This window comes from Haemaphysalis longicornis, unplaced genomic scaffold (assembly GCF_048455015.1).
Source record: "Haemaphysalis longicornis isolate Haplotype H1 unplaced genomic scaffold, Haemaphysalis longicornis Haplotype H1 scaffold_1, whole genome shotgun sequence".
Taxonomy (NCBI): domain Eukaryota; kingdom Metazoa; phylum Arthropoda; class Arachnida; order Ixodida; family Ixodidae; genus Haemaphysalis; species Haemaphysalis longicornis.
In genome coordinates, this window is record NW_027526203.1 from 94,475,769 (window position 1) to 94,536,716 (window position 60,948).

Sequence of the window (60,948 nt, forward strand, 5' to 3'; positions counted from 1 at the left end):
AATGTTGCGTGTAAAAGATGTAATACACTTGTCATGTATTATAAAAATTAGGACGGTAGCTGAGGCTGGCAAGGAAAACACATTTATGCAGTCCTCAACACCACAAAAGGATCGACTAACGTAGATACAAAGGCGAGCGAAAGGGGGATGTTGGGGGCGCTGCGGTCGCCCAGGAGTGCGAACGTGCTTACCTCGGCTCCGTAATAATGCCCAAATAAGTAGTGCCAATATTCTCAACCACGATGATATTGCTACCAGTGTTTTCGCGAAGTCAAGAGTTATCGACCGACACCGAATTTCAACAAAACGGTGCGTGTTTTGCCGAGTTATCGAAAGTGAAATTTTCTACACCGGCATGACGAGGCTAAGCCTAACGCACTAGCGCTTCGCTGAGCGTAGCAGTTGGCGTTCTCACCGAGCCCGATGGAGGAAGACAAGGTGGCAACGTAATCTGACGTCATCTAACCGGATGTGCGTGCAAGTCGAAGAGGAGGATATATTGCCAGAAGACTTCAAGAGCTCGGCCGGCTGGCTATACGTCGGTGGCCACGAAAGGAAGAAGAGGCGGCAGCGAGATGCCCAAGTTTAGCCCTTCGACAACACTGATAAAACCGAGCGTAACAATGAGACTTCGAGAGGCCCGAGTGTATGAAGGACGTCATTCGGGCCGCCCGCATGCCGAATACGCCAGCGGGAGCGATTAGAATTGTACTAAGGCCCCGCGGCGGGCTACACAACGCGAGAAGAGGAACAGCGGCCCTCGTGGCGGCCGGGGGCAAAGAGAGGCACGAGCGAGCCGAAGACATGGCGGGCCCCAACTACCAGCAAAATATCATGGTGCTCAGCACTCCGGGCAGAGAACGCGCAGAAAAAGACGTCCGAATCGCGTCCGAAAAAGACGTCCGAAAAAGACGCCCCTTCTCCCTGCCGCCCACGGCAGGGAGAAGGGACGTCTTTTTCGGACGTCTTTTTCGGACGCGATTCGGTACGGCAGGGAGGAGGGAGTACTCAAAGGGATACCAACGGAACACAGCGTGGCCGAACTATTCGAGCAGATTCTAACCAAGCACAATGCGACGGCATTGGGAGCCAAGCGCATTGGAACGACTACGACAGTCATCGTCGCCTTCGAGAGCGAAAAGGTGCCAAGATACGTGAGATACGGATCAACGTTACACCAGTGCAGCTTATACAGAAAACAGAATGAGGCGTGTAGGTGCTGTGGGAGTCGGCCATCGGGGCGACGAGGGCCCGACGCCCAACGCAAAAGTGTGCCTGTCGTGCAAAATGAGCAACCCGAAAGACGGACACCAGCGCGTACCCAAATGAAAACTCTGCAGCGAAGGTCACCCCACCGGAGATAGGACATGCAAGGCAAAATTTGAAATTTGTTTCGTGGTGACAAGACGAAGATGGGAGCGCCGAAACACCGAGAGACAGAGCGCGCCTTCGCCAGACTCGTTTCTTCCGCTAGCGCTCTTGACGTCACGTGGCGGGAATGGATGGTGCCACCGGTCGCGCAGCGCCTGGCCAAGTGCATCGCGCCGGTGCCCGGCGTCCCGGAGTGGGCCACGAAGAGCGACTTCACAAACGGGAAACCTGCGCGGCAGCGAGCAGCAGCAACCGCCGAGGGAAGGCGTGAGCTGGGCGGACGCCAACAGCGGGAACGGGCACAAGAGAGCAACCACTGCTGTGGCAAGCTGTGAGCGTCCAACGAGATGATGGCAAGGAAGCTGGAAGAAATAAAGTATTAGCGCATTCAAACGCTAATACAACAACAGCTGCAACAACAGAGACACCACCAAGGAAAACGAGACGAGCGCCCCACAAACGCCACAGCTACAGCAGCAACAGCAACCGGCCCAGCAGAAGCAGGTACAACTGCGAGGAAAAGAGCAACAGCAAGGGGAGCAGCCAAAGAAAGACACGACGATGGAAATCGCGAAAATGAAGACGACGGACGCCAACAAAGGAGCGAGACCGTGAACCAAGAAACCTGGCGACAGCAACGAAACAGCGCTTCGCAAGACAATAAAAACTGGCGCTGACCAAGAATGTTTGAAATCCAAAAAAATACGTTTCGGCTCCCGTACAGGTGCCTTGTTCAGAAGTTTTCATTGTGAACAAGGCACCCGTACGAGAGCCAAAATGCCTTTTTTGAATTTTAAACATTCTTGGTCAGTGCCAGTTTTTATTGTCATGTGTTTTCCTGATCAGACGGGTTTCCGTCCAACCATCGATTTGAGCGCTTCGCAAGGATGGAAGAGATGCTCGCCACGCTGGCGGTGTCCCACAGGAACCTGTGCCAGCGCTTCGAGATCATCGAACAGACGCAGAAGATAATGATACGCAACCGCATGTTCGCGGTGCAGCTCGCCAATCATGCCTACGTCCAAGAACAGGTGCTGCAACCCACGATGCAATAGCAATGCCAAGACAAGCCGTAGTAAATCCGGAAACCGAGCCGTTTACGATCCGGCAATGGAACTGTCAAAGCTTCGGAAACAAGAAGGCGGCGCTGCAGCAACACATTCGGAGCTCGCCAAACAAGCCGGACATCATTATGCTGCAGGAGACAGTGGTGCAGGACCCGAAACCTACGGGGTATAGAGCGCACGCTGTCACGACCGGTCGACGAGGGGTGCGCACCTTCGTACCAAAGGGCCTGACCACAAAAGAAAGAAAACAGTAAAAAACCAAGTGCGCACTCCTCTGCATCGAAATCGCCCAGGGAAAAGGTTTTAAGCGGGGAATATACAAACCGAACGTCTACAGCAAACGAAAGGACTACGGCGAAAAGTTCAAGATCATTCTGAGAGTGACGATCAATCTGGCCAGAGGAGCCGCACAGATGGTGGTGGGAGGCGACTTCAACCCACCTCACCGCACCAGGCGTGGGGCTACAGCAGAGGCATGGCCAATGGCAGATAACTAATAGGGTACACCTTAATTGTGGACCACAAACAGCCTACGAGAACGGCCCCCACGTAGACCCAACAGGACTCCACAACGGACGTCACCTTCGTCAAAAACGGATGGTAAGTCACGTGGCGCAACACCGGGGAGGACCTGGAGACCGAGCACTACATACTGGAGATCGAGCTGATGAACGAAAGGGGACGCACAATCGAACACAAATGGACCGACTGGGACGCCTTCCGTCTGCAAGAAGAAATGGGCCTTGACAGACGAACATCCAAGACATCGCAGCATGGATGACCGAGCTAAGGAAGGGCTTACAAGAGGTGACCATAAAGATAGAGACGAACGAGAGCGTCGCGTGCGTGCACAGTCGCTGCGCACCTAATCGAGGCGAGGAAGTCAATGAAGGAGCGCTGAAAAAAGCAGCGGTGGAACCGCAAACTACGCAAGAAGGTACCCGAGCTGAATCAGTTCATCGCGAATCACAGTGCATTGCTATGCAGGCAGCAATGAATGCAACCGCATCGACTGCAGCCTGCACCAGATCAAAGCTTGGTCCCTAGTCAGACATCGACAGACGAAACCAAAACAAAGTCGTATAAGCAGAACCGCGTGGCCCAAGTCATGGAGGAATCTGAGTCCCTAGGCAAAGAAGAGCTGATCAAGAAGCTCAAAACAAGGTACATGTCGCAAACAAAGACGGAGAAACACCCGGGGTGCGCAGGAGCCCCGAATGAAAAACTGGACCGAGAAATCACGATGCCCGAAGTAACGCAAGCCATACGAGAACTGAGCACGAGATCAGCAGAGGCTCCAGACGGAATCTCGAACAAGGCCCCGAGGAATCTCGACGACTCATCAATAGAAGCACTGACGTAATACTACAAGTTCTGGCAGAACGGCACACTACCGATACAGTGAAAAACGGCAAGTACGGTGCTCATCCCGAAACCGGGCAAACCTCCGAGCATCGAAAACCTGCGGCCCATCTCGCTGACATGGTTCGTCGGCGAAGTCCTCGAGCACGTGTGGTGAACAGGCGGGAGGAATATCTTGAAGAAGAGGGGCTCTACCCGAACTCGACGATCGGATTCCGAAGAGGCTGAAGCAGCCATGCTGGAACTAAAGCAAGAAATCATCAAAAGCGAAACCAGAGAGAGTGAATTGATACTGGGACTGGACACAGAAAGCGCCTTTGACCGAGTAAAACACGCGGCCATACTGGCGGAAGTGTCGCGACTCAATATGGGAGAGCGAAGCTTCAAGTACATAGAAGACTTCCTGACGGGTCGCAAGGTTGAGCTCTGTGCGGGAGAAATTGAAATACTAGAACAAGACGTGATAGGCGTGGGAACCCCCCATGGGTTGGGAATCTCACCGCTACTCTTCAAAAACTTAATAACACGTGAGGTCAAAAGGTGGCAGAATACAAGGGCGTCTGAACACCGCCTATGCGGACGACATTACCCTATGGACGGCCGGTGGGATGGACGCGGGCATCGAAAGAAGAATGCAGAAGGCGATCACAGCCGTCGCGAACAGCTTCGAGGGGACATGGTGCGACATTGTGTTCCGTTCTACATGGTGCGGTTTTCCCTGAGAATTCCCAGATGCGGCGCCGCTTGCGCGGCAAAACGGCCTTTTTTCGTTGCTGCGGCAAAATGCCAAATGTTAAGAATGGTCGAGCATCCCACGCGAACGCCGCTCGTGTAGCGTAGAGAGGCCGGACCTGCGGCCAATAAGAACACAGCTAGGGGAACGTCACAGGATATCTGGTTGCACGCTTAGCAACTAGATTGCGTTGCTTGTATAAGCGTGGCATAAGAGCGGGCGCACCAAAACGGCCAAAACACGCAAGCGCGTCCACAACACGATGTCGTGGCGTTTTCAATGAATGCATAATCGCTGTCCGTCCATGTGACGGACGTCACAGCAGGAACGAAGTGCAGAAGAACCCAAGAAGAACTATCCGAGCAACGCCGCCTGTACAATCATTGCCTAACGCGTGAGCGAAAAATGGCCAAACAGCCACTCTCCTGTTGCTTTCCCGCTCCGTAGCCTTTCCTCTTGCTCTCATGTCCGCCGGCCAGCGCCGTTTCTTGGAAACTATGCAAAATAGTTAAAAGTTTGTTTAGCGTTGCCCAGGCGGCGTTCCTATGCCTTCTTGTTTTAAGTGCGAATGCACTTTATAAGCGACCCCAAACCATCCACCGCCGGCGGCGGTGGCGGCGGCGTCCGCAGTGCTCCTCTATATTTAAAAAAGAAACAGCATCCGGCGCCAGGTTTCGATCCGAGGACTTTGCGGCCGCAGCGCGACGCTCTACCGACTAAGCCACGGACGCCACGCTGACATCAGTGTGAGTAACGCGCCTTATATCTTTAACGCATTCAAACTACGTCGTCAGCGGCGTGCGTTGGCGACTCAGCGGCGTTACAGCGGCTTGATAACTGCGTGGTGTACACGTGATACTACAAACCCGATGGAAGAGATGGAAGAGAAGGCGGCGAGGCGGTGGGCTGCGGGGGCCGAGCGCAAGCGCCGCAAGCGGGCCGACAACCGTGCATTCGCACTTTGACATTCTCCCCCTCGGGGAAATGCGGTGGAATTTTTTCACCATGCCCGGTTGTCTTGGTCTGTCGCTGATAAAACCACCTTTGCCACGGGGCAAAATCACTTGTGCTGCCGCGGGCTGATGCCGGCCACGGCCGGACTGGAGCAGCGGCGAGCGCGCAAGTGCGCGCCCGCCGCTCCTCCATCCCGGCCGTGTGCCGGCTTTGCGCGCTTATCTACTTGGATCACGGGCCCCGCAATTTTCTGAGTGGGGCATTCCCCTTTCTCTCTCCGCAATTCGGTCTTGTTTTGTCCTCGCTGTTCGCACTCCGCTACTGTACGCACTTTTAAAATTGAGGACTGTACTGTGGAAGCGCCCGGACAGCGTGGCGGAACCCTCAGCTGCTTATCCTTTTGTTTTCTGTAATGTTCTGAAATTGACAAGCACGTAACATATTTTTCTAAATAATGGTAGAAGTGAGCACCGTAACAAAAAATGTGAACGCAATTTTTTGTTCCCTAAATCCGGCAGAGAGAAAAATATCACTAAAATATTGGCTGCATCATCCCAAGATATCAATTTTATGTTTATTTTTTCACCAAAATAATACACCAGGTGAAAAATGGTGAGAAAATGGCGGTCGAAAAAAAAAACTGCAATAAAGCAGCTTGACAGAGCTCCGGCCACCGTCAACTAGCAGCAAAGAAGTGCAAACACAAGATATACATACATACTGTTAGATGATTCATTTCCTACTCGGTAACATTTCTCACAGGGAAAAAAAGAAAAAAAAAAGAAGCGAGATAGCTGAGGAAACATGGTAAAACGCAATTAGAAACATTATTTGTTCACTTTAGGAAATACTAAATGAAGGCGTGCACCGTAAAAACGAGATCAAAGCAACGTGAATATTCAGCAGTCTAGCGCTTGTCACATGTAAAAACAAGTACATAAAATGCAAACAGGCAACGAGGTAAAATTTCAGGACATGGTATCTTAGAATTCCAATGACACATAACATTTGTACGCGAGAGTGAGAATGTATGAATGAAAGTGACACGAACAATATTTCCTGCGTTCAGGGACACGTTTTCGCAAGTAAAATTCAAATAAAGCCATCACAATGATACTTCCAACATGCTCTGGTAACTCATGGATAAAGGATCGATGCAGTGCTTATAAAGCTCATTTATTGTGTTGGGTAACTTGTGGCATAATCTCTGGCGCCCATATTCCGCGCGTGAGAATGGTACCTGCCAAGGAATTTGACATCGACCGGAGAATGCCAAAATCTTTTTTTGTAGCTTAGCTAATTCCATAAACACCGCTAATTTACCCTGTACTGCATTTTTATAGCTTCTAGTTAGTTTTTGGTGATATAGGTGAAATGCTCGGACTATCCGATTTTTCTTGAATAATTCGTCAGTGTGTGCATTATACTGAACATTTTCAATGGCTCGGACTGCCTTTTTTTGCAAAACCGTGAGTTGGTTCAGATTATTTGCGGTTGCGTTTCCCCATATTATGACGCAATAATTGTGCTGCGAATGAAATAAAGAATAGTATAATAATTTTTTTTGATTTCAAAAGGAAGAAAATACCGATACCTGCTTATTATCCCAACAGTTTGCGAGCTTTTGAGCACACTGAGTCAACATGGTCGTTCCAGGACATGTGTTCAGTGAATATTACACCTAGCGTTTTGACACATTTTTCAAGCTTTACCGTGTATGGGCCCAAAATAATACTGTTTGGTATAGTTATGGGTGTATTCCGAGCCCTATATAAGACGCACTTTGTTTTAGATTCATCAAGCAAAAGGCTATTGGTTTCAGACCAATTTTTTATCTCGCCACAAAGTCTACCTGCCTGTTCTGTTATGTCAGTTAACTGTTTTCCATTAACAAACACTGTGCAGTCATCAGCATAAATGACAGAAGTGCATCTTGTACTGATATTGACAATGTCGTTTATGTAATACAGAAAAAGAATGGGACCGAGAATACTGCCTTCGTCTATTTCGTCTATGACAATTTCGTCTATGACAACCGGTCGAACATTAGATCTGCACTTATTAATTTCTGTAAACTGTTTACGTGATCCTAGGTACGACCGTAAAAGAGCTAGAATATTTCCTCGAAAGCCATATTTTTCTAATTTAGAGAGCAGAAGATTGTAATTGACGCGATCGAAGGCTTTACTGAAATCGAGGTATATTCCTAGGGTCATCATTTTTTTTTCCTAATATTACCTAAAATTATTTCTTTTTGTATCAGTAATGCAGATTCAGTGGAATGCTTTTTTCTAAAACTGTGTTGGCTGCTTGTAATTAAGTTGTATTTGCGGGAAAAACAGTCCATTCTAAGGTTTATAATTTTTTCAATACATTTCGAAAATATAGGTAATATCGACAACGGCCGGTAATTTCTGAACACATTTTTGTCCCCACCTTTGTGAAGTACCGTTACCGGTATCTGCATGCTTTTAGGAAATACCCTAGTTGACAGAACTAAATTATAGATGTGTGTTAACACAGGGGCAACAAGGTCTAATACATGTTTTATCGTTGCAATTTCTAGGCCATCAGCGTCTCTGCTATGCCTGTTTTTCCGTCCACGGAGGATTGCGATAACCTCCGATTGGCGTTAACAACAACGTGTGCTCATCGCTCAATGTGCTGTTGGCTACGTCAGTGCATCCGCTTTTGTTGGCGCCTCCCGCCAGCTCTGTAAAGTAATCGTTCATTCAATCGGCTAGTTTAATACTTTTAATACTTTGCCATCAACAATAGCAGTTTGCACTTCAGTAGTATTTGTTTTCCTGTTTAAAACGTCGTTTAATTTTTTCCACACTGTTTCACTTTTGCTAAGACAGTCTGCATTAAATACGCGAAAGAGATAATCTTTTTTTGCTTGATCTTTTTCTTTGTTTAGATTATCCCTGAAAGCCTTGTACCATTTCCAATCGCTTTGATCCCGAGTACGAAGAAATAATTGATAAAGTTGGTTCTTTCTCTGTATGTGCCCAAGGATACCTTTCGTAATCCATGGTTTCCGCGATTTATTGCTTGGTTTAAAGTGTTTTATTGGAAATGACTCAAAGTATTGGATTTTAAACATTTTCGAAAATTCTTCATATGAGGTGTCAGCTTCCTGATGAGCTAAAACGCATGACCAGTCGATGGCCTGTATCTTTTCTCTAAAAGTCTGTAGTGTGCCTTCACATATAACGCGGTATGTAGTTTCACAAGGCTTGTTAAGCTGGAGGTGGGAGCGTCTGTTTATAAAAGCAAATATCGGCATGTGATCGCTGATATCGCAGCTTAAAACACCAGAAATGCTATGACTCTTTGGGATGTTCATTACAAACACGTCAAGTAATTATGACGTTGTAGCAGTGACACTGGTTGGTAAAGTAAATACATTGTGAATCCCATTGTGTTCAAGTATTCCTAAAAAATCTGCTTTAGCCATTGATTGGCTTAAAATATCTATGTTAAAATCCTCGCCAAGAACTAGAGTATATCGCATTTCATTGGCGTATGACAGAATACCGTCAAGGAACTCCAAAAATGCACGCATACGTCCTGCAGGGGGTCGATAAACGACTGCAAACACTTTTTCGCGTTGCTTAATACACAGTACTTCATAATCATCAGTTATTTTGGTGAAAGGTTCCATCATTTCACAGCCGGTGACGGCTGTCAGGATCTACTGTCAGGATCTACAGACTCTACTGTCTGTGCGGTTCAAGTAGAAATGTGTAAACCCTTTTGGTACATATAATTCGGAATCATTGTTGTACCATAATAACAATAAAACTGCGCAAAAGTACGGGACGGAAGAAGAGGACAACAAACGAGGCGCAGACTCACAACTAAATTTATTCAGAAACAGCCTACGCACCTATATACCCTTCCGTGCACATGCGCACAGTCGCATGCGTTTAATCACAAGGACGCGTTTAAAAATTCATACTCACTACAATACAAAGATAGTGACGCTTCGCTAACACATTTAGCACCATTTTTTCGTATATGAAACGCCTCTATTAGTTCCCTTGCCACCTTTTCCTTGCTCCGGCCCAGCACTGTGGTTTTTTCCAGTTGCGGCTTGCAGGACTTGTTTTCACATTTCTTGCAGTGGTGCGGAAGGTGCGAGCCAGTTCCATTCTTTATTGACAACTGGTGCTCTCTTAGCCGGTCGTTCACACATCGGCCAGTTTGGCCAATGTAAACCTTCCCGCATACAAGCGGAATCATGTATACAACCCCAGTTGCGCAACCCACATACGGTGTGGTATGTCCCTTCAGGCAGTCTTTTTTGTTGTCCGGTCCTCTCAGGATTTTGGGGCACAAACTAGCCAACTTCCGGGGGGCAGAGAATACAACCGGCACTCTGTGCCTGTTGGCTACATTTTTGAGGTTGTGTGCCACCCTGTGAACATAGGGTACAACCACCGGTCTCTTGCGCTTAGGGGTGTCCGTCGTGTATGCGGCCCTGCCCTTCACCTTCTGTAGCAACGACTCGGCTACCGCTGTCAAAACGACCACAGGAAAGCCAGCCGTCTGCAGCCTGGCAACCTGAGCGACGAAGCTCTCTTGCACCCTGTGATGGCATGACTTCGTCAGAGCACCTTGTAGACAAGAACTCGCAATGGCCCTTTTAACAGTGTACCATGTTTCCGTGAACATTAGCACATCAAATTTAAACTTGAAGGAAATGAGCAGAGTAGAAATTTCGTCTCGCTTTGGTTGTAAAGATCGGGCATTAAAGTGGAGAAGTTTAACCCGTGGTTCTAAATTTTTATCACCACACACTTTGCCGATGTCCTGTGGAAGAACGTAATCACTAGCCATGACAGATGATCAACGCGACGTTGCGCATGTATCTGTTTAGAGGGTATTACATCGTGTGCACAGGGCAAATTTTGTCAAGATCACTTTCGCGTTTGATGCGTATTATCTGCGATTTCTCGGTTCGTCGGGCGAAAATGACGCCGTTCTTGACCCAGACAACTTCCATGCATGTACGCGCTTGCGTGCACCAGTCATGCCAAGAAGCCGTTTCATTGCAGGGCAAAGATGCTCATTTATATATATCGGGTCATCGCACTCGGAACAGAGTAAATCATTCTTTAGCCTCATCTTACGTGCTTTTTCAAGAAACTGGTCTCGTTTTTTCCGGCTTTAAAACTGTACAATAATATTCGTTTTAGTATCATCTTTCGTCCGTACTCTGTGGCACAGGTCCACATCCCCAGGTGACAGGGCTTCGCCAACGGCCTCCCCTAGTTTTTTAAGTATATCAGAAAGGTTCTCCGCAGGTTCCTGCGGGATGCCTTTGATTTCCACATTTTTGTTCCTCGTGTATTGCTCAGATTTCAAGACCTCATCCTGGCTTGTAGCCAAGTCTGCTTCCAATGCGTGAACGCTGCTCCGAAGTTCTTCGTTTTCTTTTTTCAAAGCTTTGTTTTACCTGGCTGTGCTTTCGAGATGGCCGTTCGCGTCATCAAGACATTTGCTCATCAGATCCATGCTCTTTTTTATTTCGTCTATTTCGGTGCGACGGCTTTTTTCGTCAAGGCCAAAGTTTTGTTCCAGGCAATCCTTTAAGAGCGTCATCTCTGCCTTCAGTTCATCTGTAAGCTCAAGTATGAGTCTCACTACTTCTTTACTCATCTCAAAACATCAACACGAGCACAACAAGTAAAAAAACACCGGGCAGCAGTAACAGCGTTACAGAAATAAGGTATTAGTCGAGGTTTTCTGACAAGGTTGTCAACCACTAACCTGCAGTGCACAGAATGGGATTTTCAGGGCAGTGTTCGCCGCTCTGTCACTGCTGCCAGTAGCGGGGCTCCGGGATTCCGCCGTCGTTATACGTTCGGTGACCCGCCGCGGTGGCTCAGTGGCTAAGGCGTTGCAGTGCTGAGCACGAGGCCGCGGGTTCGATTCCCGGCCGCGGCGGCCGCTTTTCTGATGGAGGCGAAAAGCAAAAACGCCCATGTGTACGAGATTTCGGCGCACGATAAAGATCCCCAGGTGGTCAAAATTAATCCGGAGCCCTCCACTACGGCGCGCCTCATCGCCTGCGTTGCGTCGGCGCGTTAAACCCCACAATCAAATCAAATCAATACGTGCGGTAGGTGACCACGTGGGTAGACACCGGCTGCACGCTGGCGTTCCTGTCGGTAGCACGGTGACGAGTTGAGCTGCGCAGTATTGCCCGTCGTTCTCAGTTGTGCGTCGCCGTGGGATGCACGTGCCTGGTCCAGAGCTGGCCCCTGAAGTCCACAGAATGGGATTTTCAGGGCAGTGTTCGCCGCGCTGTCACTGCTGCCAGTTCGCTATTTGTCTACCCGACAACTGATATGTCTTACACTATTTTAGTTCCGCCTTCGTCAGTTAATGCAGTAAGTCAGTAAGTAAAAATGCAGTAAGTCTGAAGCGAGCGACCCATTGGACGAAATTCCTAGTGCGCCCCAGAACTAGTGAACCGTCGAGGCTAAGATGTGAGCGAAACGGCTCTTGACACCCAAGAGGCAAGCTGACAGACACACGTCGTAGAAATGGGTGCAGCGTTCGCGACTCGCGAGCATTGACGTAATGCGAGTTGTCCGCCGGCGCTCGCCACATAGCGGATGAGTGCCTTCCCATTGGAAAGTGCACCAAAGGCGGCGTTGGCCCGAGGTAAACCGAGGTGTACTAGGCACGCACAAAAAGCGAACCCGGGGTGGCTTGCTGTGTTTGTCTTCTCTGCTATGTGTGCGTATATTGCTAAATACTTGGCGATTGTTATACGAAACCAAAAATAAACTCGTATTTACTGCAATGCAGTTAAAGAAACGTGCAACAGTTTTGTTTTAGTCCTGTTTCCAGCGCTGTTTTATAACTCAGTTGCCCAAGATGTAAAATAAAACCTTTTTTTAAAATCCCAACAATATTTGCTCTCGGCTGGTCTGCAAAAAATGTGCCTCTGAAATACGAAAATCGCGACGTTCGTACGCCATGTAGACGACAGTTTCAAGGCATTGCGAACTTCGCAAGTGCGAATGTTCGTTCCACCGAATTCGCAGACGAAAAACCCACCATGTAGAACGGGCTTTAGAGTGCTCACCGGCGAAGTCAGAGCTTCTGACATACTCCCTCTGTAAGCCGGGCAAACAACCACCGCCTCCTAGAACTAATCACAAAAATGGGCCGGCGAATCCCCGAAGTGCAGACGACGGAACACACGCTGAATCGTAACTCCGGAAACCTGCCGCCTGTCTTCGCAAGTTGCCTGCGCAGCGTTGTGAAACGTATATAAGGCAATTATTTTGCTTCAAGATTTTATTGTAACCAAGACTTCCGTGTGGAAGCCCAAACGTTTATTTATTTTAAACTCATCTATCTTGTGGTCGGCGTCTTTGTCTTTCTTCATAAATACACCCAGAGTACAACTGAGAAAGGGGAAGGGCGAGAGCTGAGTACATCGTCGAGCAGCATGGCGACGACCCCAGAACGAGATACGTCGACGCGGCGGGCTACGGCCAAGGCAGATACGTGGCGGTCACAATCAACGCAAGAACGGGGAGAATAGCCACGGCAGTGAGCGCAAGGTGCGAGAACGCCACGGAGGCCGAGAAAATCTCCACAGCCCTGGCAATGACCGAAGCTGACTGTAACACAGAATTGAGCGACTTCCAAGAAGCCGTCCGAAACCTGGCGAACCGACGCGTAAGCAGCAAAGCAATCAATATCATCAAGAAGTCGGGTACCCGAGAAGACCGGAGGGTGGAAGACAGGTGGATTCTGCGAACGCGGGCGAACGCGGGCGAACCGAACCACAAGACGGCCCACAGGGAGGCGCACACACTAACGCACCGCACCCCCAGAGTGGGAATGGTGGACAGAGACCAAAGACAGGGCCCGGGGCCACGGTGAAGCACTAGAGAACGCGCGACTGCCCAGAAGAGAATACCCCACCCCATCGGGCGCTGAGCCGCGAGAGGCCACGATTCTCAGACAACTACAGACGGCGTCGGTCACGTCACCGGCGGCACTGCACCGCATGTGCCCACAGGAGGACACCAGGAGCCTATGCGAGATGTGCAAAAAGTGGCCTGCCAACCGGTGGCACATCATGCGGGACTGCACCAGCTTCGAAGAGTACCCGGCAGAACTACAGGAAGCCATCGAATCGACAGACAAGAAGAAGAAAGAGTGGGCCATCCAGCAGGTCTTCCGTGCACTCGAAAAGCACGGACTCCGTAAAGGAGAAGATGCGACGACCGGCCGCGTGGGGACGGGGTTCATCAGAAACCCCCGCCCACTGCAGGATCGACGTGAATAAAGTTATTTCCAGTTGAGCCCAGCCCAGGGGGATGTCGAGGTAAAGAACATCAAACAATCTTTTCACCGTATCTATTTATTTCTTTCCATCGCTTTTCGTAACATAGTTGAGCTCTCTGCTTCAATGCAAGGTTGGTTGTGTTATCGCCTTCCCGGCCGCCGCCGCCGCCACGCCATCGTCTGCTGCTATGTTACAAGTTTTTGGCGTGATCAGAGAAAAAGGCGGCTCCGACCATCAATTGTACGGTGCATATGGGCAGCAAAGTGCTATTTCTGACAACCGCGGAGCGTACCGATGTCGCCTACGTACTGATTTCTCAAGCTCGACTTTAATTGGCGCAGTTTTCATAAAACAGTCACTTTTCTTTATTTTTCTCTTGAGTTTGATCATGAGACCCGGCAGCTTACTTGGACTAGTGTGGAAAAATTGGGTTCTCTTTGTCATGGAGAGGCTTGTACTGCCCTGTTACGTGCTGTAACGCCAAACAAATATAATTTTAAAGACGATAGTCTTTCTTGGGCTACTTAAACCCAGAAATTTTGGTCTGTCTGTATGCCTGTGACTCGATTCAGCCACCCGGCCAAAGTAATACAAGGCCTGCGCAATAACCTTATATAGTCACAGCTAAATCTAACCGTCTAAGTCCGATGTAATGCTCATACTTGTCAACATTGTTGAAGAAGAACAAAACATTACGCAAATATAAGACAACAAATTAATATAGAAGTGATCTTTCCAGTGTTCCTTTATAAAAAATCATACATGCTTGATTTTTGCGAAATTAAATACTTCATCAACTGCAGAAAAAAAATTCAATCCGCTGTCGCCTGCTGTCACCCGCGCCACTATAGCTCCTGACGCCATTTTAACCTCTTCGCTGCCGGCGTCAACGTTTGTGGACGTTTACATTTGGGCGCTCTACTGCGACAATAGCGATTTTCTAGAATTCAAATTTGGCGCCTTTTGAAGCCTCATAGTTTTCACAATAGCAGACAGAGGGCGCCAAGAGTCGGCTAGAAGCGCTGAGACGAACAGATGACATGGCGGCGCCCAGCTCCAGCGGCACACAGCGAAGGAGAGGTACGTTTTAAGTGTGAATACACTTTAAAAGCGACCCCAAACCATCCACCGCCGGCGGCGTCGGCGTCCGCAGTGCTCCTCTATAAAGAAACAGCATCCGGCGCCAGGTTTCGATCCGCGGACTTTGCGGCCGCAGCGCGACGCTCTACCGATCAAGCCACGGACGCGACGGTGATATCAGTGGTGACGCGCCTTATATCTTTAACGCATTCAAACTACGTCGTCAGCGGCGTGCGTTGGCGACTCAGCGGCGTTATAGCGGCTTGATAACTGCGTGGTGTATACACGTGATACTACAAACCCGATGGAAGAGATGGAAGAGAAGGCGGCGAGGCGGTGGGCTGCGGGGGCCGAGGCCAAGCGTCGCAAGCGGGCCGACAACCGTGCATTCGCACTTTCACATTCTCCCCCTCGGGGAAATGCGGGGGAATTTTTGGCTATTATTCAGTAATTTGTAAACATTGCATGATATTTTCTGCTCACATATTGAATATACGCTCCACGGAAGTGTAATAAAGCATTATTATTTCGGTGTTCAAAATTTGCGAAAATTTGCGAAAAGCGTTTACGATGGACCACGTTTGTGGACATAAGTTCTAAACGTGGGTACTGCTTGCCGGGTACGCGCTCGACAGCTAGGTTGCTGACCGATGAAGAGAGCGCTGCCATGCCAGAAGAAAGTGATGCGGGTCTCTCAGAACCAGAAGATGACGAGGAATGGTCATCGTCACCACTTGCAAGTGATGTAGAGTCTTCAGGCGAGTCTGCAGATGAACCTGAACCGGATATTGCCCACCGACCAACGAAAAAAAAGAAGAAAAGTTCATGCACCTCGCAAGCGTAAGTGTTTCTAACGTTTTTTCTGTAGGTTAGGTAAAATTAAATATTCGTTTCGCTGTTACAGATTTTGCAAGAGGGACGGCCCTAACAACGACAACCAAGACAATGATTACCGAGAGTTTCTGACGCCGCACGAGTACTTCGAAATATATTTTCCCTTGGAGTTTTGGAAGGAAGTTGCTGAACAAACAAATTTGTATTCAGTTCAGAAACGAAACCACCGATCTGTGCGAACCAGCACACTTGAGGTAAGAAAGCTTGCTGGCATCCACCTGCTGATGGGGACTATGCACCTTCCCCAAGTCCAGCTCTACTGGTCTCGAGGAACAAGGACACCATCTGTTGCGGACCACATGACAAGGAACAGGTTTTACGAGCTGCGTAATCACCTGCACTTTGTCGACACTTCAGCTACTACAGCACGCCAAAAAGAAGATTAGCTTCACCTTGTGCGACCAGTAGTGGATTGCTTCCAAGCCGCCTGCCGAGCACTGCCCCGCACAAAAGAGCTCTCGATCGACGAGCAGATGATCCTATTTTCAGGAAGATGTGCATTCAGGCAGTATCTCCCTTCGAAACCGAATACGCTCGGTCTCAAGAATTTTGTTTTAGCCTCCCCTGACGGCCCAGTCCTTGACTTTGTTGTTTACACTGAGAAGAATACTGTAGACGCTGATGACTCAAAATTGTATGGCCTCGGGGGAGCAGTGGTCAAGAAGCTTGAAACAACCATAACGGATGACGGAGCACACGTCTTGACTCACAGATATTTTACAGGCCTGCGAATCGTGGACTACCTCCTAGAAAGAACAGTGTTTCTCACTGGTACAGTCAATGCAAACAGTACAGAGGACGTGGTTGCAAACCTTCCAAGTGATAAAGCAATGAAGTGACAGCGCTTGCCTTGTGCGAGATGATGGAGAAGTGTGCGTTGTGAAGTGGAAAGATAATAAGAGCGTTCTCCTGATGTCAAGTGCTGTTGGATGCGACCCCGTCGCCACATGCATGCAGTGGTGCAACGAAGCAAGAAAGGAGGGTACTGTTGCCCAGCCAGCTATTGTTGCTCATTACAACAGGTGCATGGGTGTTGTACACTTGGTCGACCGATATGTGTCCTACTATTGGATACAAATCAAGACAAGAAAGAGGGCGGTGAGGTTTTTCACTCACTTTCTGGACCTTGCCGTATGCAATGCATGGATCTTGTACCAGCGTGACGCCCAAGCCATGGGTATACCAAAAAAGGAAGTGCTTAGCCAGCTGCATTTCAAGCCAGACATCGCTGAGACACTTACAAGGGAAAACCAAATGCACAACCGCAAGGAAAGGAGCGATCCGCCTGCGACTGACAACTCAAGGCCTGTGCAACTGCCAAACCTTGACACGCGTCGTAACCGCTTTGATCACTTTCCCGAATTCTGCAGCCTAAAAAATGCAATGGGGTGCAGGAACGAAAACTGCAAAGGAAATACAAGAGTGAAGTGCACCAAATGCAAATATTTTCCTATGTCTCAAAGGCAAAAATTGCTTTGTCAAGTTCCACAACGCTGGCAACTGATGTCCCCCTATGTGGACACCGTTTTGACATTGTTAACAACCGATGTCCACAAGTGTGGACATTCTAGAATTACTTGAAATAACAGGAATTCTTTTTATAGTTCTTTTTTTGTTTTAAACTATTACTGAAGTGTTCAATAAAGCTTTGGAAAAAAATTAAAGTTTTCTTCATTCCTTCTTAGGCCGGTAGTGAAGAGGTTAAGAAATCAACCGGCAGCAGTTACGAAAGGTTCCAATAGATAGGTTCCACGTTCTGCTTGGAACGCACGTGGAGTACGGCAACGTGGTCCTATTAACGCTGAACTATGGCGCCTTGATTCACGCGCGTCTCCGCCATGCGGCAGCGTTGGCATTGAGAAACCGGGCCTGGAGCAGTGGAACGCGGTAAATTTAATATGATTTAAGCAAATCTTTGGCGTCTTTACCTTGAGAGGAGCGCGACGCAAGAGGAACAACATAGGACGTGAGCGGGAAAGCGAAGGGTGGCATTTACTTGACAAAGTCCGATAAAGACTATCGTCTTTTGTCGACATTTGCTACGAACGGAGCAGATACGCAGCCAATTTTTTATTTTATTTCCAAACATAAATGAAAACTACGGCGCGTTATTTGTGTGATCCGTGATCGCTGACGTGTTAACAGTCAAACCTATACATAGTTTTCATGTGACGTCACGTCCGCCTTTTTTTTTTTGGTTTCCGGTGCGGTCGGTGATGTTAGAGAACCTGCATACAAATGTGGCAGTGCAACCAGCAAGAACTTTCGAGCGTGTTGCTGCTGCCTTTGCATTCAGGCTGCACGCGATAGTCGCCCTTGCAGAGGGATGGCTGGCTTTCATCCGTCGTACTTCGCAAACCTGTGGGCCCTGCACGTGCGCGTCACAAATAAAAAATTGAGATGTGCAAGGGTGTTGACCCTCACGAGCAGCGCATCTAGAAAGATTCAGCGCCAATGCGGAGCTGCTACCATCCACTGTTTACACGGGCATCTATAACTGCCCCGTCCTCGCCACAAACTATGCAACGCAAAAGGATATGAGGAGGTGCTCAACGTCTTTACGAGTGGATTGGTAGAGTGCTTGTCAGCAACGCAGCTGCCGTCGAAACGTGTGATCGTGTTGAGTGAGGTAAAACACGGAAAATGCGTGCGTTTTTTGTTCTTGCATAAGAAGCTGTACCTTCACGAGAGGGGCAAAAATTGGTTGTATTAGCGGTACTGCGCGCAAGCTGGTGTCGGCAGACTGGCGCCGAATCATCGCGACTGCGCTCGCCCATTTGTGTTGTCAGTACCGCCAAACAATCCTAATGTGGCAGCACGTCTCTTCGGCGTGCAGTCAATTTACTAATGAAGTAACCATCCGCCTGCTTTATTCGTGCTGCATGTTGGCTTGTTAAACATGCCATGTAACTAGTACACCCAGTGGCGGGCTAGCAGGCGCACTATCGCAAGGCTAGCCAATTTTCTGTTTATCCGTGCACATCACTGGGTGGACAAACTCTTTCTGCAAAAAAACTATCACTCTAACTATACTTGAAACTTTTTTTATTTTTATTTTTTTTTTAAGTGAACCATTCACAGCGGCTTAGAGGTCCATCACTGAAAGCATGGATCTTAGCCATCGCCGATGGAACAGTCATCAGTCTCATCACAGCCCACTGCATGTGCATGGCCTGCTGCTGAGCACGAGGTCACGGGTTTGATTCCAGGCCCCGGCGGCCGCTTTTGTGATGGAGGCGAAAATCAAAAACGCCCGTGAGTTCGAGATTTCGGCGCACGTTATCTCCTGGTTGTCAAAACCAACCCGGCACCTTCCACTACGGCGCGCCTCATCGCCAGCGTTGCGGCGGCGCGTTACGCCCCACAGTCAGTCATCAGTCAGTGCACGTGCGTGGCCGGTCAAGATGAAGCTTGCTCTCCCGCAGGAGCAATGCTGTTCGCTGTGGAGACTGCAGCAAGAGTCTGGGATGCCAGGACCAGCACGGAACGCAGTAATACGTGGCTTAAAGCCTTTCCTCCTCGTGCCCAATTCAAGCGCCTTAGCGAAATCGACATTACTTCATCAACAAGGAAGAAAAAAATCGCGGCAATCCACCCTGCGAATGTGGTTGGAAAGCAAAGCTGTAAACGGCACCCACAGCGATTACCCATTCGACGTCACTTCAATTCACTCACGTCGCCTTACAAGTAGTGAAACCAGACAGAAGTGAAATGCACTTATCCACACCCTCTATTCCTTCAAAGAGACATTCTTGGTAAGCTTAAACTAATGCATGATGCATTAACGGTGGTTGATTGAGTTTTATTGGGGTAGCACATGAGTGGAAACTCTTTTTTATATAAAATTAAAGCTCAAACCCGGTGTTAAACGATCTCACTTCTCCGTCTCCGCAGTTGCGGACGGAGGCGACGAGATCAGCGGCAGAGACGGGGGAGGAGCAGGGGGCGGAGGAGGAGCAAAGGAGGCAGAGGAGGAGCAGGTGAAGGAGGAGGAGGAAATACTCCTATTCAGATTTCTGAACGGCCCAGGGCAGTGGTTCCTTCTTCACTGTAGCCCATATCAAGTCCGCGCCGCCTGTTCTCTGTGCACCAGCTGCAGCTGGGCAGGCAGAGAGGGGCTGGAAACCAGCATCTCCCATTGCTCTTGTTCGGTAGTTGACAGAAAGAGAGGAGGGTGCTCAGGGCTAAAGTCGCACACACCGATTATGTGGCGGAGTGTTCCTACCTCTGAGCAAAATTTACATTTAGCGTCCGAGCGATTCGGGTGCATTAAAGGGACACTGAAGTGATTTGTAAACATTGCGGTATTACTAGCGGAAATTGTAGTCGGGAGTCCATAGGCCATGTTGCGACCACTCTGAGCGCGTTTACGCGAATTTATTTAGTAGAAAAATCAATTCGAAAATGCTGTCCTCCTCTCTTCACCCTCGCCCATTTTTTGTGGTGTTTTCGTGTGTCGTCACGAGCAGACGAGCTGGCAATTGGCTGAGCTACTGCACGGTTCGCCGACGTTCCGATCCAGTCAGTCGGCACAGCGTTTAGACAGCCGGCCGCCGACAGGTCGTCGCAATTTGCTCGCTCAATTGAAACTAAGCCACCACACGTTTGTGAATGAAAGAATGTGCCTTTCTTTACTTTGTTAGTTTGTACACTGTCCCCCGTATTCTGAGTCCCTCCTCCACTCGAGCCTCCGCTCGTGAGGACCCTTGAAAGCGAGTTTCGGTTTCATAAACTAACCTACACTCGAGTGTCTCCTCCAACGGAGGAGCCACTCGGCGATTTGGAGGAGCCGCTCACGATTTGGAGGAGCAACTCCAAGGTGTCGTCTGTGCTACCTTGAAGCAGCCCTCCAGTACTATTTTCAAGATGGCCGCCTAGGCTCCTCTCGGTTCGAGCCGGCTGTGCTCGCTCGCCTCTTTTCCGGAGCATGTATCCCGCATTGACGAGGCATATAATGAAGGTTCAGGGGATTTCCGCACCGTGAATTTGCCATGCCAGCGCATAAGGTACTGGCTGAATACGCTTGAGCACTTCAGCAAGGGCGAATTCGTGTCGCGGTGCCTCTTTACCAAATCGGTCACTGCTGGAGCTGCCGAGGTGGCTGCCGAGCCAAACGCCGAGCTACCGAGCCAAACGCCAGCAACCGCGGCCACCCACTGCTCCCTGCGTTCCGGCTGCTGGTTACGTTGCGATGTTATGGCGCCGGGACATTTCAAGTTGTGATAGGTGCCTTCGTCAACGTTTCGCCGCCGACAATCCGCGTCGTCAGGCGTTGGTTGGAACTCGTAATTCGAAGCGTCGTGATGTTTTCTGCGACGGCGGGCGAGCTCCGAGATATCTGTGCGGACTTGTCTTTATCCTCGCAATGACAAGGTTGTCGCTGTCATGTACCGAAAGTCATCGCTCTGTAATGAAGGTGTCACACTAACCTATGACACGGCTACCGTAAGCTGCTTACAGTGCGTATGAAGCAGACGATCGCCGTATGGAAGCGAGCGAGCGTGTCGTCTGCTCCAAAGCCCAGTTTTCTTTTTTTATTTTTTCTTCGAGCCGCCTGCGCTGCGAGGCTCCGCCCCTCTCCAAGTGCCCGTCGCTTTGTGCTCGCCTGCTACCTCGCGCTTGCGTGCTGTCGAAGGGGGACATTTCTACCGGGTTCACCGTGGTGCCTGTAAAATTACACACGCACTACTTTGTAATTTGAACATTATGTCGGCTTTGAGCTGCAGATAGTGGCGTGAACCGAAAAGAACAAATAATTAGGCGGTCACTGTGTCGGCAATTCCGGTCTATGATATGCGCTCGTCACGCATGGAAGCAAACCGCTCTATACCTCCAGCCCTTCCGCTAACATATCGTTATCTTGGCTGTCATCCGGAGGGGGGGCCCTGAAACTTATAGTAATCGATAGGATCAGAAAGAACAAGAGACACAACGGGATACGTGGAGACATGGAGCAGCGTGCACAAAAACAAAACAGATTTATCGTCTGCTACCGAAGTGTGTGTGCAGTGTGGCCAGACCAGAACACAGTTATTTACAGTTGTGTCCACCTGGTTCATGTTATTTTCGTGCTCCTCTCAACTATACAAACTAATATTTCTTAAAATAGCTCTATAATTACTTAACAAAAAATAAAAACATTAAAAAGTTATATTTCTTAGGCGTTCTCAAATAAAAAAATTGCCATAACCTCGCCCCCAGATGCCTTTCGCTGCTCCTCCGAAACAGCGATCTTGAGGGTCCCTCCAAACGAAGGATTTCCTCAGAGGGTCGGCGTCACCGCGTTTATGAAATGCCTGGAGACCTCGAGTGGAGGTGTTGCCCTATCCTCCACTCAACGGAGTGGAGGAAGCACTTTGAGTGGAGGAGGGATTCAGAATACAGGGGTGTGTCTAGCTCCAGGTCGAGTCAAGGTCGCCTCACACAAGCGCTGCACAATGGCACATGCGACGCTTCGCTGACTTTACGCTAGTAGGAAAATCTAAGGCCACTTGAAGGCGGGAGAAGAGTCATCGAAGTCAATATTGGTACTAAGAAAATAAAATCAACTGAAACTTTTACTGAACAGCGCAAAACTAGGGAGCAGAAAGCACTTTTTTGCGCTTGGTGAACAAGCACAGCGGACAGCTGCATGACCGCACATCTGCGAACGCTTTTCCGTCCAACAAATGCAATTGCTAGACGTGAGATATTATGGAAGTTTGGGGGACGCCGACTGCACTTGCGCTATACGACAAATAGTGCTTCAAATGATAAGGCTAAATATAAGTGTAAACTGGTTATACATTATATGCCTTATAGTATATCCAGCCTCGGCAGAGCTGAACATTATTATAATTGTAAACTGGTTATACATTATATGCCTTATAGTATATCCAGCCTCGGCAGAGCTGAACATTATTAGTCCGGACTTTTATGGAAGAAAGGGGGCTTTTTGTGCCATGGGGGACATTAGCTGCAAATCACCGGAGACGATAGACCACGTTTTTTTGCATTGTTGGGAGGGCGTATATTTTTGGGATGTTTTACAGAGGACACTTTGCAAAGACTTCCCGCTAAACGCTCATGGCACACGGTATCTCTCCGTAGAGAAAGAGGGTGGAATGCCTTATGACTTAGTCATGGCACTGGGCCTCCACAGCATATGGCGCTAACGCACAGCAAGCATGTACAACGACGTAGATGCCCGTTCCGCAAAGCAGTAGCTCAGAGAAAGTGTAGGTCGCTATGTCGAGGTAATTAAATCTCAAGAGGTCTCGCCTGTGTGGCTGCGAAAGATTGAGCAGCTTACGTCATTGAAAGAGTTTTAAAGGACATCACTGGGCCTAAGTCGGGCCGCCTAACCACGTTTTTGTCATATCATTTACGCTGTTGATCTGTGATGTGTTGTGAATTGTCCAATCTAGGCAATAAACAAAAAAGATGCCTATGGCCGAGTAGTCTAAAAAAAAAAATGCCTATGGCCGAGTAGTCTAAGGCGCTAGGTTATCCCTTTGCAAGTCGCAAGTTCGAATCCCCGAGGGTACATCGTTCTTTTTTTTTTGCCTGTTGATTTTTTTCGTTTTCGGCCGATGTTTTCTAAACTGAGTTCACCATTTTTTGGCCCGTAACGTTCACCATTCCACGAGCGAGTTTCGGAACGCGCGCAGACTGCCACTGACGCTCTAGCGAGTTCTCGTTAGCGTGCTGTTGCTTGCGGGCAGTGGGCACAGGCCTGAATGAGCACACCCTTGGCCTGGTGCGAACACGCTTTTTACAATACAGGCATGAGTGAGGGAAGCTGCGAATATGAGGGAAAAGCGCATGGCATTTTTGCGTCAGCGGTGACGCGGAGGGCGTCATCCACTGCCTAGGCCTCGACTAGTGATTTCTACGATTCCAAGCCCTCCTGGGAGGCTTATCTCAGGCATTTCACAGCCTACAATATGGCAGAAGGGCGGTACGGCGATTAGTGAGATATCGAGAATGCCCATCCAACGATGCCGTCGCATGTCAAACATGTTGTTTTACAGAACCGAAACCCGCCGCACGGGGCACCTTGAGCAATCTTGGTGACGGTACTGGCGATACCGCGGACCCCGAGCCCCCAAACATACGCAGGATCCAACCGTGGCAATGTGTTTATAGGTGGAGGGTTAGAAACCACGAACGGTGGCCCTCGGAGCCCAGGTCAAGCTCCGGCGGATGGGCTCCCTGTCTGTTCACCAAGCAGGGAGCTCCGGGACCTCTTTGGCTACCAGGGTAAGGTCAAAGAAGAAAGTACCCCCGTCTCCCTGCTTTCCAATGTATGATATGGCATTTTCCAACACCCCCCCCCCCCCAAACGTGATCGGCCCCCGAAAAGGGGCAGCAGCGAAGTTTCGTTCCCACCTCTTTCAACAACTGTCTTGTCAACAACCGCGAATAACTATGCTCGTTTTCTTGTGATTGAGTCAGCTGACTCAGCACGACCTGTCGCTTCCATGTCCGTATTCTTGATCTCTAAATTTCTGCAAAGCACCATATGTGGCAAATATCAAGCTAAAAAGCCCAGGACCGGAGAAATCCTGGTAGAACTCACTGCTGAACAACAAGCCCGCACCCTTCTTGCACAAACCCGCATCCATGATCTGGACATCAGGGTCACGCCCCACAGGAGCCTAAACAGCTCCCAGGGTGTGATTTCTGAGACAGATCTCCTGACGGAAACAGATGCCGACCTTCTCGAAGGTCTAAAGGATCAGGGCGTCACAGCTGTGCGGCGCATCACGATGCGCAGGGATGACAAGATAATCCCCACCAAACACATTATCCTGACCTTTGACCGCTCGGCACTTCCAGAATATATAAATGCAGGCTTCATTCGATGCTCCACTCGTCCTTACATTCCGAACCCGCGCCGCTGCTTCAAGTGCGAGCGGTTCGGGCACGGTACAAACTCATGCCGTGGCCGAACGACTTGTGCAAAATGCGCCGCGTACGATCACCCCACCGACAACTGCCCATCCGACACCCTCACGTGAACTGCGGGGGGCCGCATGCAGCGTACTCCCGCAAATGTGAAAAATTTCAAACAGAGAAAAAGATCATCAACATCCAGATAACTGAGAACATTACCTTCCCAGAGGCGCGGAAGAGGTTCGCCTATTTCCCCCTGGGGAGGTACGCCGGCGCGGCTCGCCGGGGGGCGGAGCGGCGTCTGGTGTCCACAGGGACCCAGTTCAGCGAGTCTGACCTGGTCCCACCTCCGCCCCCCCCCCCCTGGGGTGCCTCAGGCAGCCCAATCCGTCGGCACGCCGCTTGCTGAGGCAGCAGCGGTTGTGGTGACAACCTCTTCTGTAGGCACCGGTGCCGCTCCCGCCGCTGCCTCCCCGTCCTCCAGTGCGTTAGGGGGTGTCGAGGGGATGGACACCGGGGGCCCCGCATCGGCTCCCACCGTCACCGCACCGCCCGTGCCACCTCTGGTGCCCCGGACGCCCTCGGCGGTGGCGGCTCAAACGAAGGGCTCCCGAAAGGGGGCCAAGTCCGGGGGGCCTGGTCCTCCGGGCACCCTTCTGGCATCCGACGAGGAGATGGATGTCGCGCCGTTCCTGTCTGCAACGCAGCGCAAGGAGCGGCCTCCGATGTCCAAGCCGACAGAAAAGCCTAAAAATCCTAGAATAACAGCCCCGAAAGACGACACATAAACAAACACACACACACTCCAGTTATTCTCAAAATTTAAATAATGGGAACAGAAAACATCATCCAATGGAACTGCAGAGGCCTCCTTAAAACTCTTGACGATGTGTATGAGATTTTGCGTGCCAGTCAGCCAGGTATCATGTGTCTCCAGGAAACCCACCTCAATTCCAAACAAACAAATTTCCTAAATAGGTACATGGTATTCAGAAAGGACAGGGTTGGCTGCACACACTCTTCAGGAGGCGTGGCAATTGTCGCCCGGAAATCCTTAGCCTGCCACCCTGTCACTCTGAACACCGTCCTCGAGGCTGTAGCAATCCGTACGATAATATTTAATAGATTGATAACGGTATGCTCCATTTACATTCCTCCTGATCATGCACTTTCGAGCTCTGACTTCGAGGCGCTGGTCGACCAGCTGCCCGAACCATACATCCTAACAGGCGACCTTAATGCGCACAACCCTCTTTGGGGCTCCTCCAGAACGGATGCCCGAGGCCGCCTGATAGAGAAGTTTCTTACATTCTCCGGAGCATGTCTCTTCAACAAAAAACAGCCTACATACCATAACTTAGGACACAATACATACTCGCATCTTGACTTGGCTATTGGTTCCGCAATTCTCTTTCCATCTCTTGAGTGGGGAGTGGGCACGGACCCATATGGTAGTGACCACTTCCCCACTTCATTAACGTACATAGGTATAGGCCCGAGCAGTCCATCTTCCCATAAAAAAGTGTAATGAATCAAAAGCAAACTGGACCACATTCACACAAACATATCAACTACACCACACATCCATAAAACACCTACACGTGGAGGAAGCCGCCCAACTCGTCACGGCGCACATCCTCGACGCCGCCGAAAAGTCCATTCCCCAGGCCTCCAGTGGGTCCCGCACCCCAGGGAGGCCCTGGTGGAACGAGGACTGTAGGCGGGCGCGAGAGGCCCAGAACAAGGCGTGGGGTGTCCTTCGCCGGTCCCCCACGTCAGATAACCTCATCTCCTTTAAACGGGCAAAGGCTCTTGGGAAGCGTGTGCGTCGTGAGGCGAAAAGGGAGAGTTGGCGCACCTTCCTCACTTCCATCAACTCATACACCGATCACACAAAGTCTGGACACGAATACGAAAACTAAAAGGACAACAGACACAGCCTGCCCCTGGTTAGTACAACAGGGGACACACTGGAAGACCAGGCCACCACACTTGCACAACACTTCGAACACGTGTCCAGCTCAGCACATTACACCAACACTTTCATTAAACACAAAACATCTGTGGAAAAGAAGTCCCTGCATGATAACAAGAAGTCTCACACTTCTTACAATTCTCCTTTTTCAATGCATGAGCTGAAGGTTGCTGTGAGCACATGTAAGACTTCAGCTCCAGGTGCAGAGAAAATCACATACACCATGATACAGCACCTACACCCAGACACTCTTGAAACACTCCTACACCTATACAACAACATATGGCTTTCGGGGCACATTCCTCGCTCTTGGAGGGAGGCCATAGTAGTGGCTATCCTAAAGGAAGGGAAGGACCCTTCCTCTCCCGCCAGTTATCGTCCCATTGCCCTGACAAGCTGCCTGTGTAAGCTCTTCGAGAAGATGATAAACAGGAGACTCGTGTACTTCTTAGAGTACAATGGTCTTCTCGAGAGCTGCCAGGCAGGCTTCAGGGCGGAGCGATCTACCTACGATCAACTCGTTGCATTAGAGGCGTATATAAAAGATGCTTTCCTCCATAAGCAGTACTGTATGACAGTATTCTTTGATCTAGAAAAAGCGTACGATACCGCGTGGCGGTATGGCATCCTAAGCGACCTCAAGTCCTTCGGCATTGCAGGTAACATGATAAACGCACTTGCCAGCTACTTGTCTCAAAGAACCTTTCGTGTGCGAGTTGGAACTGCACTCTCTAAGGTTCATGTGCAGGAAAATGGAGTGCCGCAAGGTGGAGTTTTAAGCTGCACCCTTTTTATTGTGAAAATGAATTCCCTTAGGAAGGCGCTGCCACCGTCGATTTCCTGTTCAATCTATGTAGACGAAGTTCAGCTCTCCTTTAAATCCTGTAACCTGTCTGTCTGCGAGCGCCAGGTCCAGCTTGGTGTTAACAAGCTAGCTGGTTGGGCAGACAGCAACGGTTTTAAATTTAATCCAGGGAAGTGCACTTGTGTCTTGTTTTCCAAGAGACGTGGCATCCGGCCGGATCCAGACATTCATCTCAATGGCGTCTCGATTCCTGTCAAGAAAGAACACATGTTTTTAGGTATAATCTTTGACGAAAAGGTCACATTTATACCACACATAAAAGAACTAAAACATAAATGCTTAAAAACAATGACTATCCTGAAGGTTCGGTCGCACATTTCTTTTGGTGCTGACAAACAACTTCTTTTACGTGTTTTTACCAGCTTGATAGGCTCACGACTGGTATATGGTAGCGTTGTCTATGGGTCAGCCACTAAAACATCCCTCAGAATGCTGGACCCTGTGCTTCATCTAGGGCTCCGCTTGTCATGTGGTGCCTTTCGGACCAGTCCAGTCGAAAGTCTGTATGTAGAGTGCAACAAATGGAGCCTAGAACGTCAGCGAGCCTACACAGACGTGCTTTATGCTTTTAAAATCTCATCAATGCCTCACCATCCTTTTATATCAGTTTTTTATGATACATCTATATCTCAACTTCTTACTAATCGTCCATCAGTCTCTGCTCCCTTCGCTTTCAGAGTAAGAGAAGAAGCGTCGTAGCTTGATGTCATGTTCTCAGACACCATCAAAACCTCCGCTACTGAACTTCTAGTACCCTGGCAGCTTCGCCCGATATCATGTGATGTATCTTTTATAAGTGTCGAGAAAAATAGAGTGCCTAGAAGCGCGATCGTGCAACATTTCTTGTCCCTGCAGCACAAATATAAGTGTGCTGAATTTTACACGGATGCTTCAAAAACTGCCACAACTGTTTCCTGTGCTGCGCATGGTGGCACCTTTAATGTCTGTAGAACTATGTATAGAAATACAAGTATCTTTACGGCAGAGGCCTATGGAATACTTGTTGTAGTTCAACATATTGTTCTAAGTTGAATTCCTAAATCTGTAATTTATACTGATTCTTTAAGTGTTGTGCGTACATTATCCTCACAGAAGTCTAAAACCATGTGGGCAATGCTCTCATTAGTACTCTTATGTCTGTGCATGCGTTAAACCTTGAGGTGACCGTGTGCGGCGTGCCAGGGCACTCTGGAATTCCAGGTAATGAGACCGCAGACCAAATGGCGGCCGCTGCTGCCCTTACAACTACCGTTGACATAACAACAATACCCTACACCGACCTCAAATCACACATCAGAGAACACCTTCGCACAACATGGCAAGCACACTGGAATCAAGAGACTGACAACAAACTACACATTATAAAGCCAATCTTGGGAGCATACACCACTGATACTCACAACAGACACAACGAAGTTACCCTGGCTCGATTACGGATAGGCCACACGCATGCAACACATTCCCACCTGCTCACGGGATCTCCAAGACCCCTGTGTAGCAGGTGCGGGGAGGGCCTATCCGTAGTCCACATACTAATAACATGCAAGGCACTTCACACAACACGACACAAACACTTCAGAGAACTCTACAGACAACATATCCCACTACATCCATCGCTGTTTCTTGTTTCTAGGTGACGATGCCAGTGTTTCTATGAAACGTGTGTTTGATTATTTGTCAGATGTTAAGTTTTTAAACCTTATCTCATATCACGCATAATCAAATCCGGCCCTATACACCAGCCATCACCATTACCTTTAATTGATTTTACTATGTCCGATTTACATGTCGTTATACCTACCTTTTGTGGTAATCACTTCTTTTCATTAAATAACTTCTCTGGCGCTCTTTGCCCTCGTCGGCCTTCCGCCATTAAACACAAACCATCATCATCAGAACCGAAACCGAAACTTGTTTGAATGCTAACCTCGGACATCGTCCAATCACGGTGTCATCTCCTCGCGACGTCACAGCTTTAGTTGGTGTGGCCGCCACAGACCGCGCGTGGTAGTTTTTCTTTTTTCCCGCTTTATAAAATAATTAACGACTTATCAACCGGATAAACAATGAAGGTGTGGTAATTTGAGCCAGTCTACGCAGTGCAAGCAAAACCGGGGGCTTGACAAATTCACTTCAGTGTCCCTTTAAGGGAAGACGCGTCGGGTGTGGGAAGGACCCGGATTATATGAGCTGTAGGGTAGTTTGTTGTTCCATGTAGGGTCTGTCTCCGAAGGCGATAATGCTGGGTTATGTACCTGGACGAGACAAGCGGGTGCAGACAAGCCTTCGCGCAGCTCCATAGCACGAGGGTAAGACCGCAGGCTTGGTGGGCGTATTCGTTGCCCGCCATGAAAGCATGAGCGGGTGTCCAAATGAGCTGAATGGAACCATTTGGGGAGTGGTTTTTTAGCACACGCAGTGCAGGTCGGTACACCAAACCCGACTGGTAATTCCGGTAGGCTTGTTTGGAATCGGTGACTACCCTAGGAACCCCTGGTTGAGTGAGAGCCCAGCCAATGGCACCCTCTTCTGCGGCCGTCATGACTTGGGTCGTGAGTGAGGCACATGCAAGGAGGTTGGTTCTGGAGGTATCCGCGATGATGGCGTACTGGTGGCCTCGATGTTGGGAGGCGTCTGTGTGATCCCCACCGAGGATGGTGTTAAGCGTTTGAGCGCGTGCTGCTCGGCGACCCTCGCCGTGTGAGGGGTTCATATTTCTAAGCAAAGCGAGCATCTTTAGTTCTTGTCGCCAAAAGTCCAGGAGTACATCAAGCGGAGTGACAATCTGTGCGGCCCAGCCAATCTGGGGAAGGATGCGGCGGCCCGCCGCAGTTCTGCTCATTCGGAGCTTCCGGATAGAAAGATGGCCCTCTATCCGCTCTTCCACCGTATTATAGAGCCCCGTGCTAAGCAGCCTCTCTGTGGACGCACTCATGGGAAGAACAATGGCTTGCTGAACCCCCTTTCTCATCATTATATAAAGCATCGTTATGTCCTCGTTGCCGAGAAGACAGGGGGTACGTAAGTGACTCTCGAGAAGACAAAAGCTGGAACTAATCGAAAGGTATCGGATTTCTTGAGGCATCGGTTCTGGGTGGCAACTCGCCTGATCATGTGTATGATTTTATTGATTTGACTGTGTTTGAGGCGCGGCGAGGATACGTCACTCTTGGTGTTGGCCTGAAGATGTAGGCCCTGGATCTTGATGCTGGGGCTTGGAGTGATGGTCTGGCCATCAAGGAGTATTTGAATGTGTTACTTGAAGTGTCCTTTGGCGTGAGGGCGACGACAAGAAGCTGAGATGTTTTACGTGAACACTGGAAGCCACAGGCTTTAGCACAGTGGCGTACTAGAAGTGAGATGACATGGGTTGGTGTGAGTTTCCTTTAATTGCTATCTCGTGGCATTCAGCGCGAATGCAGGGTTTAAATTCGTAGATGTGCTTGGTGAGTGCACCACTTGTCGTTTCCATCTCCGCGTGGGCTCATAGATAAATCGGTAAGACCACGGACTCTGGCTTTGTTACTCTATTAGTTCCAGGTTCGATTCCTGGCGCTGCCAGTGAATTGTTTTATTTGTTTGCGGGAGTTTTTTTGTTGACAGCAACGGTCGCGAATGAACCCTTGGGGGTAGAGGTAAAAAGCTTTGCTTTAAAAACAGATGGAAAAAATGCAGCCCGAGGGCAATGGCGCAGGTAGGTGTGAAAGCCTGCCACAAGCCGTACTGCCTATTCCTCATGCTCCTACGCAAGTGGAAGTAAACCTTTTTTACTCGAGAGTTGCTGCCTCCGGCGTAAATCCGGCAATTCTTATGGTGCACCCACAGTATAGTACACTGTTTCAGGCACAACAAAACAAGGAACCGCTGCTGCTTCGCAACTAGTCATGCCAAGAAGCGTCTTCTGAAGATATCGGTTGTCTCATTCACCATGCCGAAAATTTTCCGAAGAACTGATCATCAGCCAAGAAATGGTATAGCATGTTAAAAGCAGCACACGACCGCAGTCGAATGCTTGTATGCGTAACGAGCTGGGCGGATGACTGCCCCCGTCATTAAAAGCGTGCTGCACTAGTACCGAAACACCTTTCATTTTCTTGCCGAAGAAAATCTGTCACCCATAAATGCACAAGTTCTCCACTCCTGCCCTAACGTGGGGTCTAGATCACGAAGCTGATGCAATAAACAGCTACGTTGCAGAAATTAAAAAGCAGTATGACAGTTTTGCTCATTCAAAATCTAGCTTGTGGCTCTGCAGTGACCACCCGTACATTACGGCAAGCCCAGTTGCGCATCCAATGCGCATGTTGTGCCCAAAGTCCATGCCCAAAGTGCATGCGCATGTTGTGCCCAAAGCGCATGCCCGAAGTCCAATGCGCATGTTGTGGTAAAGACACGCTTGAAGTCAAATGTCCCCATTCTGCTGCTAATAAAGGAATGCTAGCAGCAAGCGAAACGCCGGACTTGAGTTCGTTGATGGGAGCCTGCGCTTAAAACGGGCCCACGCGTACTTCTACCAAGTGCAAACCCAGATGGGGGTGTGTGGTGTTCGTACTGTGACTTTGTCAATTGGACGCCTATGGAGCTATACATTGAAAGAGTGTTTAGGGATGATACCTTTGCCCAGAAGATGCTAGCTTCAGCGAGGAAGTTCTTCACCCATGTGATTCTGCCTGAACTATTCACAGAGTGATTTACTATGAAAGATACCGTGAAGCCTACAAGCGACAGTGACAAAGACTCCTTCTGCTACTGCCAGGGTCCAGAATGGGGGAAAATGCTAGCTTGTGATGGAGATCAGTGCAACTACAAGTGGTTTCACTACACATGTCTTGGAATCAAGCGAGCACCAAAACAAGAGGTGTGGCTTTGTCGAGATTGTGCGGCACAAAACAAGGAGCCAACAGTGAACTGACAACCCACTCGAAATTACGATTGCGGTACTGTTCGCCCTAACTTCTAGTGACTTCTAGTGACTTCCCCATTTGTGACTTCTCGTCCGCGTGAAAGGTCTTGAGCAGCAGTTTCCTATCTGTTCAAAAATAAAAACACGGCAAAAGAAACTCTGCAGCTTACAGTTCAAACAAAGTAGCATGCAAGGGTTATAAACAGTAACTAGGCATTAAAAAAATTGAAACCAATTTTGAGGAAAGAGCCAATACAAAAACACTGCAGCATGCACGACTTGAAGCATGACATGGTGAAGTTTTTACAGCCAAATACACACAAAATACAAAAAATATAAACTTGAAATAAATGAAATTGACATATTTCACATTATTTACAGCATGGCACAGACAACATACAGTAATAAAAATGTGAAAAAGGGGTAACAAAAAAGCACAGCAAACACTAATGAATATGCAAACAATTAACCAAGGCAATCACAGGCAAACAAAAGGCTGATAAGAAGCGCAGAGCTAGTGTAGCTCTGAATCGTTTGCCATCTCAGGAGCAGGTGTAGCTGTCATGGCTGGGTTTTCAGGGACTACAGAAGAGCATAAGTTGGTCAGTGCGCAATATATTGCAACCATCTTATCTAATGTTGTGTACACATCACCCGGCCGGCAAGTGCATAAGTCTATCGGCTGGACCGACTTCATGGCGTTCCACATGTTCTATTTTAAATTTAACAAAAAAACAATAAATTCCTGAATTTTTGCCAGACCATTCTGTGACGTGGACTTCAAAACAACCTCAATCAACTGAAAAATTGCCATCAGCAAAGCAAACTTTGCGATTAGAGTATAAAACAACACTTTCGCATCATTGTTGCGCAGTGAGTCTTCCTTCACTTCAAGCTGCTGCTTCTGCTTTTCCTGTGCCTGGATGTTCAATGAGAGCTACTGGCTGTCAGCGTTTATGGCTTGCAATGCTGTTTTCAGGTTCTCCTGTTCTTGCTCGGATGCTTTTAGTTTGGAGACTAGCCTCTAGCAGTTGATTTTGGCTTCCTCCAAGTCATGCATGGTCAGGTCGGTCTGAACGATAGCATCTGCAGAAATTGGAACAATGTATTTTTTTTGTAGATCAATATTATCACGAAGTCAAAAACGACGCAGTTCTCTTCAACTAAAACAAGTTTATTAGAGCGAACTTGTGCTCCTCTAACAACTCAATAAATACACATGCGTCGAAGCAGTATTCAGCGAAGTGACCTTCGCAAGCGAGCGTCGGTGATTGGAATGCCGAGGCGTCTGCTCTGCAGGCGCCTCGGCATTCGAATTACCGGTGGGAGTGTTTCGAATCGATTCGAATCTTTCGGCGGGAGTGTTTCTGCAACCATCGATTTACATAGAAAACATTGTAGATCAAAGAAGATTATTCGGGGCTAGTGACGTTAGGGCGAAACAGTCTGCTTATCTGAATTGATAGCCCGTGTGGCATAAAAAATAAAGAATGGAAGACGCGCTTCCCTTGGGACACAGATAGCAGACCCGGGCGTGGCCCGGGTCTGTTAATAAACAAACAATAAATAAACGAAATCATACATGGTTCGCGGCAATATAAAGCAGAACAGTAAAACTGGACGGAGAGAAAACATTATTGGGTCAAGTGGAGAAGCAAAATAGTACGGCACCCATTAAAAAAACGGGAATGTTTCAAAATCCAAAAAGAAAGCAAAAACATTTTCAAGTTCCTCAGAGACGCTAGGCACAGCTGACGACTCGGTATCAACTTCACTGCAGTTGGGTTGGACTGGGTCATTGCAAGCCAAATGGCTGGGGGTCGTTCTCGCAGCAACGGTGCTCGCCGTTGCTCGTTCACGCTGTTTATTGCGCTGATAGCGAGCAGACAGCTCCGCTGCTCGCCGCTCCCCGCGTTGGTAGCCGAGAGGCTGGGTGGGCGACCAGTCGGAGTTTTCGTCATCCATTAAACCAGGAGGTTTACCTGCAAACCAAAGGACATTCCTTGAAACTCGCCGCACTCTAAAGGCATCACTTTAGTCAAACCCAAAAGCCGCGCCTAGCACAGTGTACGCTGGTATTTCTACTGCGAAAAAGGCATAACAACGCAATGTGAATACAAATGAAATTTAGACAAGGCCTTCTGCCCTAAGCACAATTTGGCAGTCAGCTACGGACCAACAGTAAATCCGCGCCTGGCTGCCTCGACGGCAGGAGCGGCGGGAGGTCTCGTGTCACTTCCGGCATTCCTCCACCATCGCTCGCAACATCCTTTGCTCGAAGAAATCTTACCTGAAATGAATTGACGACCGCAGACACCAATGTGGTACAGATTCTTCAAGTCCTTGCGGTTTATGCGGGAGAGCCACACATGTTAGCGCTTTTCGGACAGCAGCTTCGTTCACTCACACTGATTTGCAATCACCTTCGGCAAACGGAACATTCCTACACCTGGTTCCATGGTCGTCGGTTTCACTGACGATTTACTTCTGTTTCGGCACCAAAAAACTGCACAGATCGTCATTTCATTTCATTCAGCATTCTTTAACGAAGAACAACACGAATGCTAGGGCAAGAACAAAAATTGCGCCCACCTCCCCGCGAGGGGAACCCTGTGTAGATGCGACGCATCGTGGGGTTCACTTGGTGTTTCCGTTGGATTGATTCTGAAATCGTCTGAAACGTGTCGGGAACGCGTATGATTATTATGTTTTATGATTATTATTATGTTTTGTTGGCCAATCTTGGTCAATCTCTCTGAGTGGTATGCTTGGGGCTTCGCTGTCGCAACGGCCTTTATTCCATCATTGTTGCTGTAAGTGGGAGCTTCTTTTCTTTTATTGAAAGTGTTAATCATTGCCCCATCATGCGTTGTATCAGTAGCATCTTGACGTAGTTTGAATGAGTCAAGGATATAAGGCGCGTTCGTAGCATTTGATTCTGTCTCGGTTTTGTTGCGCAGTGGGAAGAGCACCCTGTACCTCGCGTTCCGCCCACAGGGTCGTGGGATCGAAACCGGGCGCCGCTATCTATTATTTCTTTTATAGTGTAGGGGGAGGGGCTAACGACAACAACGCCGACGACGCTGCATGGACAAAGCGAGTGAATGAGATGCAGTTGCATCTAAAAAGCTAAAAGTTGCCCATATCAAACTGCAATAGTTAATTTGCGACAGGAACAAAGCATGGTAAATTTGATGTTTCGCCTTCCCAGGCAAAAGCCGTCTACAGCTAAATAACACTCCTGTAACTTCAGCTAGCTTTTTACAGATAGTTACTACATGTGAATCCCAGTTCAGGTGAGAGGTAAAATTAATGCCTAGAATTTTGTGTTCATGGGTAATACAAATTTTATTTCCATCAGATTCAAGGACATGATTAAGTTGTACTGGTATATTCTTTGCATGAAATATCATAACTTTTGTATTATTGGGATTGATTTTTATGCGATTGATTTCTGACCACACGGAAAGCTTGCGTAACATTTCATCACATTTCATTGTTAAGGTATAACATCAGGCCCAGAGATTAATATACTACTATCGTCTGCATAAATTACAAATTTTACGGTGGCGTCAATATTCACGATGCCATCAATGTACACATTAAATAGAAGCGGGCCCAATACGCTTCCTTGGGGTACGCCATGTAACCGGCAAACAAGAAGATTTGTACCTGTTCAACTGAACAAATTGTTTTCTGTGATTCAGAAAGGATTTCATCAACGCGAGAGGTTTACCACGAATTCCACTTAATAAAAGCTTATCCTATAAAATGAGTGGTTCAAATGCTTTACTGAAGTCCATAAAGATCCCAAGAGTAAAAAGATTGTTCTCAATGTTTTCTAATACCTGTTCTTTAAGAGTAAGTAAAGCTGTTTCCATTGATTTTCCTTTAGTGAAACCAAATGGTGCATCTAATAGCATACATTTAATATCAAATAATTTTGATCTGCGAGTAAACAATATTTTTTCTAGACCCTTACGAAATACTGGGATGACCGATATTGGTCGATAATTGGAGGGGTTATTTGATCACCACTCTTAAAAAGTATATTTATTTATTTTATTTGTTTAGCAATACTGCTAGCCCCAACGTGGGGCCATAGCAGAGTGGGTGTACATGGTACAAGAACAAAATCAACAGTACAATACCGAAGTCAGAACACATAACAATGCACTTCAAACAACATGGAAGAGATTTCACATGCAAAGCACAAAAAAGCAAACATGGCAAGGCAGATATCAATTTTTCAAATTCCTCAATACTGGTTGATTCAATAATTTTACTGTGGAGCTCATTCCATTCTTTGACAGTGCACGGAAGAAAGGAATACTTGAAAACATTATTTTTGGGCTGGAAAGGAACGACAGTATGTTTGTGACGTTGTCTGGTAGAATAACCGGAAGAGAACTTTAGGTATTCACCTGTGGTGCTATTTATCAGACCATTAACTATCTTAAAGAAGAACAACAAACGGGCAATTCTATTCCTTTCTGATGTTCGTTTCAATCCGGCTTTGGCAACCAATTCAGAGACTGACGTTGGGCCGTATTTATTGAAAATAAATCTGACAGCCTTGTTTTTGATTCTATCTAGTTTATGGATATTGACATTGGTGTAAGGATCCCAGATAATGTTTCCATAATCAAGAATGGGTTGGAAAGTTTAGTGTCATATGACGAATATCGAAGAGAAGGTCTCAAAAAATGTAATTTCATCATTGCATTATTAGCTATGTAGTTGATATGTCGATCGCAGTGGATGTTGCTACATATATGCAAGCGGAGATACTTGTACTCAGTTACTCGATTTAGGATATTTCCATCAGCTGTGTAGTCATAAACAAGGGGACACTTCTTATTTGTTATCGACATAGCCACACTTTTCTGATAGTTGACACACATTTGCCAAGAACTACACCATTTCATGAGTTTCTCAATTTCTGTGTTAAGCTATACTTGATCTTCGACTGCGTGAATAAGAGAATACAGTGCACAATCATCAGCGTATAAACGTATTTTAACAACGCAGTTATCAACAATATCATTAATGAACAGTAAAAATAACAACTAGAATTCAATCTAGATTTTTTCATATCATCTGGAAATACGCCTGACTGAATAATCAAATTAAAAATATGAGTCCAAACAGCAGTGATAAGCGGCAAAACGTATTTTACTGGTTTTATTTGTATGCCGTCTGCGTCTAACGCTTTACTATTGTTCAAAGCCATAAATGTTCTGTATATTCCTATTTCATTAGTTGGATGCAGAAATACGCTATGAGCAGGGGTATTTGGCAGTGTTTCTACAGTCGACCCTGCAGAGATGGACACACCAACATTGGTGAAATGGCTATTAAAATGGTCAGCAAGTGCACGCTGGACAACTCGCCGTTGACGTGGATTACCTTTGTGGGGGAAAGGTTTTTCTCTTCGCGTCCTAAGATGTCATTTATCAGCTTCCAAACAGCGTCAGGGTGTTTTTGCTTGATATCAAAAAGTGGTTGGTAGTAGGCAGTCTTCGCGGCTCTATGTTCAACATTTAATTTGTTTCTAGTTTTTTTTAACTTTAAAACATCTGCCGGCCATCGAGTGCGCAAGAATGTATGAAAAATCTTTTTTTTTTGTTTCGTATCAAGGCTAGCATTGAGGGCGTTACCCATGGTGTTTTGTAGCTCACGAAGCGCACCTGCATATCGATGAGGTTGCAAGACGCCCGCACCCACGTAATCATGGGTAAACACTGTGTACCCCAATATGGCGCCGCCGGAAGCCGCAAGTACCGGACGTGACGTGTATGGAAACTGTTTTATTTCTTTCGGTAGAAAACATGCTCTAAACCAGGCGCCATGCCACAACTGCGCCTGCGGCAAATTCAGTGTGTTTTCCCGGCGCCGAACGTGGGTGAAATGTATTGCCCTATTTCATGAAGACGGCAACCGCCATTTTCAAGCTGTTACGCAACATTACGTCACTTTTATGGAGGCTGAAGTTGCCAATGTGTAACTTAATCGTTCCCGCCAACTGTTTATATTACATCACGCCTTCTCAGCCAATCACCGAGAGGGCGTGTATTACAGGCAGTACAGCTGATGAATAGCAAAGACGGGCCTAAGTTGTCATGTCGGGTGGTTTTTCATTGCCGGCCAAGAATAATGCGCTTTCAGTAAAGAGAACTGGGGCAAACTCAACTAGAGGCCACTCACGTCATAAAACTTCAAATTGACAAAAGCACACACAACCGCTTTGTCAACGGGAAGCACGTGATCAAAACTGAAAGCCAATCAGAAAAAACTCCACGGCAAATTCACAGTTCACAGTGAATTTGTGCAGTCTGGAATGGGGCCCCAGGTGGAAGAAATTATTCCGGGGCTTTCCACTACGGCACGCCTGGTAGCCCAGCTGTAGCTTCGGCACGTGAATAACCGAAAATTTATATATTTTTTTATTTTCCGGCTGAAGAGCGCTTTGGTGTTATGGCGTCAGTGGCGGGCACTGCTGACGACCGTGTCTGCCGAGTATGCTACCACCGACCGGGCGTTGCGAGAATTCGTGTGCTGAAAATGCGTGTGCATTCTTTCGTATCCACCGTAGCATCGTTGTCCTTTTCACAATTCAGTTGCCCCCGCGCAATATTCAAATTCATGCCGGCCCGCGAATCGTGTTGCCTTAGTCGTAGCTTCCGGCTGGCACCGCTGATGTATTTCCGTGGACGCTCGTTGGGCGCGGCTGATAGCGGATAAGGCCCCTAAAAGTAATTTTGCGGACCTTAAATAGCGGACGGCTACCAGCCGCGGGAAAATCGAAAAATGGGCTTAACAACGCTAACGCGTGAAAAACAGGACCGGAGCACCGTACCCGTGCAGAAGAAGCGCCCCGCCGTGTTGGAAGAATTAATAGTCGCGCTTGGCGCATGGGTCAGAAAAATACTTATTTTATTTACTCCGCACACATTTTACCCGTCTGTTTTCGTGTTTGTCTTGACGAGGCTAACCGCTCAAGCATCATGCGGGCCAGCTCACCCAGACATGTGCAGCGTTAGTGGTGTCTTTATAGAGGTGTGGAGCGAGAAAAGGACGAAGCACACTGGACGCTGTCTTCCCGCGAGCATCCTGTGTACTTCGTCCTCATCCTTTCTGCGCTAGTGAAATGCAGTTAGTTAATAACGAACCAGCCCAACTTTCTGCCCTAATTATATCGGAAGATGAAGAGAACGTACACGGTGTGGACGCTTCTAAATTGTAACTGTGGACATAGCAATGGCGACTGTCCTATCCTTAACGTTGCTTAAAACAAGCAAAAGAGAATAGAGAGTTTTAGCATATCCTTACCGCGTTTGCGTTACCGTTTACGGGGTTTGCGGAAGTCGACTGCGCATTCCAGAGAGTTACCGTGAACGGTAACTTATCGGCACAGGCTTTACCGTCGCCAGCGAGCTTCCTGAGCAGACGAAGTTTACCTTCGCGTATGCAGTGCGGTCGGCGCTTTATGCTTGGTACGGCCGAATAAAGTAATCTTACTTGATGCTGTTTATTACGTTTTTCTTGCTAAATAATGCTCAGGAAAGCGACAATCGACCATTTTTCTTAGATGGGTGAGCAATATGGCCGTCCCTACTGGTTCTAAGCCTTGCCCGCCTCAAATAGTTCAGATAGGTTTCTGTGCTTGCAAAGTGCTTTTCGGCCTCAAAACGTGTGCTAGGCAAGGTAGTGTAGGTTATTGAGTAATTGCTACGACATATTTTACTCATTTCTTGCCTAAATACTTAGCGCGGGGGCAAATTCTATTTCACCTTGATTCTAACTCTCCGCAGTAGATGGCGCCACCAACTCGTTTTCTTTTTAAAGCTCTACACGTGATGGCTACACTATCGCCAAAACAACTACAGTTAGTGTGAATGCTTTACCTCAAAAGTGACATATTCAAGTTACTTTAAACGAATGCAAATTGATATGAGCAAGAAAATTATGATTGATTTGCTTTGAGACTAATTCATCAGATGTCGCTACGTGCGCCTCGGCAGCCGGAATACGCAAACCGCAAACGGTGCGCTAAAACGTGCCCTGCCGTTTTCAGCGGTAAACGGAAACTCGGCTTCCGGTAACACGGTATACGGTAACGCAAACACGGTAACGATATGCTAAAACTGCCTAATAACAAGCACCAACTTGGACAATGTGCATTAGTGGACGTGCGCACAAAAGCTGATAAGAATGACCCATAAAAATACGATGTCATTTTCCTATAGGTCATTGACAGCTTCCCTATGTTTTGGAACTATTCGGCGCAAAGTGCAGCTGCTGTAAACACAATGTTTTCAACATAACATGACATAACGTAAAACGACACCGATCACTGCGCAATCCAAGGTAACTTCCAAAGCAACAGTTATCCAAGGCAAATTAATTGCGAACACGTGCGGAAGACGCGTTTACACGCTGCCTCGGAACAATCTACTATTTTTGGAAGAGCGTATTATTGCTTTCGGCTCCGAAAAACTCGGCTTTGCCATAGACCCGAATAACAGTGATCGAGCTCATAGGATAGGCGCCTTCCATCAAAACGTACACCACCCCATAGTTGTTAGGTTTTCCAGGTTTAAGGAAAGGGGTGCCGTGTTATCGGCTTGCACAAAGCTAAAAGGGACAGATTTTCCTGTTCGTAAAGGTGTCTCGTTCGGTGCGAATGGAGCAAAAAAGGCTTCTTGAATTCGGGAAACAGCAGCCTCAGAAGTGAAAATTTAGTCATGACCAGCTCACCATCAGTATACTCGCGTACGTTTATGACCCAGCGTCCGATTGTATCGTTCAGTTAAAAGCAGCACATCGGGTGAAGCCTGTTCGTCCTTGTGTTAGCCGTACGGGTTCTAATGCACAATCATCTGGTATTAATGATCTACGTGTCAGTTGCCGCGGTATAAAAAATAAATCCGATGTTAACGCTGTTACGCTGTTATGGTCCATTATCGCTGTTATAGCCGCTGTTACGCTGTTATAGTCTATTAACCCAGCCGTTATTATTGGATCCGAATTGTGGCTTAATAATGCAATTTCAAGTTCTGAAGTTTTCCCTGAAAACTACATTGCTTAACGCCAAGACAGGAACGCTCACGGTGGCGGTGTGTTCATACTTGTGAATAAGCATACACCCAGCCTATTTTTCGATATTTCAATATGAACTGCGAGTAAGTCTGGTGTAAGGTCATGCTCGCTTCTGGAGTATAACTTTCAGTTGGGGCCTTTTATCGCCCCCTGTGAAAGAAACAATCAACCTTTTGTTGAACTGTCCAACATTTTGCATAAACTTACCACAGATTACCTTCTGCTAGGTGGCGACATTCACATGCCTCATGTTTGTTGGCGAAAGGGAATGCCCATGTTTTAAAGCAACGCTTTTTACCTCTACCCCCCAAGGGTTCTTTCGCGACCGTTGGTGTCACCAGAAAACTCCCGCGAACAAATAAAAGGAGTGACTGCAACACCGCCAGCCATCGAACCTGGAACTAATAGAGTAACAAAGCGAGAGCCCCTTGTCTCACCGATTTAGCTACGAGCCCACGTGGAAAAGGGAAAGACAGGCGGTGCACTCAGCAAGCACATCTGCGGGTTTATCCCCTGCGTTCTCACTGAATGCCACGTGATAGCGTCCAGCGACATATCACGCCGCTGTGCGCTCCACCCACGGAACGTGTAGCGGCCGTGTGCGCAGCTTGAGCATACGCTAGGACTTACAAAATTTAAAGGAAGCTCACACAAATGCATGCAATCTCACTTACGGTACGCCAATATGCTAAAGCCTGTGGCCTCCAGTGTTCACCTCGAAAATCAGAGCTCCTTGCGTCCGCCCTCGCGCCAAACGACACATGAAGGAAGACACTCAAATACTCCTTGATGGAGCTGCACGTAGACAGCCACCCGCTCACATTCAGGGACATAACGCGTTCAGGGACATAACTCAGCATTATCGCCTTCAGAGACAGACCCTACCCTCACCGCACCCTGAACTTTCCACGGAACAACTACCCTACGGCTCATACCAATGGATGCGTCTTCACTGAAACCACCCCAGTGGCTTTACTGAATGTAAATTTTGCTCAGAAGTAGAAACACTCCGCAGCATAATCGAGGTGTGTGACTGTAGCCCTCAGCACCTGCCTCTCTTCCAGTCAACTACACAAGAGCAATGGGAGATGCTGCTGTACAGCCCCTCTTTGCCTACCCAGTTTCAGCTGGTGGACAGAGCACAGGCAGCGCGGAATGCATGTGGGCACCAGGGAAGAGGGAACAACCCCCCTGGCCCGCCCTTCGGGGCGTTCCGAAATATGAAGAAATACTTTTATTCATATTTCGGAACTCCATGTTCCTCCTCCTTCTCCATGTCTCAGATTTTGTCGCCTCTGTCGGCGGCGGCAGAGACTGAAAAGTAAGTCGTCTCACGCCGGGTTTGAGCTTACTGGAATTTTATAAAGAATGCGTTTCCGCCTATGTGCTTCCCCAATACAACTAAAACACTGTTCATTTATCATGTATTGATTTGACCTTAGCAAAGAATATCTCTGTGAAGTAGTAAAGGGTGTGGTTGAATGCATTTCACTTGCCTCTGGTTTCACTATTTGTTGAGCCATGGGAGTGAATTTAAGTGATGTCGCATGGGTAATCTTTATGGGTGCCGCTTATAGCTTTCCTTTCCAAGCACATTCACAGGGTGTATTGGCGCGCATTTTTTGTCTTAGTGAGCCCTATTCAAGGATTTTGATAATTAAATTTCCGCCACGGCCTCTTTCAGTTTGCTGAAGACTAATTTCCCAGGGGAGATCAGAGGAGTCTCCCCGGGACCGCTCTCCTGGCTGTGGTGTCGCTGAGTAGCTCTTTCCCCCTTTTATTTATTTCCAATGGGGTGGTTGAAAACATCTTTTGCCCCTCGGCCAATTCTTTTATATTAGTTTTGCGTTAAGCCTGCGATACTTAGTGGTGCGGGCAGAGGCAGTTATTTTATGTTATTTTACTTCGCTTCAACCTATATTCTGTTGAAGACCACACCCGTACCCTCCTTGCACAAGCAGCACTCCGGTCGTTTTCTTTGCAAATTCACCAGATTTAATACCAAACGTGCTACACAGACCTGGCATTAGTGACCACGAATGCGTGCCCGCTCGCATAGTTTGTCCCTGACCTAATGCACCTGTTGTACGACCTAGAAACGCTTATTTATACGACAGGGGCAATTCGGGTAGCCTGTCGCTGGCCTTAGAGACTTTGAAACATTTGAATTCCTTACCGCCTCGTCCAATACAGACAATCTGTGGTCACTGCTCAAACATAAACTTTTAACTCTCATTGACCTACATATCCCGTTTAAAATACTTTCAGCTAAACAAAGGAAAAATAAACCGTGGTTCACAAAGGAAAATAAAACTCTATTAATTAAAAGGAAACGCATATTCAAGAAGTACGGAAAGAGGGAAAGAAGCAAAGAGGCATTCAGGCTACCCTACACGAGAGGAATATTCAAATAAAGCTTCAGGTAGAAACTTTCAAGAGAGTTTTTTCCTCTCTTTTGGTTCAAAAATAAAATGTAACCCCAAAACGTTTCGGGGCACGGCATCGTCAGTCGCACCATGCTCACCCTTCTAACATTCCAGGTGCTGCCATGCTGGCTCCCCGTCAGTACTTGCTCGTCCCTGGATCTACAGCCGCTGACTGGACCCTGCGACGCCGAAAGCCCTTACCTCGTCGAAGCGCAGCAGCCTGAACCCCCAAATCTGGCTCGCACTGGAACGTTCGCCTGGCAACAGCCGTCGCCAACAACGACAGAAGTCACGTGGCCTGAGCGCGGCGTACATAATCTGTGCGACAACACCCACAACTCGGGGCACGGCATCGTCAGTCGCACCATGCTCGCCCTTCTAACATTCCAGGTTAGTTACCTCAACCGTGCTAAAGAATATCACTCTAGTAATCGCTTTGTTATTGCGGTGTCGTGCCCCATTGCCCTGTACTTCCACTGTATCAACTCTGCCTGTTATCGTATGCTCGCGCAAAACGTACTAAGCCAGCTACTGTTGCTTCTTAGTGGAGACGTAGAGCTAAACCCCCTGGCTCCACTAAGGAAATCACAGCCATTCTAAACGTGACTAAAGAGCTTCAGGATCATCAGACTGCCACCCGCGAAGAATTCCAAAAACTGAATGGCCATGAATCGCAGGAAGGTATAATATAAACGCTGTCCTGCAGGGTGTCTAAACTAGAGGCCTATCACGAACATCCTGACGCCGCACCCATCACTGTAGAATCAGGCAATCTAAAACAAGACATTGCAGCTCTCAAGGCTGCACGTGTTGATGTGAGCAACCGGCTGCGCAGAAACAACCTACTTTTCCTTGGAATCGACGATAATGACAAGGAAACGTGGAAAGACTCGGAAGATAAAGTTTTGGCGTTCTGCAAAGAAAAACTGTCCTCTGAAATCTTTCCGAACAATATCGAGCGAGCGCACCGCATCGGAACACCTTCCCCTGAAAAAAAGTGGCCCATAATAGTTCAATTTATGAACTTTCAGACCAAATAGGAAATACTGTCTTGCGGCCCCAAACTAAAAAACACAAACTTTGCGATAACAGAGGACTTCGCCTCTGCCACCCGTCTTGCTCGCTCAAAGCTTCTCAAATTCATCAGGCCTGCGCAATGTGCATTTAAACTTCGTCTCCACAGGCTGCATGTTGGCAAAAAATGCTATTATTACGATTCCGCCTCCGACTCCCTCCTAGAATGTTCTAGACCACTTGAAAATCTGCATCGACGATACAACCAGTAACCTGACGGGAAACAGTAAATGACGTGATTCGCCTTGCCCCAACCATAACGACACCCCTCGGCATTTGTCACACTTGAACTTTAGCATTGCATTCACTAATATACGCAGCCTAATACCAAAGCGCGACCATCTAGATAGTTTCATATGTGACGCTAACGCAGACATAGTCATCCTAACCGAAACGTGGCTTCATGCTGACATTCTTGACCGCGAAATCTTTCCCCTTACTCCAAACTTCGCTCTTTATCGCCGCGACCGAATTGGTCGTACAGGGGGAGCCATTCTGATTGCTGTAAAAAACATCATAGACTCGTCACTCGTGTGTCACGACGAGACAATCGAACTAACCTAAGTAAAAATTCATTCGCACGGAGTAAAAACCATTATCGGCGTGTCCTACAGACCACCTCACAGTGAACCGACATTTTGCGACCTGCTCAGCCGCTCCCTAACCGCTATCTTCAATTTCCCTGAAATTAATTGGCCCCAGCTCTCCGTGCCGAACAGATCCCCTTCGAGCGAAGCCAACCATTTTGTCAGCCTGTCACTCGATTTGAACCTTGAACAAACAATAACCTGTCAGACTAGAGGTAATAATACGCTTGATCTGCTGTTAACAATGCGCCCCGACGACGTTACAAGCGTGACATCATTACCTGGTTTGAGTGACCATGATTTACTCCATATTAACATTAACTCCATATTACTCCATATTGCCATCAGGAAAGAAACTCCCACCAAAAAAAGTAATAACGGATTTTAACAAAGGGAACTCTGATGCCATTAATCATGAGCTTGCTAGTTTTTACGGGGACTGTTGTAACTCATATTTAGCCCGCTCAGTGAACGCTAATTCGGAGTTGTATAAAAACAAACTTCTTGAATTACAGAACAAATTCATACCAACGCTAACCGTAACCTGCGACTCGAACAATCAGTGGTTCAGTAGGCAACTGAAATCCATTCTAAACCGAAAAAAACATGTCTACAGACTAGCTAATAAAAAAAAACAACCCGGCCACATGGTAAAAATACCACACGTGCGCCAAACAGTACGTCACAGCACTTACCGAAGCAAAAAACAAATTTTTCTCTTCTGATCTACTATCATTTTTTAAAACAAATCCTAACATATCTTGGTGCATTCTGTCACCCAAGTCTAGGTGTGAACAACTCCAACTAACAAGTGATGATGGTGAACTCATTCACAGCAATCAATGTGCAGCCGTCCTGAACAATTATTTTACCTCCGTGTTTACTTCTAGCTCCGGAACCATCCCACAACCAGAACCTCCTTCATGCGACACCTTCCCAGATATACGGATGAGCCCTGAGGGAATAACCAACTTAATTAGTAATCTTAAGCTATCATCGTTGGCAGGCTGGGACAAGATTAACAGCAAACAGTTAAAAACACCGCATACTGCTCAAGCCTAACTCTGTATTTATTATTTACAGTCATTACAATCAGGCGTCGTACCAGACGATTGGAAGATTGCCCAGATTGTGCCTGACTTCTCAAAAGCCTTCGACCGTGTTAGCCATAACCATTTACTTGCTTAACTATCTACCTTAAACATTCCTTTGAACTTACTCTCATGGATCTAACACTTTTTGAAGGGACGCACACAATTTACCTCTGCTAATCATCGGAAGTCCGATCTAACCAACGTAACATCCGGAGTCCCGCAGGGGGCTAGTCTATCACCTCTACTGTTTCTAATTTATATAAATGACTTGCCCTTATCATCACATCGAAACTCTGACTATTTGCTGACGATTGTTTTTTGTACAGAACTATTGCCGTCACTAACGATCATAACACCCTGCAAACTGACTTAGACAACATCTCCCTGGGGTGTAACAAATGACACATGCCATTAAACTTAACAAAGTTTAAGTCACTGTCATTCATACGGAAACACATCACATCTCAGCACACGTATCAAATCAACTCTGTTCTAATCAGCTCAGTCACTTCATACAAATACATCTGCATGCTCTTGACCTCATAACTTCGGCGACGCATGTCGATACCATTTGCTCCGAAGCCTCTCGCATTTTTCGTCACCTTCAAAATCATAGTTTTTTTGTAGATAATCAGCAAGGCAGGGGGAATTCTTGCTCCACTCAGCTGATAGAATTTTCCCACATGTTCCAATCATACGACCGTGGCCATGAAACCGACTGTACATTACTAGATTTTCAAAAAAGCGTTCAATGAGAATTCTCGATCGTACACTTCTTAATGACAAACTCTATTTTATTGGATTTTCCCAAAATATTATTCAATGGCTCTGGTGCTACCTCAGGGGACGCTACCAAAAAGTTGTCAATGGAACCGAATCTACCATACAGTGTGTGTCTTCCGGTGTTGCTCAGGGGGCAGTGCTGGGGCCATTGCTATTTCTGATGTCTATTATGATATAGGGCAGGGCATTCAGGTGAAAACTCAGGCTTTATGCCTGAAAACACAGTCATCTGACTGTATTTTATACAGACAGAATAATGAGCTTTCCGATAAAATAGCACTACAATCAGATCTCGACAAAATCATTCTTGGTGCTGGACATGGTGTACGCCTTTAACATCAGAATATGCCAACACATTCGATTTTCTAGGAAACACGTGCCTCTACACTTTGAATACTGTGCTCATTCCGGAAAAAAAAACGAATTGATTGATTGATTGTGGGGTTTAACGCGCCGACGCAACGCAGGCGATGAGGCGCGCCGTAGTGGAGGGCTCCGGATTAATTTAGACCACCTGGGGATCTTTAACGTGCGCCGAAATCTCGTACACACGGGCGTTTTTGCTTTTCGCCTCCATCAGAAAAGCGGCCGCCGCGGCCGGGAATCGAACCCGCGACCTCGTGCTCAGCAGCGCAACGCCTTAGCCACTGAGCCACCGCGGCGGGTAGGAAAAAAAAAAGAAAAACGAAGTTAAATATTCAGGAGTAATCTTTTCAGCTGACTTAACCTGGAATCGTCACCTAAAAGCAATGCCTTTCAAACCTGCATCCCCTTTGAACTTTATTTGTAGAAATTTTAGACATGCAGGTCGGGAAGTAAAGGGATGGCTATACATAGCAAATATTCGGCCCATCCTCAAGTACGCATGCTTTGTGTGAGATACCCACACTCAAAATCTTATCAACCGCCTAGAATCCTTTCAGAATCGTGCTGTTTGATTTGCATATCACTATTATGAGTTTCCTACTACCATTACTCAAATAAAGAACTCGCTTGGCTGGCCTAAACCTTCTTTGCGAGGGACACGTTTTCGCGTTTTTAGATGCAAAGCAGCTCTTGCTCGAAATGAAATCTAAGGTTCGACGAAATCTCGTCTGGTCGGGTTGCTCAGAATTTTGCTCAGAAGTACGAACAATCCGCCACATAAGCGGGGTGTGCGACTTTAGCCCTGATCACCCTCCTCTCTTTCGGTCAAATACCCTACAAAAGCAATGGGAGATGCTGCTGTCCAGCCCCCCTCTGCCTGCCCTGCTTCAGCTGGTGGACACAGCACAGGCAGGCACAGGCAGCGCGGGCTGCATATTGGCTCCAGTGAAGAAGGAACCACTCCCCTGGGCCGCACTCTGGGCCATTAAAAAATCTCAGTAGACGTATTTCCTCCTCGTCCTCATCCCTCTCTTCCTCCTCATGTTCCTCCCACTCCGCCTCTTCCTTTTTTGCGGCCGATCTCGTCCCCTCCGTCCCAGGGAACGGAGAAGGAGAAGTGAGATCGTCTAACACCGGATTTGAGCTTCCTTCAATTTTATGAACAGTTTCCACTCATGTGCTACACCAATACAGCTCAACTAACCAACCTTCATGCATCACGCCTTTATTTACCCTGCCCAAGAATATCTCTCTGAAGTAATGAAGGCTGTGGTTTAGTGCATTTCACTTCTCTCGGGTTTCCCTTATTTGTAGAGCGACGTGAGGGAATTTACGTGACGTCGGATGGGTAAACATTGTGGGTTCCGATTAAAGATTTGCTTTCCAACCACATTCACAGGGTGGATTATGACGATTTTTTTCGAGAACTTGATGTTCTTTTACGCACTGAGAATTGGTGTAAGGGTGTGCAAGATGGGATACTGTCCCGGGTGGTGACGTTGTTCTTTCTCGCCGGCGGATTCGACATTTAAAATTGCAAGCTTTTGTTGGAAACACAAACCTTTTCGCTTTGTGGCAGCGGAACTTATCACCTATGCACCGACACCACAGATAGCAGTAGAGACACGCGACAACACGCCGACAGGCAGGCCCAGCACCTCACCGACACCACACACTCGTGCAAACGTATGGTAGTTTGCTTTGCGGACTAAATTAGCTAAATTAGTACATACATCCAGACGATTGCTCAGAAAAAGTGCAAAAAACAATGGCTCATCAGCGTAGAGAATCCGTTACATCAAGGGTAAGCACCGCAGCGCCTTCGTTACACAGAGGTCGCAAACGCATGGCTTTCAATGGGGCTTAAAATGGGGAATAGAAAAACTTCGCTAAATCCAGGAATTCGTTACATAGAGGTTCGTGACCTCCACGTTTAACTGCATACCTTCAATGCACTGCCGTTACCAGGGATCTATATTTACAACCACCAACCCACGTATCTACTCGGCGAGACCACCAATTTAAGATAAGAGAAATAGCTGCGCGCACCTCAATTTTTATGAATTGCTTCTTTCCCCGTTCCATGAAACATTGGAATCGCCCCTCGCGACACGTCATGGAAATAATAAGCGACGATTGATTTTTTGAATTACTGTCCCAGCATTTACTCAATAAGTAGTGCGTTTTTCCCGTCTTGCAATATGTTAATATTTGTCCTGTATAATCCCTGTTTTATGCCCTGTTTTGTGAGTTGTTTTATGCCCGGTTTCATGTCTTGCAAGCAGTCTTTGCCACATATCATGCAATTGAAAACTACGGTGCCTATGCGTATTTGTTTTCGTATTGATGTTTGCTTGTATATTCTAATTCTTTCACCGTCCAAATTTCTCTCGGACTGCAGCATCTGAAACTCATACGCGCAATTCCTTATGCCTTGTATTAATCCCCCCTCCTGTAATAACCTCGGGCGAATGTAGGCACTGCAATAAATAAATGGTTTACAGCGTGCCTCATGGGGCAGTCACAAAAGGAGCTGTAAACATGCTGTTTTAATCATACCAGGCTACCTCGAAAAAACTGTCAGAAATAAAAGTTTAGTCGAATGGCACACAATGATATTTTACTGTAATCGTTCATAGATTATGTGTGGCTATTTACCAAATTAGCAAGATACTCAGAACCATTCCAATAAAAAATCATCGGTCACGAAGCGGGAGTGTGTATTCAACTTTAAGGGCCTCAAGTTTTGTGCGCGATAAAATCGCGAATAAAATTTTTTTACCAGTTACTTTCTCGCCGCGCCAGTTTAATTTTCCCGGGTTAAAACGACATTATCTGCTTGCTAAGTGGGGTGTATGCTTTGCATTGCCATTTTCCTTTCACCTGCAACTGGGTGTATTTGAATTTTGTTTAATTCAGAGGGGCACAAACGGCAAACACACCATGAGAAGACCATGCATTCGAGGCCTCATCCACACATGCTTGTTTTCGGTTAATTTCGTCACAGCTCACGGCGGCTGTAGCGGCCCTGGACGGAGGTAATTTCCTGTTCGTCCTCCCAAATACTCGTAGCCTCTTCACTCACTCACTGAAATGCAATTGCTCTTCGCACATGGCTGGCAACTCTCGCCACGCTGAACGAAGCGGCCTCGCTTATGACACTGCGAGAAAAAAAGTAGGGCGCGTCTGACATGAGTTGTGTCACACGGCGCTCGTAGGGCTTTCGCCACCGCCGCCGAATTCGGCTGCCCTGAGTCATGCGCGAGCTCTAAACACTCCATTTTCTTTCCTATCACTACTGCGCATGCACGGACAAAACAGTGACGTTGACAAGTGTGCTGCGGCCTTGGTCTCGAGGACGTTATGATTTCGTTGCACGTCACCTTCAGCTGCGACCGAGATGGCCACCGGAGAGCATTCGTGTGAGGTAAGCGCTAGAGCGCTCCGAATAACTAAAACCACAAGAAAGTTGTGAGGGAGGGCCGGCTTTTTTGGAAGCGACCCGCGAGGGGGTTCCTTCCCCGCCTTCTTTCGGCGCCGGTGGCGCTAAAAATATAACTGGCCGTCACACGCCACGAGAGAGCTGCACACGAGAGACCTGAGTGGGTGAGCTTGTAATGTTCAAGAGAAAGCGCAAAAGAGCGAGGGAAGAGAAGTAAGAACGCCGACGACCCAAGACATATATCTCCTTACGACCAGCGCAGTAGAGTCTTGGGCTCTGCGCAGTCGACACCAGACATTCGGTCCACGAGCAGCGGCTGCTCAAACAGCGCATCACTTTGGCTGAGACCTCCCAAGCGTCAATATGTCGAGCGCCACAACGCAGACTCGCACCGAGGTGAAGAAATTTCACCGGGTCTTTGAAGGCAACAGCGCCGCGGACGTACGGCGCCAGATGGATGAATTCGCCAAGGAGTTCCCCGACTGCATGCGGTACCTGGACGACATGTTCCCCGAGGGCAAACTGCTGCCGTCCAGTGGAGGAGCGCCGAGACCGGAGCGCCAGGAGAGCATCGTCAAGGAGGTGAAAGTTCTCGCCAGCGACGACAAAGACAAGATCTCCGTGGAGCTCGACGTTGAGGGCTTCAAGGCGGACGACATCTCTCTCAAGGCTGTCGGCCGCAACATGACCATCCGGGCCTTCAACGAGAAGAGCGAAGGAGACACGACCGTGAGGCGCGAGCTCAAGAGGAACGTGGTGCTGCCCGAAGGCGTCGACGTCGAGAAGATCGCCTGCAAACTCACGCCCGAGAACAAGCTCATCGTGCAGATCCCGCTGCCGGTGGAGAAGAACCAGGGCGTCGAGTACCTCATCCCGGTGCGCTGCGAGATCGAGCGCAGCGTCAGCCGCGACAACTTCGGCGCCGGAGCGAAGCCCGTCGACCGGTGAATGTGCCGCGCTGTAACGCGTCCAGGACAGCAAAGCCATAACGTCAATCACCGTTTAAGGACTGAATTGGTTGTCGCTCGCAAACGGCAGGCGTCGAAATTGGGCATATTTACAGAAATCGTTAAGCGTTTGGACAAGAACACAAATTGCTTCGGCGGGGTAGTCAGGTTCCGCATTTTAGATAGCAGTGATCCACTCTGTATGACGCCCGGTGGGCACTAGTACCTAGGACACCACGGCACGCTAAAAAGTGGCACGTGCATGTCAAATTCGACGCGTTTGTTCGCTCGCTGTAGCCGCTGGTCTCATTGTTCGCGTTGGTTTTTGCTCTTGGGTGTATTGCGCATGAATTATGGTTTTCTACGCCACTGTACACTCGCACACGTTTGCGAGCAATGAAGTTGCTTGTTCACTGTTTGACCGTGCGTGTCTACTTTCTGTGATAGAGGGCAGCGATATATGCGATGCAGTGTTGTAGAAGCTGTATCCTAGATTTGTATGACGCGCGTGCATTATCGCTCAGCCTTTATCAGCAGGCCTAACCCACGTTTGTATGAGTCTTTTACTGAAACGTCTTTGCAGATAGCGACACAAACGTTCCCCGTGAACGTGAAATATTTGCTCCTCCTTTGAATGTAAGTAAATTGATTGTAAAATGTAAATTGTAAAATGTGAATGTCGTGTCGGGCTTCTGACCGGCCTAGTGACACGACCATTCACTAAACCTCGATTTTTAGAGAGATTCACTGGAAATCAGATGAACGCAATCACGTGCCGCTGAATTGCGGTCTTTCATCTGTTGTGTTTTGTATTCGACGGAGCAATGAAAACAACGAGGGTTGTTTTCTTTGATCCCAGCAGCGCAGCCCGTGTTTTCGTGGAGTGACACGCGCCTTTGGCCTTGGCGTTATTCTTAGACGTCGAAGCAGCGTTTTGTAGCAGCAGCTGGGGTAACGCCAGCACGTTCAGTGCTTACCTGCTCAAAACCATTGCGATGGATTCATGAAGACGAAGATCAAGTTTCAGCAACGGCTGTGCCACATCACAGCACTATTTATTCGGTTAAATTATTCCGACATGTGTTTTGTTTTTACTTTGACACCTTTGATGTTTTATATACAGGTCATCTTTTCGCTTTCGGGCTGGATGTCTTGTCCCTTTTCCCATTTCTATCCAGTGCCTCCGCTTGCTACTAAGCCCGTTCGTCATTTGATGTTGAGGCTAAGAAGATGCATCCCAAGGCTTTGGGATGTCCTGGCAGAGTCTCTACTGTGCAAAAATTCAATACTGGTGCATCTTGGGAGCAGTATCCCAGCGCCGACCCTATTACCCTGTTAAATCTAATACTAAATCGTAACTATGTCCCTTGGTGAAGTAGAAAAATTAATAATTTCGTAGCACCGATCTTTCAGTACCGAAAAGAACCCGCCAGAAAACTGCAAATAATTTCCGGCTTCGCCTTGCAGGGTTCCAGAGTCACTGACGTAGCGAGTGACCAAACACACGTCGAATTCTGAGAAAACAGCTATTTCTGATGTTCGCGCCAGCCTCCTTTTCGCTCGAATGTGTACCCAGATGCGTCCATGACAAACAGGGGTTGCGAGTGTTGGTGAACGTGAACTTATTTCGTCAGCCTTCTCACGCGCTACAACTTCGAACCAAGCGTAACAGCCTTTCACACATTGCGGCATCTACATGTTGCGATAGCTGCGCATAATCCGGAATAAAGGTGCACGCTTTCGGTTCGCTGATCAAGGGCAGTTCGTTGCCTTCACTCGAAGCTAGATATAAACGACGTAAATTTTTATTGCCTGCTGCTCGAGTGATCTTGGATTAATTACGTTGCTAAAGAGTTGAACGCGGGTTCGATCCCAGCCGCCGTGGCAGCTGAAGAGCAAAAACGCCCCGCCCATGTGTCGACTTTTCTGCGCGTGGTTGGAATGAATTCTCGGACCTGCAGTACGGCGCTAGAGGCTTAGAAAAATGGGATTTTTCGATGTTCGGTGATGACACTTCATTTCGGATTTACGCATTTCTGTAACTTTGCTTAAACCATACTATAAGATACCTTCCCATAATGCATGAAATTGGTCAGTCAGGAAGTTATTTTTACGAATAAAGCAAACGAATGAGCTTGCGGAGCGTACGCCATGCTAGAAAAACGTTAATTACGGTCTAACATTACCACATTCATGCGGTGTGGTGACCTTCTTTGTGTTCGATTTTTCGACGGACTTTTCATGTGCTCACATTGTTTCTCGGCATTGTTCCTTTCTTGGACGCAGCTGTGGTTCATCCAAGTGCGCTGCCTTGAAGTAGACCAACCTAGAATTTTCAGAGTATGCCCAGCTGCACGTTAGCTGAATCGTATTTCTTCTGCGTACAAATGGTCAGCTAACAATTACTAGGCGATATGGTCTATTTAGACCAGTTATTTAGACCATTTAGATCTATCTAGATATATTTAGACCAGTTTAGTATAACTAGGCGATATGATCTATTTAGACCAATTGCACGTATGCGCGCGCCCGTAAGAAATACCTTTTGTTCCATACCGTATTCACGTAAATGATATAACCTAAAATCTAACGTGCATTGTAACGGCTCATAGTATAAAATAGATTTTATGAGTAAGGCTGCTTATTTACTTATTTACTTATTTATTTATTTATTTATTTATTTATTTATTTATTTATTTAGTTTTTAGAGCACCCTCAGCGCCTTTACGGCGTTACAGAGGAGGTGGGTACAGTGCATGAAACAGGTAAGAGTGTAGAAGTAGAAGCAGTAAGTGGATACAAGAATATTTCAGAAAACCAGGTTACTGCATTACATGTACAGAAAGTGCGTTCTTGAGTGATACAGGATCTTCAATGGACACAATGTGATGGGGAAGGGGATTCCATTCCGCAGACGTTTTGGGGGAAAATGAATGGGAGAATGGATTTGTGCGGCCAGACAGAACGGCAACCTTGACCGGACGGATGGTCGATGCGGGATGAGCTATACGTGGGCCGTCTCGTAGATGGGTTATGGAAAAGACGTTGTGAAACTGAGAAAGTCGTGAAAGTTTTCTGCGATTGTGTAAAGTTGGTAGAACCAGGTTATTTTTCATTAGTGAAACACTGGAGCCATATCGTGATCTATGGACGTAAAAAAAAACGACATGTCACGCAGTTCGGTTGGCTGAGACGTGAAATGACGTCATTTTTTAAAGCTATTACGACAGTTGTGGCAACAGTGGGAACCCGGCCTTCTGTAAATTAGGTTCCATACCCGTTTAGTAATACGGAAATGTTTTGTGTTTAGGAGTTTTTCACCGCCGAATATTTCCACTGGAACATCAAATGGCAAGCATCGAACTTTTGCAATACCTGAATGACTTCACATTTCGCCTTTCACAATTGCAAAAACGGGTTCTGGCTCGCCTCACTCCGACTCACAAACTTTTCCGTGGTGCACTTCAAGTGGAGTAATCCTCCAGACGCTTCTACGGATACGGGTAAAGTTATCGCAGCGGCCCAGCCCAGCACAGCTGACTACAAACTACGCTGCACTCGTAGATAAACGACCCACCAGCAACTGTGCCTGGAAGCCGCCAGTATTGCCTTTTTCTCGGTACTGCGACAACTCCTGAGCAAAACTAGCGCATTAGGAAACAGTTATACACAGTTGGAAGATTTTATCATTGGCTACCTTTGCTGTCTAAACCACAAAATCGGCTCACAAAACCACACATTTTAAACGACTGAAGGCCATATCACAGCCGAGAACAATAAAAAGGCAGAAAGGACAAAATTGGCGCGGGAATTGCAACGTTGTGTGCGACAATGTATTGCGAATTCTCGATTCGAGCTAGGGTATATTTATATACGTCGTATAAACGGAACGTGATTGTCAACATGTTGCTTTGTTAAGCTCCCACAAGCTCTCAATGCTTTCCAATGCATGTCAAGCCGGACAAGCATTGCGCTTGTATATGCGTGCAACCGTTTTTTTTTGTCCGCTTCTACAGTTTTTTTCTGAAGATGTAACACCATCTTATGCTTGTTCTTCTGCACAACGCGGACCGCATTATTTGATAATGTTAAATAAAACGTACGTGTTTTATATTTCGCAAGACCGTTTTAAAACCGATAAGAATAGATCCATGACGTTTTCATGGCTTTTAATGCAAAAAAAGAACATGGGCATACCCGATAATTTAGCGCCTTCTGCACGAGCTGTTTGTGCGACGTTAAACTCGCCGCGGTTTCGTCGTTAACGTTAACGGCTAACGTCAGCGGTTACCGTTTGCGACACTGGCGGTGGCTCAGTGGCTAAGGTGTGGTGCTGCTCAGACCAAGGACGTGGGTTTGATCCCGGCCGTGGTGGCGACGTTTCTGATGGAGGCGAAAAGCGATAGACTTCGGTGCACGTTCGAGAGCCCCGGGGGCCCTAAATTAGTTTGGAGCCTTCCCGCTCGTAGCACAGGTGTAGCAGCTTCGCTGCTTTAAATCCCAAAATCAATAAATCAATCGACCTGTCCCACATTCTTTTTGAAACTGCGTGGAAGCACTAAGACCTTTATGCGGGGCTTAGTGGTTTTGTGCCCAATCTAATAAATTTTACAAATCCGAGTAATTCCATGAAAAGATAACGGTTTTTCACCTCATTTGATACTATTTAAATTGCGATAGTGCGGCCTACGCGGCATGCCACCTAGCACTCAAGAGGAACGAAAAGAAAGCCTTCGGGGGAGCCAGTGAGTGCACAGACTATGGGCATAATTATTCGCAGCCCTTATTGAGCGAAGCGCATACGGCTGGGACATCGTATATGCGAACACAAACTCCCTAGGCTACCCGTGTCTCTCCCTGAAGCGCGAGGCGTGACGTAGGGCGAGTCGTCGCAACGCGAACGTTCGGGTGTTGGCACTACAGGCACTGCCAAAGTTGCGCGTCGTGGAAAAACTGATTTTGACCATCACTGCGACATGCATCTTGAGTAGAGGAGTTATTCTTTGAAACAATTTGCAAGATAAAAGCACGACTTATATCAGAAGCTTACTCATCTCATCAAATCGGTATTCATTTGGAGGAGACTAGTTATAAATAGACACCATTTTCAAGGTCAGTGGAGTAAGAAAAGTGTGCTTCTTTGGGATGACCGCAGGCAAAGCTCAAGATTTGCTCATGCCTTTTACTTAATTTTTCTGCCACCCCTGTGTCGCGCGGTAAAAACGTTTCGCTGGTCGTCCAGCTTCGGAGAGCGCAGTGGCTTCAGTACTTCGATTGCTAGGTTATTTGATGCTACAAAGAACCTCTACGTGAAAGAAGTGTGCACCAAATACAAACGCCTTACAGCTGGCTGAACGCTGCGTCATAGGCAACCTTAGTAACTGCGTCCTGTGTTCATCATGTTCGTACGTTGCTACCAAGGTACGAAATGCTCACTCATTACAGGTGAAGTTGCCTAGAAAGCGGCAACCTTTAGCGATGACTCCTGCTAAGCATCTTTCTGAGCAGCTAGCTATGGCTGCTTAAACGACCGTCGCTAAGCACCTTCATGAATGTATTGATCTATAAGAGCACCTGGCTAAAGCCGTCTGAAAAAATCGTAAAAGCATCTGGCCACAGCTGGTGTGTGTTTCCCTAACGCGAAAGGTGTCGTCAGGCGGGCGAGGTTCTAGGAAATTCCGCCCAACGTCCCTCTTCATTTGGTTCAACAGATAGCAGAGGGCGCCACCGTCGCAGCACGCAGGAAGTGGATGGTTCGAGTTCGTTCCAGATGGCACTTTTCAGAGCGGTGCGGGGGTTGTCGCGTCTAAACATAGACCGCGCGCTTGTGCGTCGTGGGGTGGCGTGTGGAAGAGGCGAAGGCGGAGACGCTTTGCAGTCGACCGAAAGTTCTCGACGTGGCGCCCCGCACCTGAGGGGGGGAGGGCGCCCAGGAGCACACCCGCCGCGGCGCAGAGAGAGGCTCCATAAATACCACAAGACGGCTGCCGCGCCGCCATGGACCGATCGTTCCGGCGAGGCTTGCCCGAGTTTCCCATGGCGCGTAGCGAAATCGTCATCCCGATCCACTCTCTGCAGAGCGTTCCGCAGGACTCTTACCGAACTGAAGTGCGCCGCCACGTCCAGCAGGCCCTCGAGCGAGCCGCCACGCGGCCGGAGCACGACCTGCGCAGGGAGCTCAGCGCCATGTTCGACAGGTTCCCCATGCGGTCGCGGCTCCTGTATGGCTTCGATGACTTCGACGACTTCTTCCGCGACATCGTTCCGGCTCCGTCCTTCCCGTCATTTGAGAAGGCCTTCCGCGAGGTCAAGACCACCGTGGACGAGCACAACAAGCTTCTCATGGAGGTGGACGTGCACGAGTACGAGCCCGAGGAGATCACGGTCAAGGCCATCGATGGCCGCCTTCTGGTTCACTGCAAGCGGCAGCGGGCCGGATCCTCCAAGGAGACGCACCGCGAGATATCGCTGCCCGACGGCGTCGACGTCGAGAGCATCACGTCCAACCTGACCGCCGACGGGAAACTCAAGATCTGCGCACTACTTCCCGGGGCGGAGTGCTCGCGCTCTCAACCCGTGCAGCATGCGACGGCGGAACCCGATGGTGACCAGAAAGCTGAGGCATACCTCTACGTCAACGATTACTAAACACGTGGAGATGAAGCGCTACGAAGTGGGGAACGGTTTATCAGCCATTCCCCGCTTTCGCCACAGCATGTGTAATGTTCAGCTCTAGGGTTACGGCGTCTGATGCTCTGGGTGTAGGTAATCTCGTATGTCTCAAAGACGCTCCTTCAACTTTCTTGACACGAATTTTTGTTTTGTTTTTCTCGAACGTATTGCATGTCCTTTTAGTAGACTCCGATTGTGGCATTTCTGGAAGCATATTTTGGTTGGTGGGATTTGCAATTCAACTGCAAACGAATGCGAATAATAGAAGGTTGTGTGGCTAAGCACCTCGTCTGCCGTTATAAGTTAGCGAAGGTCAGTGGGACAGATATATTTTGGCAGGAAAGGGCCCGGTCTGGTATTTGTGCGGTTTCCCTTGTTCTGGTATTCCCTCTACGGTGTGGTTATATTTCCCCTCAAGGGCACGACAAATGTAAGCATCCCGAAAGACTATAGGTATCCTCTCTCTTCGAAGTACCATAGGAATGACAGATGTGGGCCTCGGCACGCAACGCAAAATGTGACTTGATGCCTCGTGGAGTGTTGCTAACAGAAATTGTAGTGCAATCGTAAGTGCTGTCTGGTGTCTATTTTGGATTCTTCTGGACATGTTCATTTTCTGAATGCGTTGCATGTCAGCTGCACAGCATGGAAATAGGCACCGCACTTTGTTTACACATCAAAAAGTGCGCGTTTTGCCTTCTTGCGCGACCCACAGTAATAATTCAGCTCCAGAGCTTCCGAGTATTTAGTCATGTGCACCTCATCGCACATAGCTTGAGTATTGTTTGTAGTTTACGGGTAACATGTACAGCACCGGGTTTACGCTGATGTAGGATGTTCAGAATGCGTGCTATTGTGGCCGGCTCATTAAAGTGGGCAGTGTTTCAGAGATCAATTGAAGAAATATATCCAGTGCATATAATTAAAAACACTAATAACGGTTTATCGTCGAAATTTTTCTGGTCACTGGATCGAACGTGTAGATTCTTGGTGCAAGCACAACAGTGCCGTTTCACGAATGGCCGCACCTTGTGCACCGTTTCTACAGCGCGTCGGGCCTGCACCAATTGCACTTATCTCGGGCCAAGTAGTTTGCTCTGCATACTGGCACTTTTGCACAGCTGGCACGCGACAACTTGGTGATAGCAGCTGTGCGAAGTGCATCGCCGTGCAGCTCTTGAAGGGATCCTTGACTACACGGCCCAAGCCTTCGTTGAAATTCCTTCAGAGAAAACGCATTCGTAAGTGGCATTCCTCAAATACTAGTGCCGTCTATTTACTTTTTGCATTGAGTTTTTTTACTTCTTCACCCTGTCACGTGGCTTTACCGTTATGGTAAAAATCGGTCGTTTAAAGTGAACCAAGGTTTCCTGTATGTTTCCCAGAGTTTTCCCGGCCATTTCAGAATGAAACAAATATGATTCCTCACGAAAGCGTTCATTGCCAGTGTCTGGATGTCCTCTTCAATGCAAAAGAAGGTCGTCGTAAATAGCTCTTCTAGTAAGAAAAAGGTTGGAAGTTGTTAACCGTACGTGTTTTGTGTATGGACACCCAACCTCTGGGGTTAAAATTTCTTCCGGGCTATTTGAACAGGGTTCTTTAGCTCATCAGTCACTGGCTACCCCAATTATGTACTCCGAAGAACTCAGCTCGGACGATCCCGGAGAGTTCTTGGGCGCTTGTTTCTTATTTCTGCTGTAAACACACAAATGTTGCCGTTCGTTCCGCTGTACATTAAGCATTGCTTCTGTTATTTTTATTTCTGTCTTGGAACCTTTTTTGTACAAAGTATTGAAGCATAAACAAAAATAAAATGTTGTTTTCACGTTCAGGAGGCATTTTCTTCGCGTCTAAGGACTTAAATACGCAGCACTGCCCAACTTTCAGTAACTCCAAAGCTTGGCATTGGGCTAGTTGGTTTTTAACCATCTTGGAGTGTGTGGGTGCGCTGTTTGGCGCAAAAACGTGCACTGAACGGGATGAACAAGAGCAGACAACGCGTGCCCTTGTCTGCCCAAGTTTTTGCGGTCTGTCGTACATCTTTGCACTAC

General features: G+C 47.7%; 2 protein-coding genes across 2 annotated transcripts; both read left to right on the forward strand.

Annotated features, from left to right (window-relative positions):
* Positions 1-51,413: 51,413 nt before the first annotated feature.
* On the forward strand, positions 51,414-52,646 carry LOC144178207 (heat shock protein Hsp-16.1/Hsp-16.11-like). Its single transcript, XM_077705885.1, has one exon. The coding sequence runs from the start codon at positions 51,642-51,644 to the stop codon at positions 52,224-52,226; it is 585 nt and encodes a 194-aa protein (XP_077562011.1). The 5' UTR covers positions 51,414-51,641; the 3' UTR covers positions 52,227-52,646.
* Positions 52,647-57,973: 5,327 nt separating this feature from the next.
* On the forward strand, positions 57,974-60,728 carry LOC144178204 (alpha-crystallin A chain-like). The gene has a single exon (XM_077705869.1). It carries the CDS (start codon positions 58,223-58,225, stop codon positions 58,871-58,873), a length of 651 nt encoding a protein of 216 aa, XP_077561995.1. The 5' UTR covers positions 57,974-58,222; the 3' UTR covers positions 58,874-60,728.
* Positions 60,729-60,948: the final 220 nt, after the last annotated feature.

Excerpts from the sequence above, each read along its gene's own strand:
- LOC144178207 (XM_077705885.1), top strand. The coding sequence starts at position 51,642 with ATGTCGAGCGCCACAACGCAGACTCGCACCGAGGTGAAGAAATTTCAC.
- LOC144178204 (XM_077705869.1), top strand. The coding sequence starts at position 58,223 with ATGGACCGATCGTTCCGGCGAGGCTTGCCCGAGTTTCCCATGGCGCGT.